The sequence below is a fragment of the Apium graveolens genome, chromosome 2 (assembly GCF_009905375.1).
Source record: "Apium graveolens cultivar Ventura chromosome 2, ASM990537v1, whole genome shotgun sequence".
In the NCBI taxonomy this organism is placed as follows: Eukaryota; Viridiplantae; Streptophyta; class Magnoliopsida; order Apiales; family Apiaceae; genus Apium; species Apium graveolens.
The window spans coordinates 320,097,692-320,169,376 of record NC_133648.1 but is presented as its reverse complement, the minus strand read 5'-3'; the positions used below and the strand labels follow the sequence as shown (position 1 = coordinate 320,169,376).

Here is a 71,685-nt window from a genome sequence, read left to right as displayed (position 1 = left end):
TGGTCGAATTTAGCACCTAAATTTGACTAGTTTTGGTAGAATTTAGTAACTAAATTAAACAACTATTATAGTATTTAATGCATATGACACGTATACTTGTTAAAATATTTAAGATTTTAATATTTAAATAGATTGATTTTTCACATACACTCTTAATTTAAATATATATTTTTGTGATATGACAAAATGTTAAAAAAAATATTTGGTTTTCTATTTTAATAGTCAACCAGTAGTTTAATCGTCATTTATTACTAGTGTCTAACCCTGTATTGATATTACAATTTTTCTAAAATATATATATATATATGAATGATCCAAACATACGGATGTCAAGATCTATATATTATGGTTATGACAAAATTTTTAGAAATAAAATAAATTGATTTTGTCTGTTATTTTAACAATCAACTAATAGTTTGAATATTACTTCTAACAAGTGTTTAGTCCCATATTCATGTTTTATTTTAAAAAAAATATATATATGAATAATCCAACTGTACGAATGTTAAGATATATATATATTAATGATATCACAAAATTTTTATAAAAAAATAAATTTATCTAGTTTACTATTTTAACCGTTAACAAGTAGTCTCACTAGTATTTCTAACTAGTGCTTAATCCTATATTGATGTTTCAATTTTTCAAAAAATTATTAAGAATGATTCAACCGTACGAATGTCAAGATATATATATTTTGGTGATGTGACAAAAGTTTTAGAAAAAATAAATTACTTTTGCTTGTTATTTTAACAATCAACCAATAGTTTGAATAGTACTTCTAACTACTGTCTAGTCCCGTATTCATGTTTCAATTTTTTTAAAAATATATATGAATAATCCAACTATACGGATGTTAAGATTTATATATTTTTATGATATCACAAAACTTTTAGAAAAATATAAATTTATGTAGTTTGTTATTATAACAGTTAACAAGTAGTCACACTTGTATTTCTTACTAGTGTTTAATCCTATATTGATGTTTTGATTTTTAAAAAAAATACTTATGAATGATCTAGCCGTACGGATGTCAAGATATATATATATATATATGTGTGTGTGTGTGTGTGTGTCAAGATTTTGCTTCTTATTTTAACAATCAACCAATAGTTTGAATAGTATTTCTAACTAGTGTTTAGTCCCGTATTGATGTTTCAATTTTTTTTTAAAATATATAAGAATAATTCAACCGTATGGACGTTAAGATCTATATATTTTAATGATATTACAAACTTTTTAGAAAAATATAATTTATTTAGTTTCTTATTTTAACAGTCAACCAGTAGTTTGACCAGTATTTCTTACTAGTTTTTAATCCTATATTCATATTTCAGTTTTTTTAAAAAATATTTATGAATGATACAACTGTACGGATGTCAAGATCTATATATATATATATGTCAAGATTTTGCTTCTTATTTTAACAATCAACCAATAGTTTGAATAGTATTTCTAACTAGTGTTTAGTCCCGTATTGATGTTTCAATTTTTTTTTTAAATATATAAGAATAATTCAACCGTATGGACGTTAAGATCTATATATTTTAATGATATTACAAACTTTTTAGAAAAATATAATTTATTTAGTTTGTTATTTTAAGAGTCAACTAGTAGTTTGACTAGTATTTCTTACTAGTTTTTAATCCTATATTCATATTTCAGTTTTTTAAAAAAATATTTATGAATGATCCAACTATACGGATGTCAAGATCTATATATTTTAGTGATATAGTAAAATTTTTAGAAAAAAATGATTTGGTTTGCTATTTTAACAATTAAATAGTAGTTTGACTAGTACTTCTTACTATTGTTTAGTCTCATATTCATGTTTTGTTTTTTTAAAAATATTTATAAATGATCCAACCGTACAGATGTCAAGATCGAAATATTCTGGTGATATGACAAAATTTCAGAAAAAAAATAATTTATTTTATTTTTATGTTAATAATCAACAAATAGTTTGAATAATACTTCCAACTAGTGTTTACTCCCATATTGATGTTAATATTTATGAATAATTCAACCGTATGGATGTTAAAATCCATATAATTTAGTGGTATTATAAAATTTTTAGAAAAAAAATAATTTTTTTTAATTTGCTATTTTAACCGCCAATCGTTTGACCAATATTTTTTACTAATGTTTAATATATAAGTAAATTATTTTTTATGTACACTCTTTATTTTTGACAATCTTCCCATTCGTATGGTTGATTCACTTAAAAAAATTATAAATAAACATTATAACCCTAATTCATACCATAAACTTCATGTTTAATTATAAAAATTTGTTCTTCATAATTATTTAATTAGAAGTTTTTTTTATCACCATGATAGCATGTTATGTGAATTTATATTTAAGTATATGTCTTCTTGATATATCAATTTTTTTTGTATTTGTTTTAATTAACTAATATTTTTTTTAAATTTTTATCAAATATAACGCAAATAGAAATTCAACATACATATATTATATGTATATATATATATATATATATATGTATATATCTATATATATTCCTAAATAATTTTTTTAAAAAAATGAAAGTGTCCTTTAATTTAAATTTTTTCTTTACATGACATGTACTAACCATTTAAAAAACAAAAACAAGTTTTTTTAAAAAAATTGGAAATTTCAACCGATTTCGGTCGCTTTTAGCTAAATTCTACCATTTTTGATCGAATTTAGTAAAAAACTATTTGTGCATTTTCTTTAACGGCAAATTTGTTATTTCCATTCATTTTGAAAAAAAGCGGGAAATTTCCCGCCCAAACCATTTACTAAATTCGACCAAAAATGGTCTAATTTATTTTTTTTAAATTCAAGTTATTGGTGGGAAGTTTCCCCCCTTTTTTGGCAAATTACTAAATTCGACCGGAAAAAAAAGTCGGTTGAATTTAGCTGCTAAATTCGACCGAATAAAAAATCGGTTGAATTTAGCCGCTAAATTCGACCGATTAAAAACGACTGCTCCTAAATTCGACCGTAAATGGTTGAATTTATCTGTGTCCCTTAAAATCGACCAAATAAGGTAGAATTTAGCCGCAGTCGTTTTTAGTTGGTCGAAAATACCCTGACTTTCTTGTGGTGTGTTAAATGAAATATTATAATATATTCTATTTCATTTTATATATGTACATTAATTTTGTGTTGCATATTATTAACTAATGTACATATATTAAGTGCAAAATAATTAAGTACACTATTTTTATATTTTATATTATTATATATAATTCAATATAATTTTTGTATATATAATATATGAGTTTGGAGCGTTTATATTTTGAGAAAAGGGGCGGAGTGGTCAATTGGGGTCCTCGAACCCCACTTCATAAGTAATCGATATTAGGGCTTTGATATTTGGGGGTTGGTCAGTAAAAAGGTAAATTAAACTAGACTTTAATGTTAGGTATTGTTTCCGAATTTTTTAAAAGGAAGTTTTTCGAATTTTTTTAAAAAAGAAAGTAAGTGATAAAGGGATAAGGAATTTTTATCTCAATTTTAGAGTGACAGTCTTGAACTGAAATTTTATTAAATTTGCATTAATTATTACTTGATTTCTTTCCTTTAAAAAGTTTGAAAACATAATTATAAGTTCAAGTGAAATTATTTTACTTTTTTTTCGTTTTTTAAATTCAGGAGAAGGATTAGATATACGAAGTATCATAGCAACATATGAATACGCTACGACACACAAGAAAAATTGAAGAAAAAAAAATATTATTGTTATACTACGTAACTTTTGTAAAATAAAATTATTTTATACTCCCTCCGTCATATTAAGTTATTAATATTTTAAATAAAGTGATCGATACGTATTTTTATCTAATATAATCCTATAACTTATTTTAAAAAGTGTATTTATCTGAACAAAAATTTAATATAATATTTAAATACAAATCGAACTTTCTATTTAAAATATTAAGAAATTCATGTAAAAAGAGAATATTAGGTATAAAAAAATTTGAAACCCTACTCGAATCTAACCTGATTCCGCCACCGTGTACAAGATAGGGTCTGCCTTTTCACTAGTACGCCGCTTTGGACTAACCGGATCACTTTTTCTGCGTTTAACTGTACCGCATTTCGGAAACGAACGTGCAACATACTCCCTCCGTCCCTAAAAACGTTTTCTCTTTGTGTTGAATACGTTTGTCAATGCACACTTTTGATTATTTATATCTTTAATTTCGTATTATTATTAAATATAAAAACTTTATTATATTAAATTACTCATAAATACGAATCAAACAAAATCACTCATGACTATGTTTGATCTTATAGATTATACGTAAAATAGTAGTCAATCGCTTAACATAAACAGTACAAAAAGTCAAAGTGGAAAACTCATTTTGGAACGGAGGAAGTACTAAAAATGTAACGGATCCAACATTTCTCGCTTGTGTATTGGATTTTTGTTGACACAATTAGCAAACAATATGTTGAGATACTAATTTCCTTAAATTATTTAGAAGAGCAGTGCTAGGTTTTTTAAAAATCTTCACCAAATAACGTGTTAATACATGACATGTTTTGATTTGTGTACGTATATTCATGCATACGGGCTCCCGTAATATATATTTAGGAAGATTATTATTTATTACGTATTTGGGGATATTTTCGGTGAAAAAAATTGAGAAACATAACATTTCTCTATTTAGAATATGAAATATACTAAAAACCTCAAATATTTTTCCCAAATTATTCACCAAATGCTGATGTATATATTATGTAATTATTAAATTTCATATACCACACGTGCATGCATACGAGCCCCAAATCAAAATATAAATCAAAATATTTCACGTATATAAAAAAAATTGAAGACGAATTTGAAAAAAAATATTCCCATATTTGATTATTGAGGTAGGCAATTATTGGTTCCGTAAGGTCAAGATGCAAGTATTTGCAGGGAAAAAAATGTGGAAAAGGTGATATTTATTTATGGTTTGTAACTTTGTATTGTCACACAAGTACATAAAAGATAATATAAATGGTAAGTACTAAAAAATTTATTGTGTCCCAATTTAACTTATCCTTGACTTTGTAACACGTATTTTAAGGTGACAAAAATATATGGCTAAATTTGATAATTTTTTTAATATTTATATCAAATTAAAACTTAGATTCCAAATTTTAATTTGATATAAGTATTAAAAATAATAACTACATTTAAGTATGACTTTTTAAACATCTCAATATATGTATTAAAAAATTAAAAATACTTAAAATGAGACAAAGGGAGTAAAAAAAATAAGGCGAGTTTTGTTTCCAGTTTACATATTAATATATGTTAGGGAATTAATTAATTCTTGATGAAATGAATTCAATTTTGATAAATACTTATATATAGTCCCTCTGTTTTGTTATATTTGTTATTTCATTGTTATGCACTTAATTTAAAGTACTTTAACGGGATACTAAAAATATTTCTATGATTTGTAGTATAATTTTTATATTTTTATACGTTTATACAAAAACATAAAAATAAAAAGTAAAAAATTATTTTTATTATAAAATCAAATTATTTAAAATGTGTGTAGAAAAGTAAAACTTCACAAACTTAGTGGCCCTAGTAAATTTACGGGAGGTCACATCAATCAAAAGTGACGATCCGGTCCCCTTAATCGTTTCACACAGTCGGCCCTTTTAAAGACCTTATTTAAAGACCTTCGTCATCTTTATTTGAATGTAATGTTTTCGTATCACAGTGTTGAAAGAATGTTCAAAATATATCAGTTTTCGATTTTTACTATCCAAAATATTTGTGTACGCGAGTTCCGTCCTAAATACACAGAGATTACGTATTGCACATATGCGTATTCAGAATTTTCAAAAAATGTAAAGAACACGCATTGCAAAAATGCGTGTTTCTTTTTGAAATTAGTAAGAATACGCATTTTGAAGATGCATATTCGCTAAAAATCAAAAAAGAAATATGCATTTTGTACATGCGTGTTCTTTACAAATTTTAAAAAATTAGAATCCGCATGTGAGCAATGTGTATTCAGAGGGTATTCAGGGCGGAACTCTCCGTCAATCAGCATTTTTGACAAATCTTCCCAAATTGTGGTTATTTTGGTTTTTCACCCTTAGAGCAGGTCCAATACCAGATGTAAAATAATTATAATTTTTACTTACAAAATAAATACTCAGCTAATCTAGGTGAATATAAATGAATTTTTAATATTAATATATGGGCTATTTTTATAATTACAGAATATTTAAAAAATTACAATTCTACTTTTAAAAATAAACTGTGTACTCATATAATTTTCCACATACAAGCATTCTTCTCAAAATGCAATAACAAATTAATTAATTTTACTATAATTAACTATTTCCTAAATAACATTTGTAATACAAAATGTGTAATTTAAACTACAATATTAAATAATTTGATCGAAAAAATTTGTTCCACCCCAATGACCCCTACTTAAATTCACGTATTTACTTCAAACCGAAAAAATGGCCTTGAGATGGGTTGTCTAACATCCACTATTAATGGTTGTTTGAGGGTGGGCTTCTTTTATTTAAATAAGTACTGAAGGTAGGTCATGGTCATCAACTTATCATTCTCAAATCACAAGCTAAATAAAAAAAATTATAAAAATTACATCGGCATTGAGGCTTGACAGCATTCCCCTCCTTCCAAACGTTTTGCACTAATTTCTTCAGTTCTTGATTTATACATACAGGGGCAATAGTCTACATTTAGCAACGCACCGTTATCATGATGGTGAGCCGACTTCTATGACTACTGCATCCGCACAAATGCTCGTATACACGGGGCGTGGGATGGGCAACGGGCACTTCGAGTTCGGGGATCGATTCCCGAATTCGATATCAATTTTTGAACTCGATTAAACTTTAAAGCGGGATTTTTTCCCTCCTCGGTCCCCGCCCCCAACGGAGATTTATTTTAATTAAAAATAATAATTTTATGTTATTAAATTTATTTTTTAATAAAAAGAAGTAATCTATTAACTTATAATATACAAATATAATGATTCATAATACTAATAAATAATAAGATTAAAATTTTAAAATTTTAATTTATTATATAATATTTTAATGTAAAAAAATGATCAACAATTATAAATCATTTTAAAATTCTAATAATAATATAAATATTATGTAATTTAATAATTTATTTAGTAGGTCGGGGATCTGGGCGGGGAGACAACAATCTCCGACCCCGTCCTGATTCCCGAAATTATTATAAAACTTTCCCAGTTCCCCACCCCGCACCCGAAAAGATTCCTGAATCTCTAACACCGATGGTGGCAGATAACGAATAGGGGTGGGGTGGGGGAAAAAATTTAAAATTAATAAAAAACTGGATGCCCATCCCCGAATACGCGTGCTTCTTTCTTTTTTTTTCTTTTGTCCAAATTAGTTATTTATGAAGGGTTTCGAGCACATAAACGCAACGGAAACAGTAATTAAAAAACGTGAAAAATCAGAATTTTCGAAACCCGCCGCAGGATCCATGCGAAAAACAGATATTTAATTTGTAGATCAGATTGTTTGCCTTAAGAAACTTTACAAATTGGTTGAATAATGGACATCCAAAGATTGTCAATCACCACGCGTCCCACTCTCACGATCTACACTATATCGGTATCCACACGAATGCTTGAACTCAAGGATTGGATGTGTACTAACACAAACTCGTTTATTCTTACTATCTCCATCTTCTCTCTTGATGGCTAAGATTTTAGTAAAAGTCTTGCCCTAAAAAAATCAGTCACAAGAGATATTATATATAGAGTAGAAAAATGAATTATAACTCTTAACTAATTAGGAGTTATTATTATTTCAAAATTCTATTCGTATAATAATTAAGTCACGCTTAATTATTTAACAACTGAATTTCAAAATTAATATTAGTAAATTTGAATATCATTATTTATCTAATTAATTAAGTCATACTTAATTAATATTATAAATAATTTGAATTACTATAATTTAAATCCAATTTAAATTAAATAATCATCGAAGCCATTAAAATTCAATAGAAGTGAATTTCGAATTTTGACTTAAATATTGGTTGTTATTCGAATAGCTTTTCAATGATTTTGATGATGTAAATTGATTCGTGTGATTGCGAGCATGGTCGTATAATTTTGTGATCTTTAGTGTTCAAATTAGTCTCGTTGAAAAAATTGCAGCCGGTATTCTTCATTTTTTTGTCATGACTTGAAGTTATTTAGTAGTATATATTAGCCTAATAGACTTGTATAATTTTGTTAGTCATTATATATTAAGTTAACTGGAATTTTTTATCAATCTTGGTCTATCAGAAAATTTGAGCTTACCAATTTTTGTTTGGTGGCCGGAATTTAATTATTCGTCAGCGGGTTGCCCAAATTTTATTATTGGAATTCGAGCTTACCAATTTTTGTTAAATGGACTAAAATGTACCTGAAGAATTTTTATAGAAAAAATTCAAAATTTGAATTGCTTATAAATTTATATATACAGTTTATGTACTTAAAAAATGACTATTGTTCGGGAATGTGAAAAAATAATTACCTTTCCATTATTGAATATTTATTTAAATAATTTATTGACGAACTATTTTTCATTGTAGGGAAATAAAATTGTAGAAAATCGATATTATTGATATTAAATATAATAATTTGTGTTTAATTAGATTCGAATCCAACTCTTTTATTTATTTATTCAAAATTAACAAAATTAATATTTATGATATCTTGTTGATAGAGTTTAAATATTAAATTTCACCTAAATTTTTATTACACCGATGATCACATATATACGCTTTATATGCTTATTTACTTATATCTTAAAATTTTATGACATAAGTATTTTTTTTAAACTAACATTACTTAGGTATATATTTTAATAAATTCTTGAATTATTCGAAGTCGAAACCATGACGTGGGACATATCGAATGAATTCTTTGAGATATTTAATCGTACTTTATTAAAAATATTTAATTAGGTTATGTTTTTAAACATTGTCTGACACGTATTTTAAGGTGCATATAAAGTTCCATAACTTTTTAAAAGAAAAATTGAATAAAAATTTAATATTTTAATTTTTTGATATAAAATCATAAAAATAAGTTATGAAACTATACTTATATACACCTTAAAATGCGTGTCGGATACTCTTTACGGAATGTAAAGAAATGAGGGGAGGGGGCGTAGGGAGTATCATATAATTGTTAATAAGTAATTTAGGGGTTTAGACAAGTTTAGTTAAATTTAGATAAATATTTTGGTCAATATAGTAATTTATAAGTTATTGAATATTTTTTACAGGAAATTCATAAATATTATATTTGAATTCAACGAAATTTTATCAATGCATGATTTAAATAAAACATTTTAAAAATAAATCATTTAAGATGTTTCAATCGTCCAGAATAATTTCTTATCATACTTTAAATTTAAAAGACATTAAAATAGGGAATAAGTTAGAATGAAAATAAAAATGATAGGGTCGCACCAATTTTTATAAAAATCAACCAATCAAACAAACAGAGTAATTATTGCATAAAATAGTGTCTTGTAAGGATATAATGTACGCAGCTTTATCCTCAAAAAAAAATCAAAAGGCTATTTCTATTAAAGACCCCCCGACTTCTGTCTGCATATAAATTTGTGTTACATGTGAGAAGTGATAAATAAAGATAGATCAAAACATGTAACATGAGAATTTAATCAACATGGATTTAAGCTTATAATTCGTATCTTAGCACATGGTTGTGTTCACGTAGAACTTACCTATACCTTGAAACTCTTCGTCCATTTTATGTATTTATGACCCAAAAAATATATTTTTGTATTATGATATTTTCTTTTATAGTCGCTTGATTTGCAATTAGTGGTAATAATAACTCTAAACTACACTTTCAAATCTCATGAGCAAGAACAAAATCCTAAACCCTAAATATAGAATTCGATTGAATCAACGAAACGCGCAATTAAAGGTAGCGATCAATGGAAAATGAAGTGAATTGCAAGAATTTGATAATAATTTATATGACTAATATTAATTTGAAGGTACCAATTTGGCATTCTAGCCACTATCTCTTACTAGGTGAAATCCTATGTGATGCATAGATTCCAGTTAATATTTAAAAAAAATATATTTATATAATCATATAATAATTTTAATTTTAATAATTTATATTAAAATATATTATAAATTCATAATATAAAATAAAATAATTAAAAAATAGATAAGACTTTATCTAAAAGTTTACTAATTTAGTAGTTTATTAGTGGTATAATACTACTAGTTTATATCCCATGTTATGCTCGTTTTTTCAAATTTTACTTTTTTTATTTTAAAAAAAATAAAAAATAATAATGTACACACACACATGTATATATATATATATATATATAATTTTTCAGACGTTATTGCAATATTATTTTTATTTTTGATAATTTGTAGTAATATTATTGTAACAAAGATTCATATATTAAAAATAATATTGCAACAAATAATATTGCATATATTAAAAATATATGGATAAGAAATTAAATTATAGCAATATATTGTACATCAAATCATATTTTATCTATTGTTATATCATTGTATCATGTTTTAGTTTTTAAATAGTAGGAGAACAATGTAATCTTCTTATATATTATGATTAGTTAAATCTCTAATCATACTTTATTTAGGAATTTATTAGGACATTGTATTGCAATGGGTGTTTGAATAGGTTTTCAAAAATGTAATCGTTTTCTATTTATGGTTGTATTAATAATATACTTGTTCTAATAAGATATAATTTTAACCGTCAATTTTTTATTATATCAAATCAACGGTTGAGATTATTTTGACAATGCAGGATCAAAAAAATTGGAGAAGAAGTCTCTTACGTTTATTACATATAAAGGATATAATTTATTTTTAAAACCAAACCAAACATATCCAGTTTATCCCGCTTTCGCAGAGTCTGGGAGATTAAGATGTACGCAGCCTTTCTCTCATTCATAAGAATGAAGAGGCTGTATTCGAATGACCTCCGGCTTGTGTGTATATGTGTGCACAATATATAAAAAGTGTAAAACTTTAACTAAAAAATAAAAATAATAAATTTGATGGCATAAATTAAAAAATAGACCGAGACAAACCTGAATCTATGATATTATTCACATAGGACTTACCTAATGTCAAATACAATAAATACCCGAATATAACTGTCGTAGGGAAGAAGATTAAAAAATATAATTGGTTTGAAGATTGAAAAATGAACCATCAATTCCAAGCACTTCAAAATCTACGATAGCAAATCATGGTGTAGTTTCTCGGTTCAAGTAATTTTGAATTAGGGCTAAAGAAATTAGGGTCCGAATTTTCAGAAATTTTGGGAGATTTGGATTTGTTTGGTTTGGAGGTTCAAGGGTCGATGCAGGAAGATAACATCTGGTGTGTATATTTTCAAATTTTGATTACAAACATCCAGTTCTGTTATTCAGCCTGCAATAAAATAAAGGAATAACCGTTGAAATGAGTTATATCTCATTCAGTTTATTATAGTTTAGTATAGATTTACTCAAACATTCAAGTAAAAATATCTTTTTCATTATATAAGTGTCAAATCTGAGCTCCCAAATTTCAGATTTTTTTAATAATATACCGGGCCGAAAATTCGGATAATCAAATTTCCATATTTTTATGCTCACTTCTACGAACGGGGATATGCATTCCCATTTTCCTATTGCTCTCACTAGGGATGAGCATGGTTGGGTTTGGTGCTATTTCGACCGAAGACCAAACCGTAACCAAATTGATTCGGTTTCTAGATTTAAAAATCAAAACCGAACCGAACACTGTTGATGTGATTTCAGTTTTTAGTTGTGATTTCGGTTTGGGATGGTGTGATTTCAGTTTTAAAACCAAACAAAATTATACAGTCCTCGTGCGTAGGGCTGAGCATAAATTAGCCAAACCGACCGAAACCGCCCAATCCAATTTTACGGTTTACTAACAGTTTGGCTCGGTTACGGATTGGCATTTTAAAAATCGAATTTTTTCGGTTTGGTTTCGGTTTTTACCTTCAAACCGACCAATATAACCGAACAGAACCGAATATTTAAATTAAAACATTAATATACATATATTTGTAAAGTGCAATTAATAATAAAATTATAATATACAACCTATGTGTAAACTAAAACATATAAATGAACTAATCATAATATAGTTTAATCTAATATATAAATATTTATGTAATGTGTTATGTTTTCACTATTTTTTTTTATTCAATAAAAGGATAAGAATTGGTCGCATCTTTTTCGTCTTCTTGCCTTTTTTTATTTTTCAAAATCATTATTTTTATATATTATTTTTGAATATGATTATAATAGAAAATATAATTTTATAATATGATACAAAATTTCGATTTTTATTTACAAATTCAAGTTTAATGTTATTTTTAACTTTGTTTTACAGGAAAAACAGTTTAAACCGAAACCAAACTGAACCGGACCGTTTTAAACGGATTGGTTTGGTTTGTTTTTTTCACATAGCGGTTTGATTTCAGATTGGATTTTAGAGAAACCGCTAATTTCGGTTTGGTTCAGTTTGGACCTTCCAAACCGCCGAAACCGACCGATACTCACCCCCAGGGTTCAGTCCTCACTGATGAGAAAATCCAAAAAAGTTTACTCATTAAACACCCATGTATGTTAACGTGTAACCAATTTTTTCAGGGTACTTTTTCGGAGCCTAGTCCTTGAGTGTTACCTAGGTTGGAGACATAAAATCCAGACTTTAAATTAATAAATTTCTTCACTTCTGAGAAACAAAATACGAGAGAAACACAATACACTGAACTACTGGACTCTCCTGTTGCATGTTAGCCTGTTACAATTTTAAAGCCCGAAGAGTAAAGACAGTGAACCAAATTATCAAAGTCCGAAGACACTGAACTACTGGACTTTGCTGTTACATTACACTTATTGGACTAGTCTTCCGATTCAAAGTTGGGCCATATGTAAAAAAATTGAAATATTATTTATAAATTTATATTAAATTTAAATAAATATAAATTAATTTTATTTGGTTCGGCTCGGTTTCTATTCGATTTAAAAAAAAATTAAACCGAACCGCAAGCATATTATTGGTTAGGTTTTTATTTGATTTGGTTATTAATCGGTTCGGGTTTTAGTGATACAGTTTCGTCCGGTTTTTAACGGTTTTGATTTCAGTTTTTGGTTCGGTTTTGCTCGTCCCTAACTCTCACGATAACATACCAGATAAAAACAGTTAAACTCCGTCATTACCAAAGTTGGACCACGTATCTAACATATTGAGTACCGCTTACAATATGTGCGGCCCAATAATAATCTGATAGTAATAAATCCATAATGGGGGGTGATGCAAACATTGAATAAAAGCTCAAATTTGTTTTAAAATCAGTCAATCCAAAATTAGCTCAAAAATACGAATTACCCGAGCCCAAAAAGTAGGGTGACCTTTATGTTAATTTTGCATAATATTTTATTATTGTAATGTTCCAATTTAAAACATGTTCATTTTTCTATTAGTTTATCTAAATTTCAGGTCATTTTGGGTTATTTCGGGTCAAACAGGTTAATTTCGGGTCAGATATCTAGCAGGTTGAGTTTAAGTAACGATTTTTGAATCACCTTTAGATCGGGTCGAGTTCGAATCAAACCAATGAAAAATTTAAATATATACAACTTGAAACGAACTCAACAGGGAACTAGGAATTGCAACCCCTACAAAAAAGAATGCCATTACCCCGTAAGTATAAAAGTCATTAGCACATCTTTCGAGTAATGTTTGTTATAACAGATTTAGTTATTAGATACGGGTTTTGTCCATTACAAGCTCGTACTTCATATTTGATGGCTAATTTTTTTAAGATGAAATTCATACCAGAAATTCATCATAAATCAGATTTGATATTTTAAGGGGTTGAGTTTGGAGAAGGGGTACGAATTACCAAATTTATTTTATTATTTCAAATTTATTTATATAGCTAAATACAATTTAATGTAAAAAAATTATTATTTTTATATAATGTCGGTTAGTTATATTTAAATTTCTTAAAAATATTAAATTACAATTTAGTTATTTAATTTATATCTTACCAATCACATACACCTTTAGTAAATTTGTATTTGTAAGTTGGCATAAAAACTTAATTTCAATTGATAATTTATTTTCATACATCATATTAGAAAGCAATTGAGCTTTCAATTATATTTAAAATTAAACAAATTTATATCAGAACTGAATCAAACACATTATATCAGTAATTATTTGTGAACCTCATACTAACTTAACCCGATTTCTAATTCACGCGTCGTACCATCTTCTATAACAAATGAACCCAATAATAATACATGAAATACAAGTCCATGTATTATGCATACAAGCCCAGAGTAACCGTTATAGTTATCTTCAAAAGCCCCTTCCAAATTTTGGGCCAGATAATTTTAAAAGCCCAAAGCAGTGGATAAAAACATAAAAAGATGTAGCCTCCTCTCTCATTTTTTGTGGTTCGTAAGTGTAAAAATAATAAATTATGCACCATTACTTGTACAGTGTTGACCTCTCGGTGACTCGGTGAAGTGAAATTAATATCGTAGATACGAAAATACTAATATTAATGTAAAAAGTAAGTTTATTGTTAAAAAAATATATTTCAGTATTCAACAAATGATTCAACAAATATATTTCGAAAGGCTCGAGCTCGAGCTCGGCTCGAATATTTTCGAGCCTAATTCGGATTTTTTTACGAACCGAGTTCGAATAGCTTACGAACAGTTTGCCTCTCATATTACAGACTGACAGTGTGTTATACAATACTCCATCGGCATACAAATGATTTGGGCTGAAGGACAAAAAAAATATTAAAAATATAATTTTTGGTGAGGTGGTGGGATGAGACAAAAATAAAAAGTATACATTTAAATTTCGATCTCGATCCGGCCCGCGGACCTAAAAAAAATTTTTTATTTCTTAAAAAGTTCGGCCCAACCCGATTTTAAAAAATAACGGTCAATGCGTTTCCAAAAAAATGGACTTTTAAGTCCAGATAAAATACAGTCCGATTAATTTTTTGTGCATCTTTATAGTGACAATGCTGTATTTTTTAAATATTGGAAAAATATATTTCGAATCAAATTAAAACATTGATTCCATCTATTCCGGCATGCGTAAAAGCTCGTTCTTTTTCTGCTCCTCGACGAAATAGTCAATGTAGTTGAATTTCTTAATACAATTAAGTTTAAGTAAGACTATTGAATTAAAAATTGACAAAATTAGGGCAAATTCAAATGTATCTTCGACAATGCACAACTCCATTTCAAACGTTATCCAAATCAAAGTCAAAAAAGTTGAAAGCTTGAATCATAAGTAATCAGAAACAACGTGTGTGTACTGTTCCCTCGTTTGTGTTCTTGAGGACCAAGCCAAGAAGCTTCTCTTGGTTTGAGACTCTTGATTTTAAATTGAAACTTAATTAAACCCATTTCTTAAACTTGTTTTAGCTTCATGGATTAGGGATTTTATAGTGACAAGAAACTGTGTTTAGCTGAAGGTAGGAAGTGATAATTATTAATCTCTAACTGGGGATTAAGAAAGCGTAGGGCGAGCGCAATAGGTACGTTACTTTTCAGTACGTTTTAAACTTTTATTAAAAAAAATTAAAAAAAATTATGAAACTATGTTTTATAAAAGTCTCGAAATGCATGACGAATAGTAACGTAAACATCTCAGTGGGACGGAGGGAGTAGTATATATTATATGTATTTTCCCAGTTCGATTATTGTGTATTTTTAAAATTTATTTTAACAATTATCCGTAATGGGTTTATGTATTGTCGTCACGTGATTCGATTATCGCTTACCCTCGAGATTTCTGAGAACAAATACTTAATTTATAAGGCATATTAATCTAATTAGTAAAAAATAAATTTAATTATTAAAAAAGAGGCATATTAAATTAGTGACATGGTTTTCATAGCATGATTTTGAAATCTATTGTGAGAACCCATTTGATGTATTTGGGACTTAGATTAAAAAGGTATTTTAGTATTAATGTAGTTAAATAAATAAATAATTTCGTCTAATAAATAATTTTTGCTGATCTCAACATAATTTATACATTATATTTTTAGTCTCAATAGATGCATAATCTCGCTAAATAAATGAAAAATTCATACCAAATATATTTCATTATCCATATTTTTTTATGATAAATTAAATACTCCCTTTATTTTTTATTATATGACGTTTGATTTTTGTGCATACACTTCTAAGTGCTTTGACCGCATAGTTAGAATAATAATTTTTATTTTTTTCTTTTTGTGAATAAAAATATATAACTAAAACTTTAATTTAGAAAAATAAAATTTAAAAAAATATTATTTTATCTATACGGTCAAAGGACTTGGAAACCTAAGTTGCCTTAATTAATGATCTCTAGATAATGCCAGCTGAAAATCTTAGAAGTGCCAAATGTGCATGACGTGGATGGGACCCACCGTCCTACTTGGTCGCTGCGGGGCCTGCTAATAGCCTCTTCGCAGAATATTCCTATCCCAAACCGATTCCCACTACTATTATAATCTAATTTAATTTTATCTTTGTTATGCTAATTAATCCATTTTCTGCATTTTAATGAATCACAATTTATGGACTTTGTGATACTAATTTATAAACCCACCCAAATCTTAAAGTTCACAAGTTTTATTGTATATTTACCACATACCTCTTTCTATGTCAATATCTTCATTATTTATCTTAGTAAGATGTAGGAATTTCGAATTTCAGCGGGTTTTTGAATGTGTTCAATTATAATTATTATTAAATATAATAATGATACATAAATTTATTTTTTGAAATTTTGATTCTAACAAAATAAGAATAGAAGTAAAAAAACAAATACAAAATAATAAATTAAGATTTCTCTAAACTCTATTCCTGTCAACAACCAAAATTATTAAATAATAATTGAAAACGATTAAATTTGTAAAATACCATGAAATTGAAATTGTGAAATATAAACACAAAATATGCTAATTACAAATTGGTCCTAACCACATGCGATGAGCTTCAACCGCCACCCTCCAATAATAAATATTTAATTTTATGCAGTTTCATGCATGATGCATAACATATGGTATGTGTATGTCATACATGCTACCCATGTATGTATATTATGTAGCATATACATGATAGCAATACAACATGTAATGGGTTGCACATTCAAGAGTAGTCAGAGCTGAGTCAGATATTGAAGGCCAAAGTCATGACTCAACCCCACTCTTCTCCCTGTTGTGGTTATGTTGATGATGAATGTACTCCATGATCATTTTATTTTATATTGAGTTAATTGTATTTTGTAACCCCTAGTTTTAATTAAATAACAAAACTATATACTTACTTTCAAAAATACAGTTTGCAACCCGTAACTTTAGACATAAATACAATATGCATCCCTTTAATTCTTTTGTTAAAAATATTTATATTGTGTTGGGTAAAGTTGAAATTCTGCAAAATATTTAAATAATAATTTTAAATTTTTTTAAATTAAACTAAAATTTAGAATTTCAAATTATAAAAATAATATTAATGTCAATTATTTTATTATTCGGTATAATTTTTAAAATTTTAAAATATATATATTTAGAAACTTTATGATTATATATATAAACATATATTTTGCTTAATAAATATATTTTTAAATATTTAGCATTATGGTTAATTTAGCATATTACTAATATAAAATAGCTATAACTTTTTTCATGTAAAAAATGTATTAAAATAAATATTTTAATTAATTTAAAATTTTAGTTATTAATATTAATATATCAATTTCAATTTTATAACCGCAAAGAATACATGTTGTAGTTGATATTGAAAATTAAGGGTTGCAAACTGTATTTTACAAAGTAGGTATACTGTTTTGATTTTAAATGAAAGGTGGGGGTTACAATGTGCAATTAACTCTTTTATATATAAAACAAAATCATATTATCATTACGGATTTGGGTCGGGGTCTTTGACAAACGATTAATCATCTGTTTGCGAAATTTTTTTATACGTATGTTTAGTTTTAAAACCTAGTGTAAATTAATAATAATGTCAGTTTATGACTACGTTTGGATAGTTTAACTAATTATAAGTTTATCCTCTATTATCTCAGGTCTTGGTTTCGATTATCGCTCATGCTGAAAATTTATGAAAACAAATACTGATTTTTAAAATTATAAATTATATTTGTCAAAAAAAAATTTAAAAAAATTAATATCAATTTATTTGTGCATTTTTTTATAATCTAAAATTATTCTTATTACAACAAATCTTCGTGAATGTATGATTTGCCTACAATCGGTTTGATGGGAATTATTAAAAGAACATCAATTTTATACGGGGGTTTGATGGGAATTATTAACACAACATCAATTTTACACGGGGTCGAATTTTTAGTAAAATACGTTTGTCATGACCCGAACTTTAACGTAATTACGGATCCACGGGGTCGGTTGAATTTCACTGCTACATTGCTTTGGGGAAATTGCACAGGAGTGCTACTCAAGTATTGCTGGTAGAACTAACGATCATCAGTCCCGTGACTTTAAGGAGACATCTCAAACACCTCATTTTTTGATTTTCTGTCGGACCAACAGTCAACAAATAGTACAGTTCTTGCCGATTTCGTAGAAGTAGCCTTAAGATAAGCTTTGTAAAAAACAACACGCTTTAAACGACGGTGAAATAGTACCAATTTTTACCCTATAAACAAAGTATGTACGCGATAAAAAAAAAACTGTTTTTACACTTTATATGTTCTTTCCTTTTCTTCGTTCCACCCGCATATATAGATTTGACGGAGCCGTAAAACTAGATTAAAATTTGGGTTCAACTGAAAATTTTATTATTTATTTTTTGCAATTAATAATTTTTAGTTAAATATTTGTAAAAATATTATTCTAAATCTAGTTTAAAAAAAATATAAACAATATATTTTTTTAATATCATAAAATTTTGTGATTCTTGTTCCTCCGCCGTGGAGCATGATATTTATTACTCCTTCCAAAGTTAGGCTGTATATTACTGTTAAAAATTATTGTGCTCTTAGAAAAAGTGTTAGACAAAGTGCTGTTGAAAAAAGTGTTATTGTAAAAATCACATAACTGTTTGATAATTTTTTGTTTGATATTATATGTTTTGATGTAAAAAATTCAAAAAATAATATTGTTTTTGGTAAGATTTGATGGTGAAATCAACATCTGCTTCCCGCAAAACCTGAAAACAATTTTTTATAAACCACGGGGGACTTATTTTCTTCAACAGTAGCTTTTAGACCAAAAACACTTTTCCGAAAAGTAACTTTTACATATTATCAAACGGTTTTTTAACTGCTTTTCAACGAAAAGTAACAACAGTATCAAAAACACCCTTACACACCCTTAATCCGTTACTTGTGTGCTAATGTAGAAGAAGATGAATCTGCTGCGGTTTAGCACAATTTAATTAGAAACTAGAAGACGCGGTTTTATGTTGTTTCTAGAATGTTTACGAGGTTGTTTATATTTTACTACTTATTCTAATATTAACGCTAAACAGACCGGCTGCTAAAGTAAAACTTTAATTTTGTTACAAGAACGTGATGTTGATAGATTTGATCCCGTACGAGAGAGAACGTATGATAAAAGAATAATCAAATATACTTTGATGAGCCCTCTACTTAGGAATAAAGTATTCGAGAATATGAATAAAATACTTGAATTTTAATAATATTATCAAGAAAATTGATTAAATTATATAATTACAATTACCTCGTGTGTATTTAGAAGAAATAATCACCCGGAGTTCATTAATGTATTGATGAATGATTTGATTTATTAATGAAATCAGTTTCTTCTTTGGCCAAAAAAAATAAAAATTATATGCGAACAAAATTTGAAATATCAAACTCTTTTTAATTTATACATACTCGAGGATAGGAGATAAGTCACTAACGATTTAAAACGATTTAAAAAGGGAAAATGTTAGAATTACAAAATTAAAGAGTAGTGCTAGGTATTCAAAATCAGTTCTCAAAACTTGTTCCAAATAATGTGACGTGATATTTATCTCATTTTAATTTATGAACGTATATGAATACACGCGCGGTCTCATTTCATATAAGAAAAGTTACCAAGTACGAGTCTTTAACATCAGTATTTGGGAACGTTTTTAGAAACCATTTTAATAACTCCATTATTTTTCAAAATTAAATTTGGTTTTTTCACAAAATAATATGCGAAAAATTTTGATATGACGAGATTGACTTGAATCAAATTGGCTCCATACTTCACTTATTTGATGTATAATAAATTAATAATTTATGCTGATAATTGAGCTCGATGTCTTGACATAAATCTGAAAAGGCATGCATAATGCTTAGACGCCACCAATTAATATTGTCTCTACGTTGGCTGAAACCATGCAAATGTGTATAATATAAGACAATTTATAATATTTAAACATGAGATTACAAATTTAGTTCAATTGTCAATATCGATTTAGTTCGTTAGGCGTGGACTATACTTGAAACTCTATGATTCCATTAGCTTTACAACGTCGCAAGAGCATGCCTTCATCAACGTTTATTATTTTTTTTTATAAATTATATATGACAGAATAGCTGATGTGGAGTCCTATGACTAATATTTTTTGCAATTATTTTGATTTAGGGTAGGAGTTTTTGTTGGGTTTTTCCTTTTTTTTTATTAGCGATTTTGTAAAAATCGTTTAATTTGTCCAATTTGACCGATTTCCGATAAATCACCGATTAATTATCCGATTTTTTAAAAATCGTACGATAAATCGTAAATCGGTATCTCAACCGAATAGTTCCGATTTCCGAAATCTGTAACACTGGTCCAAACATATTGCATACCTCCTTGATGTATATTTATTTATTTAATAAGATCTGATCATTTGATCACCTAAATAAAGAGTTGCTTGGAGTCGTGGAGCTTTTTTATATATGCACAAACATTTAGTCCGTTTCGATGATTACAATTCATGAAGATAATGTTTTTATATCTATAAAGTATTTAAATACGTAGTCGAAGATCAAAGTTGAACCAACTATTTTGGTACTATACGTCTATACACCTTGCAAGTAAACGCATCCATCATTTTGCAAATGCTCATTTATAGTAGGGTTAATATCAAATAGATAATATTAAATTTTTTAAAGTTTATTTAAAATTTATTTTTATTTAAATCAAATAATACAATCAAAAAATTAAAAATAAATAGTTGATAAAATTCTAAAAATCTAACAATATTATCTAAAATAGTAGAACTCGTAACCTTTTATTTGGATGTAATGTCATTCACAAAAACTGTGGGAAACTCAATATATAATATTTTTAAAAATTTCGACTAACGATAAAGTGATATTTTTGATATAAATTTTTAAATGAGTGATTCATTTGAGTCAGTTTTGTAACCAGTCACTCACTTGATATATTTGGACGCAGTAAGTGGCCTACTTGATATTAAACCCATTTATAATAATATATAAGTTGGAAAATTATTCGTTGAATTTCAGTTTTTTTCTTACGCAGTACTTCAGAGTTTGAAAATGGAGATAAGAGAAGAGAAGACAAAAGATAATTTTAAAATTTTCCTTCCTAGGTGTGCTCCTGAGTTTTTTGGTGAGTTTTTTGGCGAGAGAAGAGAAGTGATCGGGAGAGAAAATTTCCTATAATATTCCTCCAAAACTTTCTCTCCCGTTTACAAAAAAACTCGGGAACACACGATTTATTTATTTTCTTCTACCATTTCTCTTCTCTTCTCTTCTCCTCCCATATATTTTCTTCTCTTCTCTCCTAAAAAATCTGTGGAGCACAGCGTTAATGAAGTGCTTGGACATAATCTAAAGTTTTGTGTTTGTAGATTATATATGCATGGTGCTGGTTATTTGAAATGATTTTTTTCTGCACTATATACAAAAATACAAAGGCATGAGACATGAATGGGTTTTTTTTTCTGATAATTGATTATATAGACAAACAAAGTGGATTGAACTCGTGAGCTCTTGTAAGAGGTATAAGAGTTCAACACTGAACCAACACTTCATTGGCTACCATGAATGGATTTTGTTAACGGCAAATAATTAATTTTATCTTATATTATCTTGGCTTTTTGTAATCTTTTTGATTTGAAATATTTGTTTGGAAATATTTCATGTAATTAGATGAGTACTCATTGTTTTTGTTCCACATGTTGAGAGAATATTATAGGTTAAATGATAAATTATTAATACAAATTAATAACTATAGAACATAAAAATAAGCTAATGTATAACGCACATGAAATAATTAAACTCCGACACACATAGAAATCGAACTGTTGACCTCTTTTAGAAAAATCAAGATATCGAATATTACACCAACCCTTCGTTCGATAACATGAAATGTAATTACCATCAAAGGCATTGATAAAATAAGTGGTTAGATGTTGATTTACTTAAGAGGACGTTGGAAACTTACATTTCATTTTAAATGTGTAATTTTAAATGACAGTATTTGAGTTATCATTTCAAATTTTTATGATTATATTAATATTTGAATGTTATGAATTTCAAATAAAATTCAAATTTTCTCGTAAGGAATTGCTTGGACATGATCTAAAGCTTTGTGTTTGTAGATTATACATGCATGGTGCTGGTTATTTGATGTGATATTTTTCCACACTAAATATAAAGATATAAAGGCATGGGGCATGTATAGATTTTTCCTGGTAATTGATATTAAGCACACGCAATGGATTGAACTCTTAAACTCTCGTAAGAAGTACAAGATCTCAAACAGGCAGCAATACTTAGCAATACTTCATTGGCTAGCGTGAATAGATTTTGTTAACGCCAAATAATTAATTTTATCTTATATTATCTTGACATTTTGAAATCTTTTTTATTTGAAATATTTGTTTGAAGATATTTTATATAACGGTTTATCTAGTGTGTGACCATGAGCATATATTAAGAAAGTGTGATAGATGAGTTGTAAAAATTTGATTGACGGGGTTTACATGATCACTCATTGTTTTTGTTCCTCCTGTCAAGAGAGAATATTACAGGTGAATAAATGATAAATTATTAATTCAAATTATTAATTATAAAACATAAAATTGAGCTAATACATTATGCATATGGATCTTTTTTATATTTAAACTCGGGCACGCACACGAGTGAAACCCGATATTTACCTCTTTTAAAAAAATTAAGATCTCGAATACTGCATCAAGCCTTTGTTGTTTACGCATCCAGATTTTAGCGGAAATACGCAATGTAATTACCATCAATGGTATTGAGAAACTAAGTGGTTATATAGATGTTGAATTACTTAAGCTTAAATTAATAAGTGGCACAGGCTGATTTGGATTTTTGCAATCCAGAAACCGCATGTAATTTACCACTTTTATTATATAAATAAGTCAAGAATATAAGTTGTTTCTTAGTGGTGGTGGTCTTAATTAGTTGGATTGTGAGTGTATATAACGCCACAAGTGTGAGTGTGATAACCAATTATTTGTTATGATGTCACGAAATCTGATTTATATGCGCAAAATGTCACTAATTAAGAGCACCATAAATATTAAAATTAAACATTATTGTGTAGTTTTTAATAAGTATGATTAATTCCGTGGAAGGTGAGAATAGCACTAACACTTGCAGCCAAAATTCATTTGGTTAACAAACAGACAACATGCAAAACAATAAATTTATAATTCTATTACGTCTTTGCTTTATCAGGGTTAGGGGTAGTTTTGTAATTATGAATTTTAGAAATTTAAAAAAATATTTTTAGAAAAAATTGCAGTTAACATAAGTTCAACTTTCAGTTGATGACCAAAGTAGGCAAAACCATGTTTCTTGGAGTAGGCACAACTTCAGGTGTAAATGATTCCGGTGATAATTTATCATATTGTATTACAATATTGCGTTATAATCAAAAATTTTATGTTAAATATATCGGGATTTAATCTTATTTTATATACAAAATATACTGCAAAAGATCGCGATGTGATATAACAGCCTTTTTTAGGATTTAATCTTATTTTATATACAAAATATACCGCAAAAGATCGCGATGTGATATAACAGCTTTTTTTATAGTGAGAATCCTCTTATTTATAGAACTATAGAGAACCGTTGATAATATTATAAAATTTCATCAAATTCGTTGGTACTGTAGAATAATAATTATATTTAAATAAAATAAAGTATTTAACAATTAAAATTTGAAAACAAATAATTTTAAAATTTATTTTACTATGTAATAATTTTGGATAAATTTAATTTTACTGTGATTATACTACATAATTACTTTAAACTATTTTATCAAATTTTAATAATTTTTCAAACAAAAAACCGGCAACTTTATTTAGTAAATAAAAATAATAATATATTTATATTTTAAAATAATGATTATCTACATACGTCTATCTAAGACGGCCTCCATAAATTTAAAATTTGTTTTCTAACTACTATGTAGTACGTATTTGCATAGGGTACTATGATAAACGCATAAAAAAATAGTACACATCGTTATACCAATTTGTGTTACAGCGACATTTTACATTTGTATAAGTATAACGCATTCAAAATTCAACCTCTGCAGCCGTGTTTTAGTCGCGTTCTCGCATCTAGTATTATTTTCCGTCCCACGCCTACTGTTTTCTCAATTCAAAATTAGGTTTTTAATGGTTAGAAATTAGAATGGACAATAATTCTATTTTTTTTATATATGTAATATTGCATATCTTAATTCAGTTTCAGGAGTTGTCAAAGATAGATTTAAAATATTAATTAATATATTAGTTTGTTTTTGTTTGTGCCCTATGTCGGGGGTTTTCATGGAAATAATCTTATGATTTTTCGGAAAAGGTTTCGAAATAGGGATATGATGTACGTAAATCTTATTATGATCTAAGCATTATATACCGAATACGTTTTATTTATTTTTATGGAGTGAGGGTAAAACAATTACATTATAATAGGGTTGTAATTCGAGACGATCGGCTCGCGAGCTCGCCCGGCTCGAACCCGGCTCGAACTCGTTTAAGTGGGTTCGACTCGGCTCGTTTAATTAAACGAGCCGAGTTCGGACAGACTAAGCGAGTCGAGTTCGGATAGAGGTTCCGGCTCGTTTAATTACTCGAGACGGCTTGGCTGGACTCGTGAAATTAAACGAGCCGAGTTCGGGTCGAGATTTAGTCTCGATTAAGTGTAAAATTATACGAGCCGACTCGCCCGACTCATTAAAACAGACTCGTTTAGCTAAACGAGCCGGCTCGACTCGTGAAATTAAACGAGTCGAGTTCGGGTAGAGGTTCAAACTCATTTAACTAAACGTGTCGGATCGGCTCGACTCGACTCGATTAATCTTAATTCGCATTACGCCCGACTCGAAATTCGGTTCGCTCGGCCCGAATTACAGCCCTACATTATACACTCATTTATGCGATATATACGGAATACGTTTGATTAGTCGATTTGTACGTACTTGAAACATTTTTTTAGAAAACACTTATAAATTTCACCAATGTCATTCAGAAAAACATTACTTACACTTTTCTATGGTAAAATATAAAATGAGATTAATTATGCATTAAAATAATTACACATTTTTAAATCATAACCTTTTATTGTGACGAGAGGGTAACATAAAGTAATCAGGTTTGGTCGTTTGGGAGTAATATTTACATGATTTTCGATAAATTACGGCAACGGTTTGCAACAACTAAAGGGCAAAAGGCCGTCAAATACAAGTTGCAACCATACAACGAAGAACTAATTATAGAATTTTATATTTGGTCGGTCATATTAAAACAAGCACAAAGTATAGTTCTGTACATTCCAGTCTTCTGTGCTGAGAGTATATCGACACATGTAGCATTTACACAGAAACATGTTTCAGGCGGGGCCTGAAGTAAATGGGAGCCGTTACTCGGCCATTATTGGATGTGATACAACTGCCGCAATACTTCATTATTGCATGATTTTTATATATTGATGTTCCGTAAAATGATTTCGACTTAGTTTTCGCAAATATCAGGATCGATCTTGATTTTAGGTCGACTTGCAAATAAATTTTCATGATGAGAAATTGTTGTGTGGGCGGAATCGAAAAGTGAGCAGGCGTGAACTCGACTCAATTGAAATTTTTAATATTTATTTTAAAATTCTAGTTTTATGTTAAAAAACAGTTAAAATTATCTTTCAAACCCCGATCAGATTATATCAGCATCCGCTAATTCAAAATCCTAATTTCGTCACTGTTTTACAGCGACAACTCATCTCGCTTTTACTTGACTTAAAAATCATAGTAATTCGAAATACAAATTACATAGATAAATATTGATATTAAACAAACTAACAATTTTAGTAAAAAAATGCGATTTTATTCTAGTTTTCGTACCCAAAATTCAACATATTCATCGTGCCGGCATCGTGTATCTTAAGCCGGTTTTGCATAAACGTTTTTTAAGCTTAATTATTGGTCAAATGTGTGACAATGCGTAAATTTCTATTCCATTCATATTAAAGGTCCATAAAATTCGTCTTATTCACGCTCAAGCCAATAGTACAATCATTTTCAACAAAAGAAAACAACAATAATACAGTCTTCAATTGATAGCACAAAATTGGATTTATTATAGATGAACAAATAGCACAAATTACTACTTGATTTTTGTCAAACTGTAAAGTTGACAATTTAACATAAACGAAAAATGCCTCAATTCTCATTTACTCCTTCAATATAGATACATATATAAGATCTCTTCCATCTAATATAACTCAACTTAATATATTTACAATTAATCTTTAACTCTATTACGATATAAATATAATGTTGCGTCTCAAGTTGACTGATGCCCGAATCTTGTGAACTGGATACGAGACTTGAACTTTGTTCCATATTCTCTAAGTTGGATGATGCCGGAATCTTGTGAACTGGATACGACACATAGAACTTTGTTTCATATTTCTCGTTTTTCACATTACCGAGCACGCATTAGGGTTCTCATCACTAAACATTAAGGGTGCATTGTAGTAAACCGGTGGCGGAGGAGGCGGCGGCGCGTGTAAGTACTCAACAGCATAACCATGATTTACATGACCTTGATCATAATTTGTTAAACCATAATCTTGATTAGAGTAGCTTTGATTATACATTGCTGTAGATGTTGAACCATATTCATGAACAGATTGGCTATGACCATAAGGTGGTACGATAAATGTCGTATGAGGATCAAAACCGTGATAATCCATTTTTTTCACCTCAACTTTCGCATCCCCGCCACCACCGTCCTTCTTCTTTTCTCCGTCGATACCCTTCTTCTTATCGTCACCACCACCGCCTTCTTTTTTATCGCCACCACCATCTTTTTTAGCCGGAACAATCTCTACACTTCGCTTCAATTTTTCCTTTAAATAAGGTACAAGTTCGTTAACGTTCATTGTTCCTTTCACCGTGACCAAATCATTTTTGGAGTCCACAATCACATTATCTACTCCTGTAATTAAAAACAAATTGGATTAAAATTATTAATCATTCCCAAGTTGCAACATAACAAATAATTCCGAGACAACGACTTGTCACAAAAAATAATAAATTAAACTTAAAAGAATCGTAATCTCACCATCTGTCTTTGATATAATCTTTTTGATCTTATGAATGCATCCGTCACAATGAAGCCGAATCTTTAGAACCACACTGCTCACCTAATTAAACAAACAACCAGATTAGACACATTAAACTATATTATTCCATACTTAATTAGTTAATTTTCATGTTTAATATTCAAGATTATCAATCCAAATTCTGGGGCGACCTTAAAATTTACAAGTTCCAAGCAGTGTTACAGATTCCGGAAATCGGAATTATTCGGTTGAGGTGCCGATTTGCGATTTATCGGACAATTTTTTAAAAATCGAATGATTTATCGAAAATCGGTCAAATTGGAGAAATATTTTTGACCGATTTTTAAGCGATATATCGGCGATTTTTGAAAAATCGGCATATTTTAATAACAAGGTTCCAAGTCAAAATTAAATTTCGGGACTCTAACATACATATAAAGGCGAAATATTTAGCAAATTTATAAAATTTTGAGATTTTTGAATGTCGGGGCGAGAAATAAGCAGGTCTTGTTCGCCGATAGTGACTTATTAAACAAATCAAAAATAGTTAACATCCAGGAAATTACCTCTTTAGGCTTTTTCTCCACCTTTTCCTCTACTTTCTTCTCCGGTTTATCTTCGGTTTTTTTCTCCGGCTTATCATCGGCTTTTTTCTCCGGCTTCGCATCGGCTTTTTTCTCATCTTTTTTAGGCTGAGGAGACACAAGCTCCACCTTCTTCTTGGTCTTATATTCAACTTTTTCTCTAAGCTTCTCCGGTTCCACAGTTCCCGTCACCGTAATCTTGTTGTTTGCACTATCTGTTTTAACTTTCTCCACACCTGCACGTGTGCGTGAGTATTTAAATTTCCGTAAAAGACAAGTTTCTAAACATACAAATTGTACTTCTTATGTTAACGGTTGAATTTTGATAGCATTGACCGCTAAACACGGATCTAAATCCAGTTTCTTGCATGTTAGCTTCAAAAAGTCAATTACTATCAAAATTGAATTATCAAAAATCAATTAATTCATTAAAATTCAAAAAATATATTATAATTGTACCTTCAAAGTTTTTGACGGAGCGCCGGACCTTTTTAGCACAGCCTTCACAATGCAAGTCAATCTTTAAAACAACGGTGATCGGACCGGTTTCGGTTTTTTTCTCACCATCTTTCTGCAAAAACAAACACACACATATAAATTAATACAGTTTCGTAAACGAACCGAACTCGAATTTATCGAAAATTCGTTAAGACTACTAACCTCGCCCATGTTGAAAAATATTTATGCTATGTATGGTTGATGAGACTCAAGTGAATTGAGGATTGGTTTGAAGAGGAGAAATGGAGGCAAATGCATGTATTTATAGACAAAAAAATGAACATACATGTATGTATGTATGTATGTATATGTGTATGTATGTGTAATTGTGTATGTGGTTATGGTAAGATAAGGATGATGATGCCGTCGGTTTGGACTTAACCGTTGTACATATAGGACTGGTTTTAAGTGGCGTGACATATTGGCTTACTTTCCATTCCAATGGTCTATTTTATTTAATGGTTTATGTGAAATGACAGAATTGCCCTTGACCTAGTTATTAATTAGGTTTTTCTATTATGTGCTTATTAACATATAATAAACGTGAAAATTTATAATTTAATTTTAGTCTAATTCAATTGGTGAAGTTGGTGTGAATGCAATTCATGCGTCACTGTTATAAGAAAGCAACCAGTCAAGATGTACTAATATTATAAAGAGTGGTGTTATGTTTTCCAAATTTTTTATCAAATAATGTGACAAACACATAACATGTTTTAATTTGTGGACATATATTAATATACGCGGAATTTCATATTATATTTATGAAAATTGTTATTTATTATATGGTACATCAGTCTTTATGAAAATTTTTGAAGAAAAAAATTAAAGAATCTATTTTTTTTTAATTATAAATTTTCACGCGTATCAGCAGTGTTCGGAGACATCTAATACAAAAACCGTTTTTAATTTATGCCGGCTTTGCCTTGGGGAGGAGGGTAAGTTTAAATAGTACCGACTTAGATGTAGGGTTGTGTCTTGTGTGTGTACGTGACTTGGGAGGGTATATTTGTTATTTTATTAGGCGGAAAATGAGTTCACTTGTTTTGGATTTTAGTTTGTGTGGAGTGATGATTTATTTGTTTTATTTGGGAAATTATTGTGTAATATGTGTGAAGTAAGCTATGAAAAAGAAAGAAAGAAACAAAAAAGATAACATTTTTCTAATTTTGTAATTTTCGTTGACTAGAGCACTCTAGAGTTCGATTTAGGCTCTCTTTGAGATTTTTATTGAAACATAATATTCATGAAAAAAGTGTTGTTATAAATATTAAATGTAACTTGTTTACTTTTTTTTTATATGCATATATTGTTCAAAAAAATAAAATAATATATTCGGGGAGATTTGATAGTAAAATCAATTAGTAACTAAAAAAATAGGTTTTTCAAGAAATTATTAATGCATGTTTTTTTAATAGGAGGAAATCCACGGCGGCTACCCCTTGGATGCGCAGTAGAAAAACCCTAGGGGCTCACCTAATAGCCATTATCTGTAAATCACATGAACCAAGATAAACCGCATTTAAGCGACAAACTCTGACTCATGAGTCTTAATCACAATACATGTTTTTTTTCTAAAAACATATTGATAAATTACCAACAATACTAAATTTTTTTTAGAAATTTTACTATTTTCTGAAAATATTTACGTTTTTTTGAATATGCAATTTCATTTACGTTTTTTGAAATAACTGAAACTTTTTATTTTGCTAATTGATTACACACTCATACGTCAACAGTCGAGCTATTGATTTTTCGCAAGGAATACATGAGTTTAATTACTGCAACATTATTTCGTTGGCTAACCGAAACTTTTTTAGTTGGATTTCGTATTTGTTGTATTAGAAGTTGTATCTAATTGTAAAACCGTATTTTTTATTAAAAAATTAAAAAAAATGTGTTTTTATAATTTTAAAGTTATAAAACTTGTATGTTTACAGAAAAAATTAAGAAACATATTTTCCCATGCTCTTACATATTTTAGGTAAAACGAACTATTCAATTGACAAAAGATGAATACCCATTTTTTTTTTTGACAAATATGACTTATAACCTTATAAAGATCAAACCCTGAAATAATAGATGATAAACTCTTAATCAATTGAGCTATCCAACTGTACTCGTATTACTACCCATTTAGTTCTCTTGAATACTAAAAAAAAATTGAAAAAATATTATGAGATTATACTTTATATAAATTGAAATATAATGAAGTTGTCTAGGGTGTTTGAACGCAATTATAAACAGATCAAGCAATCGAGTGCTCTTATTTTGTTAAAAGTGCGCTCTTTTTATATCCATTGAACATAGAAGAAGTAAACAGTAGGTAAAATCTTTGAAATACATGAACATGGCTAAAAAGTACTCTAAGGTATCTCTATGAGGCGGATCCAGGAATTCTTTCAAAATGAGATATATGATAATTTTTTTAATTTTTTTTATATTTTTAAATTTTAAGGAAACATTTTCAAATACAATAATTTCATATTATATGAGTATTTGTAATTACATTTGATAGATATAGAATGGAATAATAAAAATTAATGTTATAAATTAAATTAGAAAAATAGCCCTACAAAAAAGGCATAAATTCATATATATATATATATATATATATATATATATATATATATATATATATATATATATATATATTAGGCACCTACACGGCAACACGTACGTTTATCATCATCATCAGAAGACCTTATTAATGTATCAAAACACTTGTTAAAAAAAATTAACCGCACGTTGTAATAGACAATTAGACATGCCACCTAATTGCTTTACTTTGAAGTTTGCTTATAATGATTTCAATCACAATTTTAACACTTCAACCCTTCTTCGCCTCATGCGAACTAAGTAAAAAAAAAATGTTTGTATGTGAAAATAACCATGTAATTCATATTCTGAAAACTCCGTTTCGTTAACAAGCCTAGTTTTTTGTTAATTTCCTCTTTTTTTATAAAGTGTTTAGTCTAATTTACGTGCACCTCGAGTCAAGATTAGATGATTATAATTTTCTATTTTTTAAAAAAATAAAATGTTTAGTATAGTTTACGTGCACATCAACTAATTCGAGAGAATGCTAGCATAACGTCACAGTGTCATAAACACACCTACTTAGATTCGTGCATTCAAATAAATTGAATTTAGGACTTGGGATGATAAAACTCTAAAATACCGGTCTCAATCAAATGAGTTACTAGGGTTACCCTAGGGGTGTACACGGATCGGGTTAGGCGGGTTGAGGGAATTTATCAACCCAACCCAATTAATTCAGGTTTTCAAAATTTCAACTCAAACCGAACCATCTAAATTTGTAACCCAAACCAATTTATATTACTTCGGTTTGGATCGGTTTGATCGATTTAGTAAATTTTCAAAATTAATATTAATAATTATAAAATAAAGCAGAAAGTCTCAAAATCCAAAATACTTGAAAATAATTCAATAAAATATTATAATAATTCATGTCAGAAATGGCTTAAACATCCAAAAGAGACTAATAATACAATACTTAGCCTTTAAACATTCTTTAAATATTGAACTCCATAAACGAAAACAATGGCATATTCTTTAAATATTGAGGATTGATGTTATAAGTTACAGATAAATGAGCTTATCTATTAGGCCCGAACATATTCACGGTTATAAAATTAATAAATTAACATGTATGTATATTTTTAATCGGATTGGATCAGATCAGTTTAAAAATATCGAACTCCTATCCAGCCCAATTTAATCAGGTTGACATTTTTTAAACCAAAATATGTATCTTGTTAAAAAAAATCGGTTTAAATTGACCAAAATAAGGTCGGTTTGGATCGGGTTATGTACACTCCTACTAGGGTTAGTGCTGATTACAAAATTATTGTACAAAGGCTAACGCACATTTTTTTGGGTGTTTGTTTAGTTGCTATCTATTACCGAAAAGAAGAATAAAATTTGTGAATGACAAGTGGTGAATTGTCTAGTTTGATACACTCAGATGATTGTGCTTTGTGCGTGTGTTTTTGACATGTTATATGCATTATGGGGGCTCGTGATCAGGGTGTCAATCAATAGCTTTGTAAGTTTGTATGGATGAGAACCAAAGTGACACCACTGATTTTGACTAAAATAATATTCTTCTACTCCCTCCGTCCCACGGGGTTATCTACGTTTACTATTTACACGTATTTCGAGACTTATATAAAGTATAGTTTCGTAATGTTTTTTTTATTTTTTTTTTGAATAAAAGTTTAAACATAAAACTTTTATATAGAAAAAAAAAATAAAAAAAAATATAATAGAGTTATAATTTAAACGAGCATTGAAAAGCGTGTCAAAAAGTGATGTAGAGAATTCAATGGGACAGAGAGAGTAATACTCACACATTAGTTTAAGACTGGAATCTTAATGAGCGACATTAGATAGTTCAAGTGATTAAAAATTTAACCACTGTTATTTCAATTACTGGTTCGATCTTTTACTAAATTCGGCAACACTTTTGACGTTAATAGTAGGCAACTTCAACCTAAATATAAATTGGTGGTGCGAGACTGCTTCATAAATTCGGCAACACTTTTGACATTACTAATTATTTATTTAAAGCCAACTATGTGTATAATTATTTAATAGAAAAAGAAAAAAGTTATCCATTTAAACACTACTCTCATTCATAATTTTAGATTAACCGATGATTAATTGTAAAAATTTTAACTGTTAGCTAGTAAACCAAGATACAATAAAAATCAAGATTAAAACATGCGAGTTTTTTGTGAGTTTTAACATTGTGTAACATGCATGTTTCAAAAATAATCCCCAAATGACCTATTTTATTTGTGAATCACATACATGTATAAGAGTAGACCTTATTTACGAGATCGAAAAAATCATATTTCGATACAAGAATCACACATATATATATATATACAAGAATCGACCTCGTTTACAAGAGAATATCGAGCATGCTGCAAAAAAAACATATTTCGGTACAGTTTTAATAATAAATTCGAATATTTTTAGCATTTTTCGGTGACAACATATTTTCCATGTATAAAAAAATATTATAAATATTAATATATATGATAGTGTATGACATGATAAATTATAATGTATCTAAAAACAGACATATGAATTTCAAAATCATATATGTATTTGAGAAAAATGTTCATAATTACGTAATTAGGAACTCATATTATATAATTACACATAATATAGTCTTCGTGTAATTACAACGAAATTTTGTAATTACACATAATATAGTCTTCGTGTTTAATCAAATTATGTAATTACAAATGTACTCTTCGTGTATTTATCACGAATTTTTTTTATCCTCACTTTTTTTGGTATAGTCTGTCCTTGTACTCATATTATGTAATTACACATAAAACAATCTTCGTGTTTAATCAAATTATGTAATTACACATGTACTCTTCGTGTATTTACAGCGAAATTTTTTTATCCTCACCTTTTTTATCTATTATAGAAATTGGCTGATTTTTCAAAAATCGCCGATAAATCACCCAAAAATCGGTCAATTTTTTTTCCCGATTTGACCGGTTTCCGATAGATCGCCGATAAATCATCCGATTTTTTAAAAATTATCCGATATTTTGCAAAACGATACCTCAACCGAATAATTCCGATTTCCGAAATATGTAACGCTGCCTTTTTTTGGTACAGTCTTTCCGAATAATTAAATCTGTACAGGTCCATTTACAAAAGCCCAATTCAAAACCAAAATAGCCCAGTAAAAAACACATCAAATTCAAAAGAAACATATACACACACAAATACACACAATTCTGTTACGACGCCATGATTACACACCCTTCGCTTCTTATCCTACGCCCCTTTCTTAAACCTTCACTTCTCAATAGCACTCTATTTGTCAACCCTCGACGATTCTCTCTCCGATGTAACTCGTCTTTAGCTACCGAGTCACTCAACTCGGACACTAATGAAACCGGCCGGTCCGGTTCCCGGTCGTCCCCTCCTCCTTCCGGTTCGACGCAGAAAATCGACGTTAATCCTCCTAGAGGTACTCGCGACTTCCCTCCTGAGGAAATGCGACTCCGCACTTGGCTGTTTGACAATTTCCGTGAGGTAGTTTGCTTTTCGGAACTTGATAAATTAATACTCGATAAATTAGTAATAGTAGAATCTCGATAAATGAATATTCGATAAAGGAAGAAGTTCTAAATGAATAATTTAGTAATATTTGTTAAATTTATAACCTCGTATGTGTGATTGTTATTGTTTTGAAATGTGCTATAATAAATTAATAATCTTAGAACCTCGATGAATGAATATTCGATAAAGGAAGAAGCTCTAAATGAATAATGTAGTAATATTTGATATATTGATAACCTCGTTAAAAGTTTGGAGTCGTTACGAACGTGTGATTGTCATTGTTTTGAAATGTGAGATAATAAATTAATAACCTTGGAACCTCGATGAATGAATATTCGATAAAGGAAGAAGTTCTAAATGAATAATGTAGTAATATTTGATAATTTGATAATCTCGTTAAAAGTTTGGAGTAGTTACAAATGTGTGATTCTTATTGTTTTGTAATGTGCGATAATAAGTTAATGACCTTAGAACCTCGATGAATGAATATTCGATAAAGGAAGAAATTTTAAATGAATAATGTAATAATATTTGTTAAATTGATAACCTCGTTAAAGGTTTGGAGTAGTTACAAATGTGTGATTGTTATTGTTTTGTAATGTGACATTTACTCGATAAATTAGTAACCGTAGAAACTCGATAAATTAGTAACCGTAGAAACTCGATAAATGAATGAGTTCTAAATGTATAATGTAGATTCTCGACAAGTAAATATTCGATAAATTAGTAGTTTGTTTATAATGAATGATTAAAGTTGTGTGTGTTGGAGTAGTTACGAATGTGTGATTGTTATTGTTTTGTAGTGTGGTAATTACTCGATAAATTAATAACTGTAGTACCTCGATAAATAAATACTCGAAAAACGAATGACTTCTAAGTTCTAGAATAGTGTAGAATCTCAATAAGTAAATTTTCAATAAATTAATCCAGGGTTGTGTTTGTTTATCATGAAGGATTAAATTGTGTGTTGGAGTAGTTACGGATGTGTGATTGTTATTATTATGTAATGTGGAAATTACTCGATAAATTAGTAACCGTAGAAACTCGATAAATGAATATTCGATAAACGAATGACTCGTAAATGAATAATGTAGAACCCGGATAAGCAAATCTTCGATAAATTAATATAGAGGTTGTTGGTTTAGAATGAATAATTATACTTTGTATTTGGAGTAGTTATGAATGTGTAACTGTTATTATTTTGAAATGTGGAAATTAGGTTTCGAGAATTTACGGATTTGAAGAGGTTGATTTTCCGGTGCTGGAATCCGAGGCGCTTTATATTAGAAAAGCTGGAGAGGAGATTAGAGATCAGGTTATTTTTTATTTTGCGTAGATAATTTTATTTTGTGTTAAATTTAAGTCTTAAGATGTTTGTGCTTTTGTTTAGTTTGAAGAAGATAAGTTTTACGAAGTTGATATGTTGGCCTCCTATGTTTATTGGTATTTGTAATCGAACTACATTAGTGGATTGTAGATATTGAAGTTTACATAGTGTAGTAGCATATGCATTAACACATGTGCAAGATTAATTTAGATACTGGGTCCTTTATATACTTGATCATTATTACATATACTCATATTCCGTGAAATTGATTTAGAGGGAATGCATTTCAGTTATTTGTATGGAGCTGTAAAGTCTTTGTTCTACACATCATGTTAATGCATTGTCGTCAGTTGAGACTTGCATCATTTCTTACATTAATATTGTTCATAGTTTACTCTAACATGGTATTTTGATAATTTTATTGGTAGTGTACGCATAAAGAGCATTATAGACCCCGTAAGTTTTGTTTGCTGACTCAAACTAGGGCAACTCTTCATTTCTTCGTGCAGCTATACTGTTTTGAGGATAGAGGGAACCGTCGAGTTGCGTTAAGGCCTGAATTAACTCCTTCTTTGGCGAGGCTTGTGATACAAAAGGGGTATGCCATATCTGGATTTGCAATATTTATATAGTTTACCAATAAGAGAAAAAGATGTTTAAAAATTGTATAATGTGTGTTTGTGCCATTTTTACTATCCGAGTTCCCGTTATTTATTGTCATTTATGACTTTCTTTATCCAGGTACGGATGCCAGATTTTGATCTACATGTTTTTTCCTTTCCAGAAAATCTTTATCCCTCCCTGTTAAATGGTTTGCTGTGGGACAGTGCTGGCGTTATGAGAGAATGACTAGGGGACGACGTCGTGAACACTACCAGTGGAATATGGATATTATTGGTGTAGCTGACATATTTGTATGTAGAATGTTTTATTTACAAATGCGCAAGCACCTTCACACACACTCATATATAAAGAGAGATAGAGAGATAAAAACAAGTACTATTCACAATTTACTTGTGAATTGAAACATGTCTATTGATTTCAAATTCATACCATGGATAAGTTTGCAGGATCTTCAACTGGTTAGAATTTAGAAAGTATATAAATGTAATCAGCTATATATTCCTGCATCCCTTGCATATTGTGATGGTTTGGAGGTAAGCCTACTCAAGTTTTGTTGCACATGGACTGCAAGCTTGTAATTTTACAGGATGTCATTTATAGATGTTTCCTGTCTGTATATATTTTTTAATATGTACCATGAAGGATCTAAATATATGTAAGTCTACTATGTTGATACTGACAAACAATGAATGTATTAATGTTGATTTCTGAAGTATGTTTTCCCAATACGCCGCATTGTTAATCTACTGTAGCTATTAATGATCTTTACTTTGTGTTTTTTTGAAACTCATCCTTTTTGTTTCTTTTTGGTTATAGGCTGAAGCTGAACTTATTTCGTCAATTGTCACTTTCTTCAAGCAAATTGGAATCACTGCATCTGATGTTGGGTTTAAGATATCTAGCCGCAAGGTTTACATCTACGTTTATATACTACTTTTTCAGTTCTTTACAAAGGCTTAGTGACCGAGGGCTTAAAATCCTGATATATGTGAAAAAAGAATAACAAAGCTTAAGCATTGACACTTTTTCAAAGTGAAATCTGTTCTGATGGTTAAAAAATTTCTCACAAGCACCAAAAAGGTGGGTTTTTTCCCATTAGGAGTATGTGTACTCGTGATGTATCCACCTTTTATATTATCATTATAGTAGACCAATATATATGTGTCCGAGCCCAGTTTACCAGACATAAGTCTATTTCATTTACTCTCAGCGCTGTACGTGTAAATGGAATGTTCAAACACCTGCAGAATTGGTAAAGAAGGCTTGAAAGTATTGTTTCTACCAACTTTTTCATTAGTATGCTGGAAAACGTGCCAAGTGCCAACCTATTACATAGTGAAGCTGGTAGGACCACCATTTCCACCGATCCAAATGCAGGAATCAGTCTAGCAATATGGTTAAGATGAAGAGATATGACTTAATATACTGTCAACTGAAGTTTTCCCTTGAACTGGAGGGAGCTTAAGAGTTTAACATTTTTCTAGATATGATAAAATATGATCATCTTTTTCCTCTTTTTTACCTATCTCCTCAAGGTTTGCTCTTTTAGTTCCTAAAAATTCAAACTGCCGAAACTAGGTGACACAAGCTTACTTTTATTCCCCGCCAAATAAGTTCATGGCCATTTCCTTTAGATTATGTCAATGTTCAGTGTTGTATATCCCAAAATTTGTTGTCTGTATGGTATCATTATTTCGTTAATACAGGTCCTTCAAGAAGTGTTGGATCGCTATTCCATATCAGAAGCTTTATTTGGAAAAGTTTGCATCATTATAGATAAGGTCAGTTGTGTAATATATAAATCTTCTAGATTATAATTTGATGCAAAACCGACCATTTTTTTGCGATATACTAATGCTTCCAGATTGATCTCTCTGTATGGGATTTGATGACATTTTGCTAGAAATTGTTATAAACAGTGTATTAATATTAGGTATTGTTTACCTTGTAAGCATTTTACCGTAGAGTCAGGTTCTAAGAGATCACACATATATAATTGTCTCGTTGCCTATAAAGTGTTTTAGGCTTGGAGGTTAATGATTTACAAAATTTAAATTTAGAGCTCGAATAGTCTTTTAATGCTCTCACTGTTATAATTACAATTGGATCCGCCAAAGCTAGCTGCCTGAAGACCGCGTGCATTTTCACGCTTGATACCCTTAAGTTACTTATGTTCGCTGGTGGTTTAGTTATTATTATGGTTCCTCTGATTTAGGCTTCTTATAAAACAGATAGATGCACTCAGTTTTATCATCCCAAAATATTTTATTGAGGTCCTCACTACCCCTTTAATAGTATACAACTGGATGCTAATTTTTTTTTTTAAGTTAAACGACTGCATACCCTAGTTAGCCATCGGATTAGTTTCCACCACTCACTACCATTGCTTTTTCCGAATGCTCCTGATCTTGATTACAAATATATTTATAGTATAAAGTAGTTAGTTTGACAGAAGTAAAACAAGCTATAAGACTTTCTTATGCTACCTTTTACAAATGTTATAGTTCTCTCTAGTTATTCTAGCATATTTATCCAGATTCGATATCCATCACACACAACTCTTTATTTGTTCTTACTAATTACTATTTAGCGTAAGTAGGGTTTCATGTGTTGCTATAAATGGTGTGTTGAAACAGATGGGTAAAATTCCTATTGAGGAGATAAAGACAGAGCTGGCACTTGCTCAGTTACCAGGGGAGGCTATTGAGGAACTGCTGCAAGTTCTTACTATGAAGTCCCTGACGGAGCTGGAAGGTCAGTTTCAAAGTTTAGTGGACAAGTTTCTTATCTTTTCAGGAAAAACATTTTGATTGGTTTATAGTTAAAGAATACGGGACTTTAAATGATGTGTTACAGAGAAACTTGGAGCTGCAGGGGAAGCAGTAAGTGATCTTAAACAGCTGTTCTCACTCGCTGATAAGTATGGGTTTTCGGAATGGATACAGTTTGATGCTTCGGTTGTTCGGGGACTGGCCTACTACACGGGAATTGTTTTTGAGGTCGGTTCAATTTTAATATATGAGTTTATAGTAAGACGGTAATATGTATCATGTCTTTCTGTTACCTAGTAGAAAGTAATTCAGTATCTAGTGTTGGTAATCACAATTTAGTCCATGAAGTGTAATTTATTTGCCAAAATTCAAAATCTGCCATGTCTGCATTCTTACCTACTGCCTGGTCTCTCATCTCCTTCTCTAATTAAATAGATAGACACTAATTAGTAAAATAATTCCTTTCTTCATTTTGATGGCATGTGTCCTTCTCTTTGTTCTGAGTGTTCTTATGTGATGATCCTGACTTTGTAGTTGTTTACAGTGTTATATATATTATGTGGAGCGTGCGTGTACACACCCCCTAGATATAGAAATGGTTAGATACGTGTCTATGTATAAACACATGTTCGTTAATTTACTGGTCATTGCGTAGCGAGCTGGAGCTCTAGGAACTTGTTTAATAATTCGAAGTATTTGTTAATAGTATGTTATATTAATTTTCAGGTGTTTCTTTGCCAACTCTAAAATGTACTCTTCACTGTTGTAGAGTTTTGATCCTTGCAAATTATGATATGAAGGGTCCAGAACATTCTTAATTTTAGATACTTCAGAAATCTCTAACTAGTTGGTGTTTTTATCTTAAGTTTTGTAGCTTAGTTGTTTTACATTTCTGCAATTAAGCTGTTTGTCCCAGAAGGTTCTGGAAGTGATTGTTTAAGGAATTAATTATTATGGATTAAATAGATACCAGCACACCCATTGCACTAAATTCGGCAGTAGTGTTTACTTCAGTTACTCTGTCAACTGTTAAAGTTTATTGTGTTGTTATGCCCATGTCAGATTTTCTTCTACCCCTGTTTTCTACCATCTCATTAGTCGTTGCTGCGTCACTGTCTCTGCATAGAAGAAACTCCCAATGATGGTTCCTCAAACCTAATTTCCCTATAGCAATGTCCATATAAACTATGCACCTACTGGCCAAAATTTCTACTATATAATTATTTGGATACATAATTACTTTCTCTGCATTGTTTTTCTGTTTCCAAAGAAAAACATTTGCTAGATATTTACATATGGAAAATGTTTGATCCAAGTCATTAGTGCTAATCATTTCTCAAATCCTAGTGCCATTTATGTTTTATCTATTTTTTTTGCTTTGATGGGTTTCCATCGCTTACAGGGATTTGACAAAGAAGGAAAACTGAGAGCAATCTGTGGTGGTGGGCGATATGATCAATTGCTCTCAACATTTGGAGGGGATGACATTCCTGCATGTGGATTTGGCTTTGGTGATGCTGTGATAGTCGAAGTAAGTGAAGCACCTTAAGTTCTCTCTAATTTTTTACACAAGGGTATTTTTACTTTCATCTCTGGTTATGACTATTGATAATATGTTTAATTTTATCAGCTGATGTGGGTTGTGAGACAGTAGGCTAATTGCGTAAGGTTTAAAAAGTGGGCTCCAATTTTCTTCAATGTTTATCGGCTATATTATTCGAAGCTCATGGTCACAACATGATGATTTTAATTATTCTCTTTTCTTGTTGATCTATTATTAATGTGATTTTCTAAACCTTTTTCTGATTAGGTTAATTTTGCGGCCTTCTTGTTTTCCCATTATTATATAAGTTTCTGTTATACATATATCGAAAGGTAAAGAGCACATTGAAAGGTCATGGAAGAGGGCTGCCTTACGACTAGGCTACACCCTGAACCCTGTTTTGCGACCTATTGTACCGTTGTTTTCATTGTTATAATGTTATGTGTCATAGTGTCCTTGCTTTTGAATTTCAATTCCGTATAGTTATTGTAAATTTCAATCCTAGAATTAATAAGGTTACCTTTGGTGTAATGTTTAGTTGCTCAAGGAGAAAGGGATATTACCAGAACTTAGTCCCTGTGTGGAGAATATCGTTTGCTCGTTAGATCGTGGTCTTCAGGGGGAAGCTGCTGCAATTGCTACTAGACTGAGGGGAAGCGGACAAACTGTTGATTTGGTCTTGGAAAACAAGCCACTGAAATGGTCTGTTTACTTGCCTAATTTATAAAGTTTCTTTCATTTGTACATCTCTCCAGGAGTGCTGCTTTTAATGCTTTTAACAAATATTTGTAGGGTATTTAAACGAGCAAAACGGGTAAACGCAGCGAGGCTTATATTCGTAGGGGCTGATGAATGGCAAAAAGGTATGGTTGGTGTAAAAAATCTTTCAACCGGAGAACAATATGAGATCAAAGTTGACGAGTTATAGTAATATCATTGTATTCTTTATTTATTTCTATCGTGTTAGAATATTTTTCTTTCTCAATTGAGCCCGTGTCTTTCCTTGTTCTGTACAGTACACAAATTTGAAGTGTAATCATGCAAATTAATCAATTAGGGTTTGTTGCTACAAGTCACCATAATGAAATGTCTAGTGGCTATATTATTAGGTTTCCAGTTGACAATGTGTTTCTCATGTGCCTAAAATTGCCATCTTTAATACTGTAGAATGTAACAATCATTTCATATGATATTTATCCATTTTATTGTATTTTGAACTATATTGTATAATGCCATTTGTCTTGCAAATCTGAAAATTTTCTTTCGTAGTATACTGAAACTATATTGTTGTAGTTTTTTTATTCGAAGGAAAATTATTTAATTAGTTTAATTGTGTTTTTTTAGCCATAAATAAATCTCAGGATCTTCAATTTTTGAAAAATGTTGACCGGTAATGAAATAATAAAATTCAGACCCTCGATTTTAAATACGAGCTATATTTCAAAGATAAAAGAATGATTCTAGGTGTGATGTTGTAAACTATGGGCGACACAAATCTTGAAAGTGGATGTAGTAAACCAGAAAAGCAGAGCGTCTTTGAAAGCTGTCGAGGGCTTTAGTTGGTTTTGTCAAAATTGTCATCCTGTGTTTGGTTTGCAGCAGGGGTGTACGGATGAACCGAACCGTTCAACTCTATTAACCGCTCGAACCGTTCGCAACCGAACCACACTTTGCAGTTTTAGATCCCGTCCGTTCAACTGTATTAACCGCTCAAACCGTTCGCAACTGAACCACACTTTGCAGTTTTAGATCCCGCTTCGTATTGCTGTTGCAGACAGCTATAACAGCTTTTTGCTGAAAATCTGTCAGATGGGTCAGATGGGTGTTTGGTAAATTCTAAAAGTTGTCAGGAAAACCGTTTTTGGTTTAAAATCCGCTATTAGCAAAAACATGTCTCCCCATGTTTTTGAAAAAAGTTGTTTTCAGCTTTTGCAGGAAGTAGCTATCAGTTTCACCGACACTTTTTCTCACAGCACAACAGTTTTCAACAGCACTCCCTAACGGACGGAGGCTTAAGCAAGTTTTAAGCACAGCTGATAGAACACTCTACAAAAAAGAAACAGATGCGCAAAGTTATCATTCATCAATCATCATCAATAATGGAAGTAGCTCTCTTCCTCCTTTCAGTCTCTCTTCCTCTACTTCTGCTTATCAAACTTAGAAGTTACTATAACCGCAAGTTGAATCGTCGGCCACCAGGTCCCCGTGGCCTCCCGTGGATAGGGAACCTGCATCAATTTGACAGCATCAACCCTCACATCTACTTATACCAACTTTCTCTTAAGTATGGTCCTCTCATGTCGTTGCGGTTAGGTTCTGTTCAAACTCTAGTCATCTCCTCGGCTAGTGCAGCCAAGGAAGTTTTCAAGAACCATGATCTTTGTTTTTCAGGTAGGCCAACTTTCGTTGGCTCACAGAAAGTATCTTACAACAGCAAAGACATTGTTTTCTCCCCCTATAACGAGTACTGGAGGGACATGCGGAAAATATGTAACCTTCATCTTTTTAGTTCTAAAAGGTCCGAGTCTTTTCAACCCGTTCGTGAACAAGAAGTTGCACAAATGGTCAAAACTATACGCGATGGAGCTGCTGCTGCTGATTCTCATATCGTAAATTTGAGCAAAACTCTTATGACTTTAACAAGCTCTATTATGTTCAGAATTACATTTGGTAAAGGATATGATGATGAAGATGGTGCAGAGAAGGATAATAATATGAGCAGTAGATTTCATTGGCTACTTGCTGAATCTCAGTCCACTGTTGTAAGTTTCTTTCTTACTGATTACTTTCCTGTCATTGGCCGATTGATTGATACACTTAGTGGGAAATGTGGTCGTCTGGAGAAGAGTTTCAATGCGTTAGATAGTTTTTATCAACAACTTATCGATGAACATCTTCGTGCATCTACTGAATATGGCCAGTACACCAGCATCCTCGAGATCTTACTTCAGATGAAGAAGGATTCGCGTGAGTTCATGTTAGATCACGTCAAAGCAATATTATCGGTAAGCAATTAAAATTTATGTATTTGCAACTCTGTTCTTTCTGAAAAATTGTGAAATTTTACTATTTTGTGCTAAGATATAGTTGAATCTTTCAGTTTGTTACTCTCTCCGTCCCTCCCAATTGTTATCGTTTCTAAAAGAGAGTGTCCAACACGCATTTTAAGATTAATAGAAAGTATAGTTTTATAATTTTAAGAAAATTTATAGAAATATACTTTATATTCATCTTAAAATGTGTGTCGATCTCAGAAACGATAACAATTGGGTGGGACTGAAGAAGTATATTCTTCCATTTTGTCCTAATATGACATCATGCACAGGATGTTATAGTCGCAGCATCAGATTCGAGTGCAGCAGCTGTTGTCTGGGCCATGACTTTGTTAATCAAGAGCCCCTCAACAATGAAGAAAGCGCAACAGGAGGTCAGAGAGTTAACCGGAAAGAAAGGATTTGTAGACGAAAACGATGTCCAAAAGCTTGTTTATCTTAAAGCAGTAGTGAAGGAAGCAATGAGACTGAACCCTATTGCTCCACTTCTTGTTCCTAAAGAAACAATCGAAAAATGTGTGATAAATGGGTACGAAATCAAAGCTAAAACACTTGTATACGTTAACGTGCATGCTATAGGAAGGGATCCTGAATCTTGGGAAGATCCTAACGAGTTTTTACCCGAAAGATTCATAAATAGCAGTATTGATTTTAAAGGACAGGACTTTGAGCTGATTCCGTTCGGGGTAGGCCGGAGAATATGTCCTGGTATCACAATGGGAGTGGCTACGACGGAGCTAGCGCTAGCTAATCTTCTCTACTCTTTCAACTGGGAATTGCCTTCTGGTATGAAGAAGGAAGATATTGACATGGATACCCTGCCTGGCATAACAATGCACAAGAAGAATCATCTCTGTCTTGTCCCACAAATTGTTAATTAAGTATCACATGCATATATAAACGTGTTATGTGTAAATTACGCAAGAAACATGGTGATCATCTGAATATGTTTAGTGTAATAATACATATCAGCACCTTTATATAAGTGTTTGGATAACTTTAATTATAAGTCAGTTTTTTTTTACTTAAATAAACTAAAATAAATAAATTTTAAATATAATTATCTTAATTCGTGAATTTAAAATTAGATTAACATTTTAAAACATCTTTTTTAAACTAAAGTTAAGAAAAAAACGAAAAATCAAAATAAGTCGAGAAAAAGTACGTATTAGCTTATAAGTTATAAATTCGACTTATAATTTGGGTTGACAAACGCTCTTGGTAAGCTGTTATAAGCAGGTGCCAAACAAACATGCCCAACTCACCTAAGATCGTGTCGATAGCAATAGTTCTTGTTCTGCATGCAACTCGAAATCCTATTCAGGAAAGAAATGTGAGTTTGCCATTTCTATAATATCTGTGGATCTTACATTAGTTTTGATAAGGACCATCTACTTTGATACTGTTTATTGTTAAAATCAGACTTATACTAACAGTCCCTTTCGTCTTCTAAAAATACGAGGGTCTGCAACACCTTATCGAACACCTTCTAAAAATTACTATTCGGTTTTTCGGTCTATTCGGTTCGGTCCGGTTTTGGACCGAACCGACCGAATGCTCAGCCCTAAGAATGAGCAATTGTACAGCTCCGGAGATGCTCCTAGCAAGTGTTTGTTATAGCAAACTTACAATGTGTATTAAGCGCGATAAGACATGTTAGTTACACTTACAGCACTAGGGTTAGATTTTTACTAAGAATTCTGGCTGAAGTTGTACTAAAAGTAGCAACAACTTTGGTTTTGTTCTCTTCTCCATTTTTGGTCTTATCTTATTGTAGCAACTATTCTAACCCTTTGTGGCTTTTCAAACTGTAGACCCAACCTCATGCAACTGTGGAGGTGTAAATATCAGAAGATATGCAACTGGTGCACTTTGACTTTAATAGGTATGAATATAAAGTATGAACAGGAGCCATTTAAAGATAATTACACATTGCTCCTTTTTTTTCTTTCTTTGGACTATTTCATATAAGCATTTGTCAGATTCTGTTCTTGGTAGAGACAATGTTGAGTTTGTTAGATTTTGTTTTTGGTAGAGACAGTGTTGAGTTTTTTTCCTTTGGGCTTGATGTTATGTTCCTGAGGGTGGCCCTCAGATAACAACCCGAGGTTAGAATGCCCACTTGTTTTTATCATTATATATTGTGAATTATAATTTTAATATATTGCCGGTAGGATTCGAAACTTATGCTTCTTGAATTTGTAAGACTATATCTAATGATTCTTATCGATTTGATCTGACAGATCTAGATTGAGTTACCACAGAACCAACAACCAAACTTTTAATGTTTGGTCTCTAATATAATAGTATAAATAGATAAATTAATTGCGCATACTCTAAATTTACAAAATTGTCGTTAAAATTTACATACAAGATTCTTCTAACCTCGGTTAAGTTCCTGAGGATGATCTTAAGAACAATTTCTACTTTTTTGATCAACCAATCAAATAAACTGTGAAGAACTAACAAGGAGCATGCATTCATAGATTTCTCTATTATTAAGTGTGTTTTGTCTGTTTGGACCATGGAAGCAAGTTGATTGATGAAGACTACACAAAAACACATACTTAACAGTTATTATCAGGGGCAGTCCTGAGTGCAACTGCAGCCACTGCAATAGCACTCAGGACCAATGCACAAAATATCTATATTGTAAGAAACAAAATTCAAAGAGCCTGCAAAAATTAGTCTTGAGCCAATGTCTATAAATTCTCAGAACAGCCCGGGAAAATTATTTCATCGTAAAAAATGGAAGTAACTCTTCCCCTAATCCTCCTTGCTATCTTACTACTTCTTCTGCTTTTATTTTTTAAACTTAGAAATTACAAAGTCCCCAGGTCTAATCGTCGTCCACCAGGTCCCAGAGGCCTCCCGTGGATAGGAAACCTGCATCAATTTGACAGCGTAAACACTCACATTTACTTGTACCAACTTTCCTTGAAGTATGGTCCTCTGATGTTCTTGAAGTTAGGCTCAGTTCAGACTGTAGTCATCTCCTCAGCAAGCAAAGCCAAAGAAGTTTTTAAGTACCATGATCTCCTCAGAAAACGACAATAATATGAGTAGCAGATTTCATTGGCTAACTACTGAAACTCAGGCCAAGGCTGTAAGTTTCTTTCTTACAGATTATTTTCTGTAATAGGTCCCTTGATTGATAGACTTAGCGGGGCATGTGCTCGTTTGGAGACGAGTTTTATTGCGTTAGATGAATTTTATCAAGAACTCATTGATGAACATCTTCGTGCATCCACTCTATCTGCCCAAGACTGCAGCATCCTCGACATTTTACTTCAGATGAAAAAGGATTTACCCGAGTTTACGTTGGATTATGTCAAAGCAATACTAATGGTAAGCAATGTAAATTATTAATGCTTGCAACTCTGACCTTTCCGGTAAACAAATGAACTTGATGGCCCGTTTGGGAAACTGTATTCCATTTGAAATTCTGGATTTGATCAAATAAGCTGTTCGGGAATTTGGATTTGGATTTCATTTGAAATCCAGGAAATTCAAATATTAGTATAAACATGAGAATTTGAAATGACAACTCAAATTCTGTCATTTGAAATCCCTCGTTTGAGATGAAATTCAAGTTTCCAAATGCCCTATGATGGAACTTCAGTTTGTATTAACTGTTAAATTCTGCGATTTTGTGCTAATATATTGTCTTCTCTATATTGACCACAGGATGTTATAGTTGCAGCATCAGATACAAGTGCAGCATCTTTTGTATGGGCCATGACTTTCTTAATCAAGAACCCCTCAAAAATGAAGAAAGCGCAGCAGGAGGTCAGAGAGTTGATAGGAAATAAAGGCTTTGTAGACGAAAACGATGTCCAAAAGCTTGTTTATCTCAAAGCTGTCATGAAGGAGACACTGAGATTAAACCCTCCTGTTCCACTTCTTGTTCCTAGAGAAACACTCGAAAAATGTGTGATAGATGGCTATGAAATCAAACCAAAAACACTTGTATACGTGAACGCGTATGCTATAGGAAAGGATCCTGAATCTTGGGAAAATCCCAACGAGTTTTTACCCGAAAGATTCATCAATAATAGCAGCATTGATTATAAAGGACAAGATTTCGAGCTGATACCATTTGGTGTAGGCCGGAGAATGTGTCCAGGACTAGCGCTTGCTAATGTACTCTACTGTTTTAACTGGGAATTGCCTACTGGTATGAAGATGGAAGATATTGACATGGCTCCCCAGCCTGGTGTAACAATACACAAGAAGAATCATCTTTGTCTTGTCCCAGAGTTCATTATTTAAGTATCACGTCAGTGTGTGAATTATTGTATCGAATTTTGTAGTGTGTTTCCAAGGACTCATGATAAAAATGGATACTTTTGCCAAAATTTTATTGATGAAAAATTTATTAACAATGATAATATTTTCATAATTCATCAATACGAATTTTTAGTGTCCGTAGGTATATACCGGAAGACGGTTGTATATGTGTATTGCTTTGTGCATTTTGCTAAAACGTTGTTCTTCTTATGTGCGTTTGTAATTTTTGAAAGATTTTTTTTTTTTTTTTTTTTTTTTTTTTGCTAAGTGAAAGATTTGCTTTTGTACATCTAAAGAAATATCCCTTAGGTAAATACTATAATAAAAACAGTTATACCATACTTTAGATGATTTCATTAATACATATAGTACTTTCAGAAGCTATGTAACGCCCCTAAATTTGAGTTCAGTAATCTGGGTCGTCACGTCATCCTTCAATTATGTATATACATGTATTAATTCAATAATCCAACAATCTCGCGCGCGCACACACAAGTTGTAGACTTAGAAATAATGTACAACAAGTATTATCTGTTATTACAACTCAAATGTATTATACTGTATCTCAAACTATTATCCGTGACCTCTACATGAAGTTATAATACTCTTACATTTATGTTAGAAAAAATTGATGATATTAGAGTTTATTATCAGCATTTGATATCAGAGTTTAGCAGTGACGTCATCAGCATTTTGCTGATCAGTAAATGTCATCGGTATTTATGTTAAGAAAATTTTTCTTAACATAATAATCGCGCTAATCATGTTTACTCTTTCCGTCCCTCAATACTAGTCTTTTTTTCGTAAATAGTAATATATTTATGCTGAAAATAAAATATTTCGAAAAAAATAACATTATTGGATGGGAGGGGATCATAAAATAATACTCCCTCTGTCCCGTTATACATTTTCTATTTTGAATTCTGACACTATTCATTATAGGCGATTGAATATTAATTTACATATAATTTATAAGATGAAAAGTAATCTGGTTAAATTCGTATTTATGAGTAATTTAATATAATAAAGTTTTTATATTTAATACTAATACGAAATTAAAAATATTAAAAGTCTAAAATGTGCATGGCAAAAGTGCCCAACAAAAATAGGAAACGTTTTTAGGGAAGTTAGCTGAGGTCAATTTCTCGTTACTGGCAATTCTAGGGTTTATCTCTCAGGGAATAAAGCCTTCTCTTCTCGTAATTCATCTTCAACTGGGTAATTAATAGTAATTTTTTACTTTGCTCCTCTATTTTATGTATAATTTTTGATTTGGTGTATGAATTAATGTTAATTTCGTTTAATTGAATATGCTAGATCTTTATCTATATCTTGTTAATTACTGTTTTATGCATCTATAACTTGTTAATTACTCTGTATATTACGCGATAAAACAGTAATTACGGATTTGATTACGAGGTTTTTGAATAAGTTTACTTGACTTTGAATGAATAAGATAATTTGTTTAGGTGAATTTTACGAACTGGTTCGAGGTTTAAATATAGGGATAATAGAAATGATAAAGTGACGTAGTAATTCTGTTTAGAAGTAATTAAGTTTTCGAAAAATTTGGGGGGAAGCGTGGAACTAGTTTTCGAAAAAGTGTTGTATATTGGTGCAATGGATGGAAAAATTACGGAGTTTATTAGAGGTGTTCGAGAAGGATGTAAGGGAAAATGGAAAGAAGAAGTACGGAGTATCTTAGAGGTGTTAGAGAAGAATGTGAAGGAAAATCGGAAAAACTTAGACTGGGATGAAAATTTCTTATGATAAAAGTTTGCGAAGGAGATCATAGGAAAGAATTAGCGTTCATTGCTATATTGGTGAACTTTAGGACGTTCCCGGTTGAGTGGAAATTATTAGAATTAGGAGGGTAATGTACTTTGTATGTAGAGAAGGGGGTTAATAAAAGAGGTTTTATATTGGTGCAATGGATGGGAAAATTATGGAGTATGTTAGAGGTCTTCGAGAAGGATGAGGGAAAAATGGAAAGAAGAAGTACGGAGTATCTTAGAGGTGTTCGAGAAGAATGTGAAGGAAAATTGAAGAAACTAAGACGATGATTCAAATTTCTTTTATGATAAAAGTTTGTGAAGGAGATCATAGGAAAGAATTAGCGTTCATTGCTATATTGGTGAACTTTAGGTAATTTTAGTTCAAACAATATAAAAAGTGATGAATGAATGTTAGAGAAAGTAAACAATATTCTCCCATGTTCATTTGTGTTCAAATGAACAGAAGTTGAAGGATGATTTTTTTCTCATGTGTGCCGTAGCTGACTATTTAAGTATCTTGGTTTTTAGATTATGACAACAGTAATCTTTTTTTTCTATGCAGCTCGGAAGATTTAGATAAACAGGATCATGGCTGGGTTTTTAAGCTTTAATAACCTTGCACCAAAGACCAAAAATATAGTTGTTGCTGGAGGACTGACATCGTTCGTCTTTGGGGTGTACTTCTACACCATGAGAGCGGTTGGAGGTACAGATGAACTTCAGATAGCGATCGATAAGTTTGAAGCAGATAAAGGCAAAAGTGAAGCTGAAGTAAAGGCCTGATTTCATGAGGAGTTTTGTTTAACGCCAGGGAGATTGTAACTCACCCTACAGAGGTTAAATAAGTTGCCAAATAGTCAGTTGGAGCATGAATATGTAGCATGTACATGTTTGAACCCTTCTTTCTTTTTTGAAATTTAATTGATCTTTGATAATTATATGGATATATTGTTTGATATATATAATCTTTTATGTAATTATAGAAGGTGTTTCGTTTGGAGCAGAGGAGAGCTAAAGTGATGTTGGAAGTGAATATTGTGCCCTTTTGGAAAATCTTAAAATAACTAATTTATAACTTAAAATGAATAGTTGACTTATAAGTGATAAATAAATAAATACTTATAAGTTATATAAGAGTTTGGATAATTTTACTATTACAATCAGAATTTTTTGTACTTTAATAAACTAAAATAAATAATTTTTAAATACAATTATCTTAATTCGTGAGTTTTAAATTAAAAAAACATTTACAAACATATATTTTAAAATAAAAGTTAATAAAAAACTGAAAAATCAAAATAAGTTGAAAAAAAGTGCGTCGCTCCTAACATTTAACTTATCGGCTTATAAGTAGTTTATTTGACTTATAAGTTTGGTCGACAAACACTCGTCGATAAGTACTTGTGACTTATAATTAATAAGCCAATAAGATGCTTATAAGCAGTTTGCCAAACAGGCCCATTGTATAGCATCAAGGCTTTATTTTTAATTGATGAAAATTTAAGCAATTAAATTACATTACGAAATGTCTATAAAAAGTAAAACAGATCAACAAAGTTGTAAGGCAAGAATATTACTATTGTCTGTAACAGACAGAATTACATATATAGGGTAATATAAAAGCTTCATTTTATTTGGAGACTAATTTCGGTATGAGATATAGCAAAACTCCTGGTCCCTACTCCTTGTTATAAGCACACACTAGGTCCTTGTTAGGTTGTTAGGATTACAAGCCATAAAAGCAAATGATTGGTAAATAGCATACTCAAACTTGTGCAACTTATCTTCTTTCTTTTCTCTGGTGCTTCACATAGATAATCATCTCTGAAGTCTCAATAATGGAAATAGCACTCTTCCTCCTTACAATCTCTCTTCCTATACTCCTGCTTTTTAAACTTAAAAACTACTATGCTCGCAAGTCGAATCACCGACCACCAGGTCCCCGTGGCCTCCCACTGATCGGAAACATGCATCAGTTTGACAGCGTAAACACTCACATCTACTTGTACAAACTTTCCCAAAAGTACGGCCCTCTCATGTCGTTGCAATTAGGGTCTGTTCAAACTCTAGTCATCTCCTCTGCTAGTGCAGCCAAAGAAGTTTTTAAATACCATGATCTTTGTTTTTCAAGTAGGCCAACTTTAGTTGGCTCATGGAAATTATCCTACAACGGCATAGAGATTATATTTGGACGCTATAGCGAGTACTGGAGGGAGATGAGAAAAATAACTACTCTTCATCTTTTTAGTTCCAAAAGGTCTCAGTCTTTTCAACCCATACGTGAACAAGAAGTTGCACGGATGGTCAAAACTATACGCGATGGAGCTGCTGCTGATTCTTATATCGTAAATTTGAGCAAAACTCTTATGACTTTGACAAGTTCTATTATATTCAGAATTACCTTTGGTAAAGGATATGATGATGAAGGTGCAGAAAATGATAATAGTATGAGTAGCAAATTTCATTGGCTACTTACTGAAACTCAGGCCAATTTTGTTAGCTTTTTTCTTACAGATTATTTTCCTTTAATGGGTCGATTGATTGACAGACTTAGCGGGGCATGTGCTCGGTTGGAGAAGAGTTTCAATGCATTAGATGCTTTTTACCAACAGCTTATTGATGAACATATTCATTCATCCACTGTATCTGCCCAAGACTGCAGCATCCTCGACATCTTACTTCAAATGAAAAAAGATTCATCTGAGATTACGTTGGATCACATCAAAGCAATACTTATGGTAATCAAAATTTTGAGCAGTGCAAATATATGAATGTTAGCAATTGTTAATATGTGCAATTTTTTGCTAATATGTTGTTTTCCCTGCATTTTCCGCAGAATGTTATTGTTGCAGCATCAGATACAAGTGCAGCAGCTGTTGTATGGGCCATGACTTTGTTAATCAAGAACCCCTCAGAAATGAAGAAAGTGCAACAGGAGGTTAGAGACTTAACAGGAAAGAAAGGATTTGTAGACGAAAACGATGTCCAAAAGCTTGTTTATCTTAAAGCAGTAGTGAAGGAGACAATGAGATTGAACCCCCCTGTTCCACTTCTTGTTCCTCGAGAAACAATTGAAAAATGTGTGATAAATGGGTACGAAATAGAAGCAAAAACACTAGTATACATAAATGCATATGCTATAGGAAAGGATCCTGAATCTTGGGAAAACCCCAACGAGTTTTTGCCCGAAAGATTCATAAATAGTAGCATTGATTTTAAAGGACAGGATTATGAGTTGATACCATTTGGGGCAGGCCGCAGAATTTGTCCTGGAATTTCAATGGGAGTGGCTACCACGGAGCTAGCGCTGGCTAATCTTCTCTACTCATTCAACTGGGAACTGACTCCTGGTGTACAACTTGAAGATATTGACATGGCTACCTTGCCTGGTATAACAATGCACAAGAAGAATCATCTTAACCTTGTGGCGAAAACTATTACTTAAGTATCAAATGATAGATAAATGTGTTCTGCATCAGTGTGTATTGGATTACACAAGAATCACCAGTGTAATGTGTGAGTGTAGTTTGTTATCAGAATACATTGTGTGTCATAATATTGTTATTTAGTCGAATTTAGCAGAATATTTTGTGACTTTGTGTGCCAAATCCTTCTTGCAAGCTAAAGAAGTGTTACATCCTTAATCAAATTTCCATACTTGAAGTTAGCTACGTAATTAGAGTTGAGTATTTGGTCGGTTCAGTTTTCATTATAATTTCCATCTCCGGGCACTGGTTAAACATGTTGTCTAAGTTGCCCAATATCTAGATACATCAAATTGAAACTTTTAATGTGTTTTTTTTCAATATTTTGGTTTATATACCTTATAAAGTGCAGCATTTTTCTAACAACTCTCGGGATTGAGCAACAGAGCCGAGCACTTTCAACTCTAAATGTGTTAGTTTTAACAATACAGTACAGAGATAGATGTCGTTCAGTTTCATGAGCTAGGGTGGATGTTTTTGTATATTGGTATTCTTGGGTTTTCTTTACCTTAGCCTGGTTTCGAGAGGGCTGTTGAAAACTGCTAGCTGATGAAAAAAATGTTGTCAGGAAAATTAAATGACGGTTTGAAAGTGCTGTCAGGAAAATTAAATAACTGTTTGATAATTTTTTTAAATTTATGCATGTTTTGAGATATAATATATAAAAATAATGTTTTTGAGAATGTTTTATGCTGAAACTGATACCTACTTCGTGCAAAAGCTGAAATCAGTTTTTTCAAAAAGTATACAGGGACATGTTTTTGCTAACATCAGCTTTTTAGATCAAAAACGCTTTTTCAGACAGCGCGGCTTTTAGAAATTACCAAACATCTTTTTACAGTTTTTCTGCAAAAAACTGTTGTGAGTAGTTTTTAGAATTTAACAAATACCTTTTTACAGTTTTTCAGCAAAAAAGTGCTACATAATATGGCCTTTAGGATGATATGCAGGAGTCTTTGGGCTTTTATAAATATCGAATTATGGACTAATTTATTTTGCCATTCACCCAAACCTTTATTTTATAATATATAAATATAGATCTAATAAAAATTTTGCTTTCAATTTTATTTTTTATTTTAAAAAAGTTTGTTTAGTGCGTGACCGAAACTGAATTTACCATTACTTACATTAATTAATTACTCACCCTAATACTAAAGTCATTTGTTAATTTACTTCCATTTGTTTATTACAGTTTCCCTCGCTCCGTATCACTTAATGCACCTGTAAATTTCACTGCATCATCTTCCCAGTTAATATAAAACAGTAAATAAATTTCGGGATAAGCAAGAATCGAACCGGAAGTAAACCTATATAGTTAAAACCCTGGTTTTCATTTTTTTTCCCACCCCCAATTGTGTTTGCATCAATGAGGGCCCCATCTGCTCAATCTGTGTCTAGCAGCAGTGGCACAAACGCAAACAACACTTTTCTTAATTTAAATCATCTTCATATTCAAGCTCCAATTGATACTGATGTTGATAATGATAATGATAATGATGATGCTGCTTCTCAAGCCCCTGTTGGGTATTTTTTATTTTCTTGATTTTGTTAGTTTGGATATGTTTTTGTAGTGTGGTTTGGTGAAATTTGTGTGGTTTTGTTGATTTTAAGGTAGCCCATTTGGTTGTTTTGTAAGAATTTTTGTAATTTGGTTGATTTTGAGGCATGCCCATTTGTTTTTTTTTTGTGAATAATTTTGTTTGTTTAGGTGTTTTTGTGAATTTCAGGTATTCGATGAGCTTGATGTAGTGACAGTAGGTGGCGGTTAAGGTTTTGGGGGTTTTGTTTGTGATTGGGGATTTAGTTGACTAGTCATGTATTGCGCCGTTACATTGTGGTTCCTATGTGCATTGTGTTGAAACGCGTTTTTTATGATTTATGTGAATTTATTGATGATAATTATGGTGTGTCATTTTTTTGGTAATTGTATTTGTGGTAGAAATTTAATTAAGATGAGATATAGAAATTAGTAATTGTGATAAATAAGTGCTTCTTTGGCTCACATAGTCACATGGGAAGTTGGAACTAGTACTTGGTATTTTATTTGTGGGAAGTAGGATGCTATGTTTGCTTTACATGTAGGGATTTGTAGTTTTGGAGAAGACTAGAGGGTCGTTAAGGCTTGTGCATTTTCTTATGTTGGTGGAAATTTTTAACTTACACTTTCCCGGATTTTTTTAAAAAGTGGCAACCAAACAACTTTTGCTAATTGCAGTTCCTTGGTAGTTGAAGTTCCTTTTTATTTGTAATCGACCAAAGAAGCACTAAGAATTTTTTTTTAAAAACGAATTAGAGTGTCATGGTGCCTTTCATAAGATGACTGTAGACTCCTGTAACTAGTGTTGGGAGTTGTCGTTTGTGGGAGGAGTTGATTGCTAGTTAATAAGCAACCACATAACTTCATTAGTATGAGGCCTTTTGGGAGTTGTCCAAAAACAAATATGTTTGTGTGTGGGTTTGGCCCAGAGTGGATAATATCATACTGTTATGGAGTTAAGGCTTGCTTGAAGCCCAACAGAAAAATTAGAGAGTTGTTTAGAGATATACGCACGTGAGACTTTTCCATCAAAATGAGTTGATTGTATTTACGAGTGTTGAGTGAAGGAGCGTCTCCATTCTTGTTGACATTTAAAATAGCAGTCTGCAATTTCACCCTGGCTATATCATTGTGGTATATACTTTTGTGTTTTTTATTTTGTTTTATCAAATTTGATTTTTTTTGTGGGTGCGACTTGCGATCCTAAGAAATTATATAGTATAACTAATCGCCAGTTTCTAAACAGTCCTAAGAAGAAGAAAAGAGGACAGAGTGCCATTGACGGGGATAAAAGTGGCAGAGGACTTCGACAGTTTAGCATGAAAGGTTTGTGAATATTTGCGTGCTTCTTTTTATGTTTATTTTTTGTTTATCTGTTGCCTTTTTATATTCTTATCTATAAATTGTATTTTATTCTGCACAGTGTGTGAGAAAGTGGAGAGCAAGGGCAGAACCACTTATAACGAGGTTAGCTAAAGTTTCGAAGTTCACTTTGAAATTAATGTGCTGCTCGAATTTATATAAATTGTTGTTTACGTTGTTTTTTCATATTGTAACTGTTTAGAGATGAATGACTGGATTATACCTCACTAAGTACTCGATTTCTCGGCGGGGTTTTGAAATATTGAATATGCCATTATCATATTTAATCTTAGGAATATCCAGAGATGATGGTGGACATGCATGATCGTGGAGCTTTATGCACAATATTATTAATATTTACCAATTACCAAGTAGAGTTGAATGTGCTTTAACGATTTGAGGTTAGAGTATTTTTGAAAATAGCGATTGCTTGAGAAAGAGAGACAGAGGATTCTTTATCCTAACAACCTAACATAGATAGTTGTATAAGAGGAAGAGTAATGTTATTGTTTTCGTGGGAGATTGATTTAAACTATGGTGTCTTGCGAGTCGTGTCATGAAACTTAACAGTTCAATGACCCCTTAAGTAACAAGGAAATGCTATTAGTTATGTGCCTGCACGGTTAACAGGCTCTACATTGTTTCACATGAAGTAGCAAGTACTGTAGAAATGTGATGGCATGCATTTTTCATTCATATTCTGCGACTGCTTGAAATAATTTTATGGCTTTTTATGAGTTACATATCTTAATCCTATATGTTGTGAAATTCCTATTGGGATAGAATAGTTTATCTCACTTGATGGTTATTGGGATAACCATGTTCATCTAGTGCACCCGTGTTCTGTGTCAGAGCACTAAGCAATAATTTTCTCCAGGAATAATTTAAGGGAGCATATGTATAACAACCCGATTTTTTCAACTATATTATCTAATAGTCAACAACTTAAAACATCAAAAAAATCTATAAAGTGAATACAAAATTGGAATTGTGACAATAGGTCAACCATTCCTGATCCAGTGCCTCAAATATGAAAAATCCAAGAATTGGAGTCGCAACTCCTAACTATATTTCACTGACTATGCTATATTTTATTCAGAAGCAAGCTCTTCGCCCCATATCGTACTTTAGCCTTGTCTTTAGACAAGCCTGTATTGTTCAAGCAATGAGCTATGATGCCGAACAAGTAACCACTGTTGTAACGAACACAATTAAATATGATTTTCACAGTTAATGTATAGAGAAGAGTTTTTGTATATATAAAAAAAGAGTTTTAAAGCAGAAATCATAATAATACATTGACTGTAAATTTTTGATTCAAATCAGAAATCACTATTTGAAAAAGCACATTGATATTCAGTACCTTTTAATTCCGTAGTCCTTACTAAGGTGCCAAATCTCCTGCAGTCCAGCTATGTATCTATGATTTTCCAACCTTCATAGGCTTTGTTACCCGGACTCCGCTCGAAGTGTCCAACATGGATACGTGTCCAAGTCCAACTGTAGGACTTGGCAGTATTTTGAAAGTTTTTTGGCTTAATATAAGTGTCCATACCCATGTACTAGTGACTGACACAAGTACCCCGGGTATAATGAAGTTTTTGGGTAATGGAGTGGGTTCAATATGCACTAAGCCATGCTTTCTATAAAATCTTTTTATAAATTTCATTATTTCAATAGCAAAATAGTTTTTTTAAGTGTAAATTTATACAATTCTAGAATATTTTTTCAATATAAGTTATACTTGTTTGTGTAGTTGATACACGGTTTATATATAGAATAGAAGAATAATCGCATATGTATCATTCCTAATTCTGCAACAATCGTTTTGCAACACAAATTCATTGTCTAGGTATGTAATCTAAAATAAACTATTACGAGTCAACTCTTTTTTCTCGCGCTGAACCCTGATAAGAATTTACTGTGTGCAATTATTGGTAAGTATGATGTTTTTCTTGTCAACTTTACAATACTTGTACAGAAGGCATGGGATAGTTAATTACACAGTCCCTTGAATTTTTTGTGACATGATCTGACTGTTGTATGTAGAAATGCCTATTTTTGCGGAGTCTTCTACGATAGTTTTAATGGCAATAATTCATGTTCTGCATGCTAGTCGAAATCCTATGCGGGAAAGAAACATGAACTGAGTTTGCAATTATTATATTATTTGTGGATATTTTATAAGTTTTCATTATGAACATCTACTTTATGATAAATTATCTGAACAATTGAATTCATGCAAGGTTGCCGATGAACTTGTGGCTGAATTCTCTGACCCTAATCTTAGTCTGTCATCTCCGGATCAGGTTTGTCTCCATAAGAGGCTACTAAATCAATAGTTTTTCTTTTTCAAATTCTTATCCAGAATTTAAAGCCTGAATTTTCACAAGTAATGTAATTCTTTTTGTTGATGCATCACAGCAAAAATATGATGGAAAAAACATACGTCGAAGGGTATATGATGCTCTGAACGTTCTCATGGCTATGGATATTATTTCCAAAGACAAGAAAGAAATACAGTGGAGGGGTCTGCCTCAAACTAGCTTGAGCGACATTGAAGCATTAAAGGTCTCTCTATCTACACTTCCTTACATCCCTCTGTTCCTCCATATTACCTATTTGACCTTACTGGAATATTAATTATCATCAGTTTCATTGATGAGTGACATAGGAAAAACAAATAATTAAATAATAAAGAAAGAAGTTCAAATATTAAATATCTTATTCGATAGGTTTAAAAAAAAAATCTTTTATTTGATTCACTAGAAGCTGTGAAATTGCAGAGTGAACGTCTAGGACTGAAAAGTAGCGTTGACAAGAAAGCAGCATATTTGCAAGAGCTAGAGGACCAGGTAAGATATATTTAGTATTGATTCCTCTGACTTCTGTGTTCAAACATCAGGCAAAAGCAAGATTGCCATAAATCACTACCTAATGTATGATGTAATGGCCATATATTTCTATGGGGTTATGGTCAAAATCAGACTTTGTACTAACATTCCTTCCGTCCCTCAAAGTATGAAGGTCTGCAAAACCTTATACAACGGAATGAGCGATTATACAGCTCTGGAGATGCTCCTAGTGGAGGGGTGGCTTTACCTTTCATACTTGTGCAGGTAAATGTGATTATGTAGTTACTTTATTGTAAGTGTAAGTTCTGACAGCAAGTTAGATTTTCCCTTTTAAGTAGTGTTTTGAAAAATGAGTATTATCTCTTCCGCGGTTCAGTTAAGGTAAATGTAAATATTGTGAATTTTAAGATAATTTTTCTTTCATGGGTATAATTTACCAAGATAGCATTCAGCATTATGATCTGTGAAACCTCAAAATCAGAATGTTCATCCTCTTTGGTGGTCCCTATGGAATAATTTGTGACTTCATCCATGTTTTGTTAGAACGAGAGACCGAGTCAAAAACAAGTTTAGTTGGCTCAAGTTTTTAAAACTTGCTTGATACAAAAGTAATTTTATTAAATCTTAAATGTTGCCAAAGCAATTGAAACCTGAATACAAAAGGAACAGTTAGCGAACAACCAACTTTGGCTTAATAGAAATTTGAAGTAATCCGATCACTTGTGTTATAGATTGAGTTTCATAAGAGTATGCTAGATTAGGATTTTATATCCTCTATATAATTGTATCACCACAAGCAACATAAATGGTTGTGTTTTCTTCTCCATTTATGATCTTATCTTATTGTAGCAAGTGTTCTCATCCCTTGTGGCTTTTGAAACTGTAGACCCGACCTCATGCAACTGTAGAGGTGGAAATATCAGAAGATATGCAACTCGTGCACTTCGACTTTAACAGGTATGGACGTGGAGCCACATATAGAATTGCTCTTTTTTTTTCTTTTTCTGATGCTTCATATAGATTTTTTTCTTGGTAGAGACGATGTTGAGTTTTTTCTGTGAACCTAGTTAATTTGCTACTTTTTGACCAATCAATCAATAAACTAAAAATTTAGTGTGAAAATTTGTCCTTCGTCACTGCAAGAGAAGGAATAAACAAGGAGAATGCATCCGTAGATTCACTATTCAGTCCATATTATCATTTTATAATTATTGATATTTAGTATGTGCATGTTCGTTGTAACCTTGATTAACAATATGATTTACTGATTACTGTAGATTTCTTCTTTTTCATCATTATTACTTCTCCTACCTTTCTCAGTTTCCAATTTATATCATTGCAGCACCCCTTTTGAGCTCTATGATGACAACTACATCCTCAAGGCTATGAAATTTTGTGAAAGACCGGACGCCAATGATTTAGCACACAATTTTCCACTAGATAGAGGTGAAAGCTCGAGCATTCCCAGCATATTCCAACCTCAAATCACCTCCCCATCTAAGTTAAGCATACAGCTGAGTAGAACTCCCACCTCACCTCCACTTCCCGGGATAATCAAAGCCCGTGTAAAGCGTGAACCTCATTAGTTTCTCATCCTCCTTGCAACCGGCTTGTTCATCATATAACATTTGTGCCCTGCTACTGCATTACAAAATTTCTTTTGTAGTTTTGAAATGTTGAAGAGGCTCACATCCTAGCAGACAGATGTCTGCTATACTCATCTGTAGTTCATAGCTATTATGATGTGTATTTTATTTTTAAGAATATAACTAAAGTAATAATTGGAAATTTAGGATGTTTGTATTATTGTTTAGTAATGTTTTATTATACGAGTAATTTTTAATATATAGAGAATATATTTGTCTAATTATTTAAGTTGCTAAACTCCTATGTTGAGTCTGAATATACATGCTGCATTAATGTTGTGGTTGAACTTCAATCTGTGTTATCTTTCACTGTAAGATATTTTTACATATCAATGCTCCTAAAGTCTTTGTCCAATCTCTAAATCCACTTGCCTCTTGTTTTTCTCTCATGCACATTAGCCATTAGGCATCCATCAATTGTCAATTGGCCCTTTCTATTGTTTCTTTCTTTCCATCACTTCTCTCTGGTGCTATCACTATCCTGGCCTCCTCTGCATATGCAACTATTCTTAAAGTCAACAATCATGTTTCCAGACTATGTATGGTCCAAGTCGACTCTTATCGTCTTATCACTGTCACATTGATCGCGATTTATAAGCTAGTGAAACGTCATAGGATATAGATATTAAGATCTTTACATGTTCTCTTGTTGGATTAGTAAAAATGATCATTATTGCTGTTGATGCTCATTGTATAAGCTATGGTCTAAGTTTCATAATAGCTAGGTTATCTGTAAGCATTATAACCATTTCTCCAATGTACTATAGCCATAGCTGTCTATCTGTTTACATCCTCAAAAGGCTTAAACAAGCTAAACAAGAACATATACTATTGTAAGTGATCATGTAATTCACAAAACTATACTATACCAAAAACAAGTACAAAAATAATTGATGTTATTAAGAATATAACTTTTAGTTAACCCCGTCCTCTTTAAGAAGTATCGACGAGCTTGATCCAGACGCTATGTTTATGGTAGGTTGTCCGTGTGAAAACTTTTGCAACTGTATCATACGCGAGTAACAGCCATCAGGATAGTTTTTAAGAAGATGCGAATGAGAACCTTGTTCTGCAACTTTCCCATCGTCTATAACTGCAATGACGTTGGCATTTCTTATCGTAGATAGGCGATGTGCAACCACAATGGTGGTCTTTCCTGAGCAAGCACGCTCTAGAGCCTCTTGTACACTCATTTCAGACTCTGCATCAAGTGCGCTTGTGGCCTCGTCTAGTAGCATGAGCTCTGCCTTCCTAATGAAAGCGCGAGCAATAGCTATTCTTTGCTTTTGTCCTCCTGATAATTGAACACCTCTTTCCCCCACAAATGTTTTGTAGCCTTCAGGCAAGGAAGAGATGAACTTGTGGGCATTTGCTAGTGTCGCTGCTTCAATTATCTCAGCTTCAGTTGCTGATTCGTGTCCGTAAGCTATGTTCTCATATATGGTGGTAGCAAAGAGGCAAGGCTCCTGAGGCACCACTGCAATGTGGTGTCTCAGTGACTTCAAATTGTACTTTCTGATGTCCTTTCCGTCAATCATAACGCGTCCAGATGATGGCTCGTAGAATCTCTGTATAAGCGCAATGACTGAACTCTTTCCGCATCCACTTGGACCAACAAGGGCAAGGGTTTTTCCAGCTCGAGCACGGAGAGAAAGGTCACGGAAAACTAAAATATCAGGGCGGGAGGGATAACAAAAATCCACATGTTTTAGGTCCACGTCTCCGCGAATGCTATTTGGCATCACAATACAATCTGGATCATCCGGCTCAATATCAGTTTTGCGATCAATGAGGTCAAAGACGGACTGCATAGCTCGGCCACCCTTGATGAAGTCAGGAGCCAGTGTCAGTGTTTCAGCTGCACCATTTGCTGAGACCATAAGAACCATAAAAACCCGGATCGTTTTTGAGAAGTCGGAGATCCCATGCTTCACTAGCCAGGAAGAATACCAAAGACCTAGCGCATATGAAGCATAAAGTAGAAATTGAGCAATTCCATACCCACATCCAGCAATCTGTCCTTTATAAAAACAGCGACGCAATGGTGCTTGGAGGTTGAAGATGTAAAGCGCCACAATTTTGGATTCCGAATTGAAGGCAGCAATTGTTCTTACATTTGCCACAGCTTCACCAGCTAATTGTGTGGCTTTGGCATGAATAGCTTCTAGGTCTCCAGAGAATCCTTCCATGAACATTTTCTGTTTAAATACATGAAAGAATAGTAAACACTTAAATTCTTTTTCTTATATGAACTTTAAAAGTAGACCACTGCTGGAAATTGGGACAACACAAGCATCTTAGTAACAAAAGTTTGCAACACAACAATAAAGAGCAATTTATGAAGAATGGAGATATTTTTTCCAAAGTGAATAAAGGGGATTTCAAGAAGCAAAATATTGATTTTCTGCAAGACCTGCTTGCAACAGTTTTACTATAATAGTTCAGTTCACCGAATTGGTTGCAAAAACAAACCTGCAAAACTGTGGCTGCAACAACTAAAGGGAAAACGGCCATGAGGACAAGGGCGAGCCGCCATTGCAAAACAAACCCTGCTGTGCATGCAACTAGCAAGAGCGCTGAGTTCTGCATAATTACTGAAATTCGATCCCCAATGACTGATCTGACATTATTGGCATCAAGAGCCAGCCTTGCGGCAATTCTAGAGCTCTCATTTTCCTCTTTATCGAACCAAGCTATTTCGTTTTTCAGCACTGCTGACAGCATTTTCTCTCTAACACGTTTTGTCAAATTTTCTCCCACGACATCCCAGAAGAAATATTGCATTGTGTTAAATATCAATGCAGCTGAGGAGACCCCAATCAAGAGGTAACAGTACTTTCCAATTTCTCTTATCATGTAAGCATGGTCTTGACTGTAGTAAACACTTAGAACAGCACTTAAGACATATGCAAAGAAGGCACTAAGGGTACCACAAACAACTGAACCTATAGAACCAGCTAAGGCATAAGACCACTCAGGAGAGTTCATCTTGGCAAGACGCCAGAAGGAACTAGCGTGCTCCTTGAATGGAAGTTTTTCAAGGCGATAACTGGGATACGAGCCATCTATGGATAAGCTAAATTCGGAATTAGAGAAATCAGATAATCGACGTGAATATGGTGATCTGCCATAAGAGGAGTTTCGGGTCATTATAGGTGAACTCACCGAGTTCCTCGCACTAGAAGGTCTGCAAAGGAAAAATCATGTCAATTAACAGCTGCAGCCTGCAGTGCCGAAATATAATTTAGGTATCAGTTTATGGAGTACCTCGCACTACTCTTTCTTGCATTATTGAGTGCAGTTTCATGAGCAATTTCCTGTAGGCGAATGAGCTTGGCATATGTTCCATTCTCTCCTTTGGCAAAAAGTTCATCATGGGTTCCTATTTCAGAAACACTACCCTGCTGCAGTACCGCAACTAAATCAGCTTTCCTTATGGTTGATAACCGGTGGGCAATGACGAGAGTTGTCCTCCCGATCATGAAACAGTCGAGCGCTTCTTGTACAAGTTTTTCTGACTCAGAGTCCAGTGCACTGGTTGCCTCATCCAGAAGCAATATTGCTGGATTTTTAAGCATTGCTCTTGCTATTGCTATTCTCTGCTTCTGTCCACCTGACAGCTGCAGTCCTCTTTCCCCAACCTGTCAATATATTTTAGATAGGTATAGCTCAGTTTAAACTTGATATCAGTTGACTGGCAACAATAATACCTGCTAAAACTAAATATTATAAAATCATTACAGAATCGTCAACACCATTTCAGAATAAATGAGAATTCAGAATTGTCGCTGCATTTCATTTATTCCAAGAATTTTATTATTCTGAAAGAATGGGGATAGTTGATGTGAAAATAATCCAACCTGAGTGTCATAACCATCTGTAAGCTTGATAATGAAAGAATGGACATTGGAAACTCTGGCAGCTTCTTCGATCTCTTCTAGAGTTGCATCTGGCCTACCCAAGAGTATATTTTCTTTAATAGTAGTAGCAAACAGAGCTGGTTCCTGGCTCACCAGCCCAATTTGCCCCCTTAGCCATTTAAGCTTCATTGTCTTTATATCATTACCATCTAGCAAAACTTGACCTACACATTAATGAGAATTCAAGATTCATATAACACACTAAAAGCATGAACCTTCAAGCATATCTAAATGCACGACAGTGAGTCAGTGATGCAATAAATCTGTGCGTTCTGCAGAATCTTTCAATTAACTCATATACTAGAATGGCAGTTATTGTATTACCTGAGGTTGGATCGTAGAACCTTTCAATTAGGGAAACCACCGTGCTTTTCCCAGAGCCACTACTTCCAACCAACGCTATGGTCTTACCAGCTGGAACGGTAAGAGAAAAATTGTTTAATATAAGTATATCTGGCCTTGCAGGGTATGAGAAATTCACATTTTTAATATCCACTTTTCCCAATACAGAGTCTAATTCCAAGCCGGATTTGCTGTTTTTGTCTATAGTTGGTTTGTGATCGATAATTCGGAAAATTTTAGCAGCTGCAACTCTTGCCTTCGCAAATGCAGCCATACTGGGGATAGATTGTCCCAGAGCACTGTAATTGAACACAATCTTTTAGTGATATTAACTTAAAATGTAGCCACATGAATAATGCTTAAGAATGTACTTACATTCCTCCAATCATAACAGCAAACATTGTTGATATGGCAAGCCCTCCATTGGTATAATGATGCCTGACCAGATAACCCCCATACCAGAGTAAAAGTGCATAACAACAAAACACAGTGAAGTATGTAGCCCCTATTCCCAATCCCTTTGACAGCCCGGTTTTATATCCAAGCCTCTGAGAGATCTTTAACGCAGATGAGTAGGCTTTTAATGCTCTCGATTCACCAACATATGCAACTACTGTCCGAATTTGAGCTACATTCTGCACTTTTACTAAGATTTAGCAAGCAATTACAGAAAAATCCTGTGCCAGTTTGCTCAAACGTATGCTAAAGCTGTTCAAAACTTTCTCACCTGCTCCGCGATATTGCCAGCTTCTAACTGAGCTTCTTGACTCTTAGCCGAGAGCTTGGATAATGTAGTGGTATAAACTCCTCCAATTACAGCTATAACAGGAACCACTGCCAGTGTGACCAGAGCTAACTGCCAAACCGCTGTGAAACCGACAATGAATCCAGAAGCAAAAGTTGCCATATAATGAATAAAATTTCCCAACTGCAACAGAAAAAAAATATGAGAAATGGCTATTTAGAGTGCACATAATACTTCACACAAACTTAAATAAAGATTGCCAATTTTAGTACTAGTCTATTGTTTCCTTTCTCATTCCCCCACCTTCTCACTAATGGCATCTTGGACCATAACTGCATCCGTGTTAATTCCGAAAACAACATCTGATGTTCTAACTTCTGTATCAAAATACTGGACATCCTGATTTAAAGCTGCTTCAAGGTACTCAACTCTCATTCTAGTTGTTTGCCTCTCTCCGGTCCACATCCAACAAGCTATTTCTGCATAATCAAACTCCAAATCAATATACTTACATACCCAATATATCCCGCTACTAGCGTAAAGTACAAACAAAGCAAGATGTACGCAGACCTTAACTCTACATTCTAAGGTACACAAGGGAGACTGTTTCCGTGAAAACCCCGACTTTAGGACTACACACATTAATGATGTACATAGCTAAAAAAAACCCAAAATTATGTCTTAACACTGACCTGCCCATGAAGAAACCCATATTGCAGCTCCAACTACAAGAAAGTAAAATGCATACTACAAAACAAAATAAAAAATCATTACTATCTCTACTTATAAACAAACAATCTTAAAAAAACATCACAAGAAACAAAACAAAACATACCTTAACAACTTCATGAGTCATTTTATCAGGATCATTAACATTAGCACCAAAAGAATTAACAAGATCAGCAAAGAATCTCAGAAACAAAGGCAAAGCAAAGCCATGAACAAAAGCTCCAACACTTCCAATCACCATCAAAACATAATCTAATCTATCAGCAAATCTAAAAAGCTCTAAGAACCCAACTAAAGGCACAACTTCTTGCTTCTCCTCATCAGTTTTCTTCACCTCTTCACCTTTTTTCTTCATCTTTTTCTCTTTCTTTTCACTCATTTCTTTACTTTCTTGGCCTTGTGGTGTTGAAAACAATGAAGGGTTGTTTTCATTTTGCTCAGGTGATGCAACAGGCAGCTCAAGTCTAAGAAACTCAAATAACTTTTTTTTCACTGAAATACTAATTCTTGGGCTGGTGAAACTAGTCTTTCTCTCTTGTTCAGGATCTTGTGCCATTGTTTTTAAGATGGTTTGTTAGTTAAACTAACTTAGTTCATGTCTATATATACTTGATTTGTGCGTTGAAATCGAGAAAAAATATTATTTTATTAACTTTATTATTTTATCGATATCAAAAATATACTGTATTTATTATATTAGGATAAAAAATAGAAAATTTGCCAAAAATACTAAGTTTTCTAAGTTTTCTTGCGATTTTACTATCTTCTCAATTTTTTTACAAAAATACGCAATAAACCAAAATCAACCAAATATACAACTAGTTGAATAAAGTTTTTTTGGTTGATTAAAGGTTGCATGTAGTTACATAAACTGGTAAAAGGTTGTATGCAGTTGATTCCGGTTGCCAAAAAAACGTAATTTTGTAAAAAAATTGAAAAATAATTTTTTTGCAAATTTTTTAAAAAAATTACAGTATTTTTATAAATTTATTTTTCGACTTAGATATTTTTCAAAAAAAATTAAAAAAAATTATTTTTATAAAATTATAACGCTATCGATTATTATTTTATCGAGATTCATATTTATTTTACTGGAATGGATGTACTTTAGTGGTACTGTAGCAAAGAAGGGTGGTGTGGAAAGAACAGGAACAGGGGAAGACAATGAAAGGGAATACTACCTGTTAATTTAACATTGGGTGTTGACTGGAACAGACTCTTGTAATAGTTTTTAAATTTAATCATGTCTTTCTCTTTCAACCAAGCCAACTTAACTAAGGGGTAGCACGTGTTATCGAAATCGGTCGATTTTTTAAAAATTGTCGATAAATTGATTAAAATATTTAATTAATTTAATAAATTATTAATAAATTATTTATTTTTTAAAATTTATCTGATAAATCGTAAATCGATAGTTTAACCTAATAATTTTGATTTCTGAAATCTGTAATCATGAAGTAATGTGAAAAAATGCCCAAAATACACAACTTTTCACCTTCAACTGCCCAAAATACCCAGATGCGCGCGGACCGCCCAAAATACCCACGAAATACGCATTTTGGAGATGCGTACCCACCATTTCAAATTTTTACAAACAATACGCATGTTCAACATGCGTATTCACTTTTTGATTTATAAAGAATACGCATGTTCAACATGCGTATTCATTAAAATACAAAAAGTGAACACACATGTTGAACATGCGTATTGTTTGTAAAAATTTAAAATGGTGGGTACGCATCTCTCACATGCGTATTCAACGGGTATTTTGGGCGCACAGTACCGCCAATTGGCATTTTGGGCATTTTTTCCCAAATGGTGGGTATTTTGGTTTTTCACCCAAGTAATGTACTCCCTCAGTCCCACTGAATTGTTTACGTTACTTTTCGGCACGCTTTTCAATGCTCGTTTAAAATAGACTTCCATAATATATATTTTTTTAAAAAAAAATCTGAAAAAAAGTTTCATATTTAAACTTTTATTTAGAATTTTTTTTAAAAAAAAAACATTATAAAACTATACTTTATTGAAGTCTAGAAATACGTACAAACAGTGTAACCGAGACGGAGGGAGTAAGTATTAAGGGCCAGTTTCTTGTATTTTTATAGTTTGAGTTGAAATAAAACATTTGTATAAAAGAAAACATGGAGGACCCTTGTCCGTACCCCCTAAATTGTCCCTTAACTTTTAAATTTTATAGGCCATTTAATTTGACAATGACATATTGCCAATAATTATTAAATGTAATCTTCATGTTGTGAATATTTACTCAAAAGATATGCATTCATAGTAAAAATAGGAAAATGTTATTTTCAGATTTTTTTTTATTTGGAGAATAAAATAGTGTGAAATTATTAAATTATTTTTATATTAACTTTTTCATAGAGTTGTTTAATGTGAATATACGGGGCATCTGAAAATAAGAAATTAGTTCTGAAAACAACATTTGCCTATATATATGTCACCTAAATTACATACTTATCTTAATTTTCTTTCTAACATTTTGCTGGTCGGAGTTACAAATTTACAATATGATTGTCAAAAATTACTTTGATTTTTCAAAAATATGACTAAGTGACAATTCTTTGAAATTTTTTATTATTTATTTTTAAAAAGTGGCCCTTGTCCCTTTTTCCGAAAAATAAAAACAATATGCAGTCACAATATTACAAAGTAAACATTTCAACTATCAAAATGTAAAAATAAGTAAAATTCAAACCTCGCTTTTACCTGAATATACTAGCAAAATTTGCGAGTGTAACTTAAATAAGGAATCGTTAAATTCAAAACAATTTTTTAGAACTCAGAACAGAAAAGTGTGAAAAAATTAAATTACCCTCATTTTAATTTGTACTATAATTGTTGATGTGCATCAAGGGAGTGTATTTTAGTCTTTTCACCTCATTTTTATTGGAAATTTCAAAAATTTGTTCTGAATTTAACATTTTACGACTTAAATAATACTGTAGTATTGTACTATTTTAATATGTTAACCGAAAGAAAAAGCAAACAAATTAATCAGTGCCATATTATTACAACTCACATCCCACAAAATCAATGGCTTTTGCATTTTACAACTGCTGTCTGATTCGCATCACATTTTCAGGCTCGTGCGTGTGTTTTATATATCTCCCCTCTTCTAGTGCGTATCCATTTGTTTTGCAATTGTGATCCAATTTCCTAACTTTTATTTAATTAGCACATATTCCATAGTAGCTTAAGTTAATTCGAATTCATTTTCAAAAAATTTCTCGAAAAAGCGATATTTATCATATTTTAATTAAAAAATATTCAAAATACATCATTTTTCAGTTTTAAATGCCCAGAATACCCACCGACGGAACGGACAGCCCAAAATACCCACGAACTATGAATGCTAAGATGTGTATTCATATTTTTAAAATTTTACAAAGAATACGCATTCTAAACATGCGTATTTACTGTATACGGTAACAGGAATACGATGCGTATCCATGTTATTGTAGCAGTAAATATGCACGTGACATGCGTATTTTTTGTAAAATTTTGAAAAAAGGAATACGAATGTTAGACATGCATATTTAGAGGGTATTTTGGACACACCCTCCCGTCAAACGGTATTTTGGACACTAACCTCTCAAATAGGGGGTATTTTAATTTTTCACTATTTTAATTTACGAGCGGATATCATCTTATTACAAATAGGCAAGTATATATACCTTACACATCAGTATTTACGAAAAATCGTTTTACGGATTTCAACATTTCTCGGTAACTACTCCCTCTGTCTCTTTCAATTGTTTACATTTCCGAGGAAGTGTTCGACACGCATTTTAAGGTGCATAAAAAGTATAGTTATGTAACTTATTTTTACAATTTTCTTTTTTCTGAATAAAAGTTGAATGTTTTAATTTTTATTCAGAAAAACAAAATTAAAAAAAAAATACAGAACTATACTTTATATGCACCTTAAAATGTGTGTCGAACACTCTCTAAAAAATGTAAACAATTGAAAGGGACGGAGGGAGTAATATTTTATCTGTAATCTTTTTAATTTGTCAATTGGTTCAGTGGGATATCTTCTTATTACAAAAAGGCATTTGATATTGATTTTTAAATTAGGTTACCCTAAAGGCATTCATTCACAATTATTATTCACATATGTTTCTTTTCAAATATAATTCAAATTCGTACGTACGCTATTGGGTGTTTTGTTGATTGGAGCATTATGAAAGTGACCATATTTGTTAGTCCTTCCCACATGCTCAGGGTATCTTTTGAAGCAGTGCTGTCGAATCTCTTATTAATCTTTAATTTAACATTTCTTTTTTCTTGAAGCTTTTATTGTTTTTTAACGAATTTCAAATTGTTTTGGTAGCAGTTTATTTCATTGGCCAGTCTGCCAAATATGTAGTTCGATAACCTAATTTTACTGGAATTTTAGTTTTATACTGTCTCCCCGTGTCGTTCGGGGCAGAGCGGAATCAAGAGAGCTAACAGGGACTAATTTGAAAAGAAATTTTGTTTTTGTTTGATGTATAAAATGTACTTGATTGATTTATAATATTTTTCCGAAACATAAATTATCATCGATCTAAGATTTACCAAACTCTTTTTGTGTCATTTGAGAATATTTTGTAACACGTAACATTATTTTTTTAGTTTTTACATGTTTTTATTCATCTCTTCTTATTCTTACCTCATTATCAAGATTTAGACAATTTTATTCCGCCTAATAAAATAAAATCGGTTAATATTATTGCCATTTTTAAAGGAAAATATTATTTCCGGAACTGGATTTTAACTTTCAGAACAAAA

At 31.5% G+C, this 71,685-nt stretch overlaps 7 protein-coding genes and 1 pseudogene across 9 annotated transcripts; 6 read left to right on the top strand and 2 right to left on the bottom strand.

The window, feature by feature from the left end:
* Positions 1-26,762: 26,762 nt before the first annotated feature.
* LOC141709042 (heavy metal-associated isoprenylated plant protein 6-like) lies at positions 26,763-29,085 on the bottom strand. Its single transcript, XM_074512934.1, has 5 exons — positions 28,930-29,085; positions 28,729-28,840; positions 28,252-28,505; positions 27,685-27,766; positions 26,763-27,558 (listed from the first exon to the last, which is right to left on the bottom strand). Exons 1-5 carry the CDS (start codon positions 28,936-28,938, stop codon positions 27,038-27,040), a joined length of 978 nt encoding a protein of 325 aa, XP_074369035.1. The 5' UTR covers positions 28,939-29,085; the 3' UTR covers positions 26,763-27,037.
* A 5,440-nt stretch (positions 29,086-34,525) lies between these two features.
* Positions 34,526-42,369, top strand: LOC141709041 (histidine--tRNA ligase, chloroplastic/mitochondrial). Of its 2 annotated transcripts, none has more exons than XM_074512932.1 (11): positions 34,526-34,857; positions 36,104-36,199; positions 36,721-36,809; positions 36,996-37,125; positions 37,652-37,744; positions 38,542-38,616; positions 39,472-39,589; positions 39,692-39,834; positions 41,009-41,137; positions 41,688-41,851; positions 41,942-42,369. In XM_074512932.1, exons 1-11 carry the CDS (start codon positions 34,570-34,572, stop codon positions 42,075-42,077), a joined length of 1,461 nt encoding a protein of 486 aa, XP_074369033.1. In that variant the 5' UTR covers positions 34,526-34,569; the 3' UTR covers positions 42,078-42,369. The 2 variants fall into 2 exon arrangements, with proteins under 2 accessions (XP_074369033.1, XP_074369034.1); XM_074512933.1 differs by having other exon boundaries at positions 34,573-34,857; positions 36,696-36,809.
* A 725-nt stretch (positions 42,370-43,094) lies between these two features.
* Positions 43,095-45,173, top strand: LOC141706451 (cytochrome P450 71A9-like). Its single transcript, XM_074509211.1, has 2 exons — positions 43,095-44,154; positions 44,475-45,173. Exons 1-2 carry the CDS (start codon positions 43,213-43,215, stop codon positions 45,081-45,083), a joined length of 1,551 nt encoding a protein of 516 aa, XP_074365312.1. The 5' UTR covers positions 43,095-43,212; the 3' UTR covers positions 45,084-45,173.
* A 1,713-nt stretch (positions 45,174-46,886) lies between these two features.
* LOC141706450 (cytochrome P450 83B1-like) lies at positions 46,887-48,528 on the top strand (annotated as a pseudogene).
* A 1,049-nt stretch (positions 48,529-49,577) lies between these two features.
* Positions 49,578-52,951, top strand: LOC141709040 (uncharacterized). 2 transcript variants are annotated; one of them, XR_012569687.1, is made up of 3 exons: positions 49,578-49,710; positions 50,830-51,150; positions 52,816-52,951. XR_012569687.1 is itself a non-coding variant. In XM_074512931.1 (2 exons), the coding sequence occupies exon 2, from the start codon at positions 50,856-50,858 to the stop codon at positions 51,048-51,050; it is 195 nt and encodes a 64-aa protein (XP_074369032.1). In that variant the 5' UTR covers positions 49,578-49,710; positions 50,830-50,855; the 3' UTR covers positions 51,051-51,211. The 2 variants fall into 2 exon arrangements, 1 of the variants encoding a protein (XP_074369032.1); XM_074512931.1 differs by lacking the exon at positions 52,816-52,951 and having other exon boundaries at positions 50,830-51,211.
* On the top strand, positions 51,591-53,861 carry LOC141709039 (6,7,8-trihydroxycoumarin synthase-like). The gene is made up of 2 exons (XM_074512930.1): positions 51,591-53,005; positions 53,104-53,861. The coding sequence occupies exons 1-2, from the start codon at positions 52,106-52,108 to the stop codon at positions 53,710-53,712; spliced, it is 1,509 nt and encodes a 502-aa protein (XP_074369031.1). The 5' UTR covers positions 51,591-52,105; the 3' UTR covers positions 53,713-53,861.
* Positions 53,862-54,941: 1,080 nt separating this feature from the next.
* LOC141709038 (transcription factor-like protein DPB) lies at positions 54,942-61,312 on the top strand. Its single transcript, XM_074512929.1, has 9 exons — positions 54,942-55,276; positions 56,536-56,615; positions 56,713-56,756; positions 58,898-58,960; positions 59,076-59,222; positions 59,438-59,506; positions 59,672-59,770; positions 60,393-60,463; positions 60,849-61,312. Exons 1-9 carry the CDS (start codon positions 55,119-55,121, stop codon positions 61,090-61,092), a joined length of 975 nt encoding a protein of 324 aa, XP_074369030.1. The 5' UTR covers positions 54,942-55,118; the 3' UTR covers positions 61,093-61,312.
* Positions 61,313-61,878: 566 nt separating this feature from the next.
* LOC141709037 (ABC transporter B family member 1-like) lies at positions 61,879-67,480 on the bottom strand. The gene is made up of 10 exons (XM_074512928.1): positions 66,995-67,480; positions 66,852-66,906; positions 66,463-66,638; positions 66,142-66,342; positions 65,790-66,049; positions 65,397-65,713; positions 65,013-65,236; positions 64,420-64,793; positions 63,625-64,339; positions 61,879-63,350 (listed from the first exon to the last, which is right to left on the bottom strand). Exons 1-10 carry the CDS (start codon positions 67,442-67,444, stop codon positions 62,067-62,069), a joined length of 4,056 nt encoding a protein of 1,351 aa, XP_074369029.1. The 5' UTR covers positions 67,445-67,480; the 3' UTR covers positions 61,879-62,066.
* Between the last annotated feature and the right edge of the window lie 4,205 nt (positions 67,481-71,685).

Excerpts from the sequence above, each read along its gene's own strand:
- LOC141709042 (XM_074512934.1), bottom strand. Across the intron at positions 27,767-28,251 it reads TGGAGAAAAAGCCTAAAGAG|GTGAGCAGTGTGGTTCTAAA; the intron begins GTAATTTCCTGG and ends TTGTTTAATTAG. Across the intron at positions 27,559-27,684 it reads GATTATATCAAAGACAGATG|GAGTAGATAATGTGATTGTG; the intron begins GTGAGATTACGA and ends TTTTAATTACAG.
- LOC141709037 (XM_074512928.1), bottom strand. The coding sequence starts at position 67,444 with ATGGCACAAGATCCTGAACAAGAGAGAAAGACTAGTTTCACCAGCCCA. Across the intron at positions 66,907-66,994 it reads TGACTCATGAAGTTGTTAAG|TATGCATTTTACTTTCTTGT; the intron begins GTATGTTTTGTT and ends TTTGTTTTGTAG. Across the intron at positions 64,794-65,012 it reads CAGATGGTTATGACACTCAG|GTTGGGGAAAGAGGACTGCA; the intron begins GTTGGATTATTT and ends ATATATTGACAG.
- LOC141709039 (XM_074512930.1), top strand. The coding sequence starts at position 52,106 with ATGGAAATAGCACTCTTCCTCCTTACAATCTCTCTTCCTATACTCCTG. Across the intron at positions 53,006-53,103 it reads ACATCAAAGCAATACTTATG|AATGTTATTGTTGCAGCATC; the intron begins GTAATCAAAATT and ends CATTTTCCGCAG.
- LOC141709038 (XM_074512929.1), top strand. The coding sequence starts at position 55,119 with ATGAGGGCCCCATCTGCTCAATCTGTGTCTAGCAGCAGTGGCACAAAC. Across the intron at positions 56,757-58,897 it reads GCAGAACCACTTATAACGAG|GTTGCCGATGAACTTGTGGC; the intron begins GTTAGCTAAAGT and ends AATTCATGCAAG. Across the intron at positions 59,223-59,437 it reads GCGACATTGAAGCATTAAAG|AGTGAACGTCTAGGACTGAA; the intron begins GTCTCTCTATCT and ends GTGAAATTGCAG.
- LOC141706451 (XM_074509211.1), top strand. The coding sequence starts at position 43,213 with ATGCGCAAAGTTATCATTCATCAATCATCATCAATAATGGAAGTAGCT. Across the intron at positions 44,155-44,474 it reads ACGTCAAAGCAATATTATCG|GATGTTATAGTCGCAGCATC; the intron begins GTAAGCAATTAA and ends CATCATGCACAG.
- LOC141709041 (XM_074512932.1), top strand. The coding sequence starts at position 34,570 with ATGATTACACACCCTTCGCTTCTTATCCTACGCCCCTTTCTTAAACCT. Across the intron at positions 34,858-36,103 it reads TGTTTGACAATTTCCGTGAG|GTTTCGAGAATTTACGGATT; the intron begins GTAGTTTGCTTT and ends TGTGGAAATTAG. Across the intron at positions 39,835-41,008 it reads ACACGGGAATTGTTTTTGAG|GGATTTGACAAAGAAGGAAA; the intron begins GTCGGTTCAATT and ends CATCGCTTACAG.
- LOC141709040 (XM_074512931.1), top strand. The coding sequence starts at position 50,856 with ATGGCTGGGTTTTTAAGCTTTAATAACCTTGCACCAAAGACCAAAAAT.